Below are 72089 nucleotides of genomic sequence, written 5' to 3'. Positions count from 1 at the left end.
TTTGAAGCCTTTCTCACTTCAGCACTACTCTCTGTCAAATTGTCAAAGAATGATGACAAACTTGTCCCTGGATTTTTGGCGTACCCCCACATTTTCCTTTCTTCGGTCGCCCCTTTTTTTGTGATTCTTTGAACATCTCACAAGTTGCACAGTTTGACCCTGCAGTCCTCTTGTGCTGTGGCAATCCTGTCACTGTAGGTTGCCACTGGCAGTTCTTTGTTTCTGCCGCCTTGATGAGGGAATAGCACGAGTGACAAAATTTTGGAGGCTGTGTGTCTGGCTCATCCTGGCTAACATCTATGTTAGTAACACAGAATGGAGTAATTTATTATACTGATCAACAGTATGAGACACCCCTTTTGTTCCCCCTGCCTTGGAAATCCTCCTCCCACAAAACCTGCAGAGCTGTGACAGGCAAAACAAATGGTGATCAAGCCCCTTTCTATCTATATGGGACTAGATATATTGCTAAATAACTCTCTTTAACTTTACTAAAAAAACTTTAACGAACACACGATTCCTGCAAGTCTTACAAGAACTAAACACCACAAAATCACATAAAGCACACAGACAAGCACAGAAAAATTAAGAAATGTATTAAATTTGACAATGAAAAATTTGGATTTCTGCTGTGTTATTACTATGGAAGTGTAATAGCCTTTGCCCTGTCCGATCGTGAATACTGGAGACGGTGCCAGTCGTGTCGGTACATGGGCATTATGTGACGTAATACTTTCTCTTATATGTACCTTTAATAACGTTAATTGATTTGCACATGAAATCTTGTATGACATATGATAAAAATGTAAAATTTCCAGCAATTTCAGTGACATACTACATATGCATTTTTAAACTTTCTCAGTGACTTGGCGATATAAATAGGGGTGCAACCTCAATGTCTGCAGTGCACACACAACCAAGAATATAGCAGCATACACAAAGGGAACACGTACTGTATGTGCGCTGACTAGACACGTCGTACGTGAAATAAAAGTGTGTTTGTGTATTGGTTGTTGTTTTGCCTTTCTAATTTGTAGTATCAAGTTTTTTTGGCTCAACCTCTTAGCCATCGAGGAGCCTTAGAATTGTTTGAACAACTTATTTATCCTATCACCGAGAACAATGCCTGCCTGCCAATTTCCACGGTACAGTGATATCAGGTGGTTGTCTTTTTTTTTTTCAGTTACAATCAACAGTGCTCTATAACTTGAGCAAAAAACTGACAAAGAGTGTTGAATGAAAAACAATATAAAGTAAAACGCTAAAATGGGGCATACATAATTTACTGCAATTATATATTCCCTATACAGTAACTCAAAATTGATGGTCACATTATATTAAAAAGTTAAACTCAAATGCAGCACTATGTGACCTAAATGTATATGTTAAACAAAGATCACACAACACTATAACATGGAATGAGTAGAACAAATGAACACCATATAAATACAAAAGTGATTACTGTTTAATGATAAATGGGTTTTTAATACACATTGACATACATGTAGTTTATAGACAAACACAATTTTGTGAGAGACCTGTGTGACTGGAAGAAATTGTACAACATTTTACATTGTTGATATTGGAAATGTCAAAGGCAAATGCATGATTGTACAGTTGTAGCTGGTACTGATCTATGAAGTGTAGAGTCGGAAACATATATGCCTACCTAGTACCAAGATTTTGCTGATGGTCTGTGAAGTGCCATAATTCACAGTGATTATCCATACTGCCAGTTGTGTAACTCATACAGTGTAACTTGTGTCTTAATGAACAGGCTTCCAACCTCAGTTATCATAGCCAATATACACAGGTATATGCAATTCAGATGAATTAAGGTGTACCAAATATTATAACCTGGAAATAAAATTTATTGTGTGCAGCTAGAATACACACAAAAAAAACCAGCCAAAATTCACCTGTGATAACTCCTGAAAGTACACATATTTTGATAAATAAGATCATATATCTATCACCGTTTGGCATGTGTGCGCTGCGTGTTTTGAGTTCTGCTTCATAAGCACTGGTACTGATGTGTGCAAGTTCTAGCTAAGATATGCGTATGTTGTTACAAATAATTTTGAGATTTCGTTTCGATCAGTTTGTGAAGTATCAATCGAAGTATATGCACGTATATGCACGCATCGTTCAAGACCTCTTTTGAAAAAAATAGTGATGGCGCAATCATTCAATTGAAAGAATCTGTGATCGACTTGTCTACTTCAAGTCATTTTTGTATACTCTTTAAAATTTACACTAAAACCCCAATGAGTAAAAATCAGAGAGACAAAAAATTATAATTTCTTCCAGCTTGAGGGCATGCCTCGGGTATTTAATACACATTGTAGCAAACATTATTCTGAGGGTATTGGTACACAGTTAACTTTGTAGATTCAGATTGATCGTCAGAGTAGTAAGTAACCAAAAACAAGTGGTAATAACACAAGCCTGACTGCATTTATTGCAAAACATTTCTAAAACTCAAGATACAATTACAAAGTGTTTCCAAATGTAAATAAAGACATAAATTTGATTGTCCAATTATGAATAACAATCATGCACTCAACAGCATACCCCAGCTTGTATGCATTAAATACATCTTTAATGGCAAGACAACCTTGGCATACACAGTATGTCCCTTTTCTCTGGAATTCACCATCTACAGCAGTGCTACGCACGGGCACTGCTTCGATCGACGGTCCAGACCAGTAAAAATCAGTCAGACCAGTAACTTTTCAGGAATGGACCAGTACAAAAATGGAAAAACTGGGTACCTGCTGGCTACCAACAGGGACAGGTCAGATCAGTTGAATTGCAGCCCTGTCTACAGTAATTAGGAGAATGCCTTCATTTGCATTATATTAGGTTGTTCTCAAGACCACGTTGTGTTTCACAAATGTAGAATGCTGGTAAGATTTTCCATAATTTGTAGAAAGAATACAATTTGTAAGCCATATTATATTTTTCATGATTTGGTTACCTAACTTCTTATAAGACAGTAATTTGTGCATGCTGTTATGTGTGTCTATAGGCCTATTGTATGACTTCCATCACTTGTATGTAAAGCACATTGGAGAATTGATAAATACAACTTGTACGTGTATGTACTTTGCAGAGATGCCAAGTTCAAAAAACTTTTATGAGTGAGATTTTTATGACTCGGCGTCTCGGCGCTCGCGCGCATGCGCACGCGAACGCGAACGAGGAGGGTGTCCCCCTCCCATGGTAGGGAACTTTTTTTAATTATTAGCTCTTAATGATGCGATCTGGTGCATACTTAAGTGACTATTTTTTACTAATTTTGAAAGGCAAAAGGGAAATATACCTTCAATTGCAACTATCACTCTAATCCTTTGAGCTATGCTCCTTATTTTTGGCCCAAATTGCAGACTTCACCAGATGCGTGAGAAAAATGGGTGCCATGCGTGAGATCGTGAGACAGACCCTAAATGCTTGAGTCTCACGCAGAATGCGTGAGACTTGGTAGCTCTGACTTTGTAAACCACAATATTGTTGTTATGCATTTACTTGGACACAATTTAAAAGTAGTACATACAGTTTGTACATGTGTAATTATATCAATGGAATACCAAACACAGCTGCACGCAACTCATTCCATTGGTTAAAAGGCCTTAATATCTAGAAGAGAACAACAAAAATAATTTGTACATGTGTATTTAAGATGTAAAAAGAAAATAGGAAGTTCAATACAGAAATAAATGTTTGCCTTGGTACACCTTCTGTTTAATATACATTTTACTCATACATTCTACCTTTTTTTTCCTTTTTTTTATCACAGATATATGTATTGACTTATTGGGACAGAAATGCAGTGAAACAAATTTTGGAAGAAGATACAGTGTAATATATCAATGTCATGTCCTGGAGGCTCTATACCAATAAATATCTTGAGCAAAGTCAAGTTAAAAGATACATGTAGCTGTCTAGAAAGTGTATTCGAGTCTGTATTGTCATGTGGATCCAAACTGAAATGCAACCGCATCACTGCATTTGTTAGGAAGGACAAATGTAGCTCTTGCATTACATACTACAGTTGTAGTGTATGGAGAAGAAGACCATCACCACCAAAAAAAGAAAAGAAGATTACAACAACAACAAATAAAATGCACACCATCCACCCAATAAAAAAATCACAAAAGGAAATTTATGCATTTATTTTGCAATTATCACCATGTGTGTATTTTACAGTTACTGACTATTACAGCAGAAAACCAAAGCACCTTTGAAAAACACAGAAAATGCAAACAATGAAGTAAACAAGCTGGAATATGAAAACAAAAATTTCTCTGATGCCAGATTTCACTATCAACCTACTGCATGCTATGTGATTCCAAACTGTAATGGTAAAATTCCCTTTAAAAAAATGAATATGATTGTCAAACTTTGCGTCCATTATAATACTGGACCCACGAACGCTATATAGAGGTGACTTACACAATTTTGTATCAGTGCACACAACCTCAAATACAGTACATACCTGTGCCTATTGGACACAAAGAAATAAAGACTTGCAAAATTTAACACGTGTGCAAGCTTGTTTGTGGCTTTGTTATGCTTGGTAAGGAAAGATTAAGACTGTTTTTGAACTGAAAATTGACTTGGGCAAGGCCTAATTGTAAGCAAAGACAACTACATGCAGTATGAATGGATGTGGCAAGATCTTGCTGAATACAGTGTACATACAATGTAACAAGATTTTCCCGACAACTTAAAGGACAAGTTCACCCTCATAAACATAAGGATTGAGAGAATGTAGCAATATTAGGAGAACACGTCATTGAAAGTTTGAGGAAAAGCGGACAACCCGTTCAAAAGTTATGAATTTTTGAAGTTTTTGTGTAGTAACCGCTGGATGAGAAGACTACTGCAGTGTATGAATAACTTAGATGTCACATGCGTACAACAATATAAGGAAAATATAAAGAGAATTTCACAAAATTCCATCTTTTGAACAAAGTACATATTCCCTTGACTCGTTACCGACATATGTTAGGGGTAATATTATTCCCCCTGCTTTTAGAAAGAGACAAGTCAAGTGCTCTTTTATTATGCGAAAAAAGTGAAAATATGTTGAATTTTCTTTACATTTTCTTTATCCTGTTGTACGCATATGACTCACAAGCTGTAGTAGTCTCCTCATCCAGGGGTTCCAACGCAAAAATTTTAAAAATTCATAACTTTTGCATCGATTGTCCAATTTTCCTCAAACTTTCATTGATGTGTTCTACTAATATTGTTGCATTTTCTCAATCCTTATGTTTATGGGGGTGAACTTGTCCTTTAACCCTAAAAAGACTGGGGGGCTTTTTGGGCCCCCCTCTCAACATTTTTCGCAATAAATCTGGAATGTAAAAATCTTGCACCTCGACGTTTTATGACTTTCTTCTTTTAAGTCTAGCGCAACTTTTGAGACCAAATTTGCGATGCCCGGGTATGCGGTTCTGAAGTTACGCAATATTTTGTAAACTAGTGCATGTCAGACCCGAAATTGCTCAAAAACATGATTTCATGTACAAATCCAATGCAAATTCTGTTTCTGACCAAAATTCATAAATGTATCATTATTTTTACTTTTACTGATGAAAATCAACTAATTTCAAGTTCTTTGTGATCGAAATAGTGTCATGATGATTTCCATCGAAAAAAACAATAAAAAACAAAAAGTCGAAAACAATGAAATACATAAGAAATTTCAAATAACAATAAAATACATAAGAAAAAAAATTGATACGCCGTTTTTTTGATGTACATTCAATAAGAATCCTACACAAACCAAAAATGAGCAGTTTTGGACCTTTAATTACAGATTTACACCCATTTTGTAAAATTCATGCATAAATTAGCATAATTAATTCATTAAAAATAAATTTGAACATTTGTGAAATAACTAACTATTCAGTTTTGTAGATTACCTTGTGGGTGACGCGCGTGCCAATTTCCCTTGCGATCACGCGGTCAACGGCCAAGATCTTGGGGGGGGGGGGGGCCTAATGAGCCCCCCCCAGTCCTACGAGGCATCAAAAGAGCCCAGTCTTTTTAGGGTTAAGTGTATGTGACCAGATAGATGATTACAACCAATGATAATACATGCCATAATAATAGATAAATAAATCAATACATAAATAAATACCTTCAGATTGATAAAAATTTGGGGCATGTATTTTACAATGGACCTGGCCCTGACAGAATCTAGTCCGAAGTGCATGTTGCTGACCATATGTGAATTACATGTACCAAACATTATTACATACAATGTATTACAAGCCTGGATGGTGATTTTGTTACTGTGTGCCTTGGGTCGGCAATGCAATGGACCAACCAACTCTTTCATCATTTCTTTCTTCTTACTCCTGTGCCATTGTCATATTCTTGTCAATATTCTTTCTCTTGGAAACAAAACCAATTACCATTATAAAATCAAACATGACATTTAATAGAAAATTTGATAGTCAAGTCTCATCTTATACCCAGTGTGACCAGAGAGAAAACTTACACTGTACATAGCAATCATTACATTCATCCCAACAGAAAAAAAGGAGAAAAGATATACCAGTGTACACCATGTAGAGAAGCAAGCAGAATATCATTTCTACTGATCTGCTGCAATACTACAAATGTCAAAACTTGTATGAAGTGCCACCTAAAGTAACTTAGGCTTTTGACTTTACTCATTTAAGGCTGAGAATGATGACAATGAGGAAATAAAGAAATCTCGGCATCAAAGTATAACAAATTACTTTCTGCTGAAATTGATGAAGGCTTGAAACTATTGGCTATATTTCTCACAAGGGTAAATGCTACTTTCAAGAGATACAACTTTGGAGTGGCTTTAGAGTCTACTAGGACAGGTTTTTCAAAAACATAATTAAGGATAGATACACAAAACATATAGTGCACTCCTGTTACAACGAACACGGTTATAGCGAAACGTTGGATACAACAAAGTAAAATTCAAGGCTCAAAATCATCACTTAGATACGTTTATACACTTTATTTGTTTGGATGCAACAAAATTTCAGTATAACAAAAGAAAACTGCCGGTCATGAGGACTTCATTATAATGGGAGTCGCCTTTAGTCATGTGTTTGGCAGCTTTTTACACTATAACCAAACCTCCCTATTGAATGACAAAATAAAAGTTAATTGCATTGTACATACAACATGAAACCGCATAGTCCAGTATAAATTTTGTGACCAAAAACAACAAATTGAATAAAAACCTTCAGATATACGTAACACACAGTTAGATAAGCCAATTACACTTAAAAGCACATTTATTAGCAATTTCAAGTTCCAAAATTTCACAGTAAGAAAGATTATATTAGGTGTTACAAAAAACATTTCCCACTTTACATCCTTAATAGTTAAAAAACTATACACCAGATAACACTGTCATTGATACGAGTGATAGCTTAATAGTGTACAATTTAGTTGGAGGTGATTTGAATGTGAGAGCATGTATACATCAGTTTCGTTAAATTCATGACTAATTTTAGAGTTAAGTTAAATTCATGACTAATTTTAAAGTTAAGTTCCAAATTTTGGTCAAATTTGAACCCTCTGTACAATTTTGAACTTTACACAAGAACCAATGATGTGTATGTGAGTGTGTGCTTACAATGACCCTGAACAATAGACATGAATATCACGTATACCACCTTTTCAGAGCTCTGCTGACTAGGCTTATGGTGTTTTGCTCCAAGGCACGTGAATGCTTTATTAATAATTTATGATGGATTGCCCTGGGCACTGCTAGTCTGAATTCATGGTAAAGGGTAAAATGCATACACATACAATATATACAAAAATAAACACGTTTTCATTTGCTTGCAAACACTACATATTAGGATGAATAAAGACTATAGCTGTGACAGTGGTATTTCCATGAATACGCAATAGAGCATTCCAATCCTGGCCATTGTTCTGGACCATTGTCAGGGTGTTAATGACACACTGCCATACACACCAATTGACCCCTGTGCAAAATCAAAATTTTGTACAGAGGGTTGAAAACAGAGCAAAATCTGAAACCTAACTTCAAAATAAATCTTGAATTTAATGAAACTGTTTTATGCTATCATTTTTAAATTACCTCCAACAAAATTGTACACTTTTCAGCTATTGCTCGTATCAATATCACTGTTATCTGATGTATAGTTTTGAACTATTAAGAATCAAAAGTGGGAAATGTTTTTTGTAACACCTTGTACATGATAAACCAAGAGTTTCCATTAGGACTGAATAATTAAGCACTCAAACCTTGGTGCACACAACACACTTTGAATTACACACACATACTCAACACACACACACACACACACACAAACACACACACATACAAAACATAGTTGAGCTGATCAAGAGCTATATGAGTTTTTTGTAGAATCCAGAGCGGAACACAGTTAGAATTCTCAATATAGAACATTTACAGTGCACTCCCGTTATAACAAACATGGCTTATGACAAAATTCTGGTTACAACGAAGTTAGAATTCTGGCCCTAGCATTATCTGTTTTTTTGTTTTTTACTGCTTATTTGATTGGCTATGACAAAACTTTGTTATAACAAGAAAACTGCCGGTCCTGAGGACTTCGTTATAATTGGAGTCTACTGTATCACGACATTCTGAATAAATTCACATATACGCAATACCAAGCCCTTACTCAGTGTATGACAAGAAACTGATATCCCATTATTATTTCTACAGTTTAAAACCTGTGACCTTCTGTGTAATGCTATCCTTGTATATTCATGTCCATGAGCTTAAGTGGAAAACATAAATGTGCAATGGCAAAATTGATACACATGATCACATTTGTCTTTGTAGCATGATGTGAATAAGCAGCAGCCAAAACTGTGAAGAAAAAAAAAGGTGATTTCAGAAAACAAACCTAAAAGATAAAAGTCAGCCTTTGAAAATTTCATCTCCTAAAAAATGCCTCTGTCTCATATACAGTGTACATGTATAATGTATATAGTTTTTAAAATCATGATCATCACGATTACACAAACTTATACCAGTAGTATATCGAGTTTTTAGTCTCACGAAGCTAAATCAACTTGCAAATGTTTTTATGACCAATTAAAATAAAACAATATATACAAGTATACTTACAATATATCTATTGCAAGTACTGTATTGTAGCACTGCAGTCAGACTAGTTGTCCCCTCACACCCCCCCCCCCCAAAAAAAAAACAAAAAACTAGAAATGTCGCTACAGCGACTGGTTATACCCCCGCCAAACAACATTTCATAAGCTTTGGTCAAAACAACATTTCATAAGCTTTGGTCAAAAAACTGAGGAAGTAGTTAAATCCGCAAGATCTTTCCTTGATCTTCTGCCATTAATATGCCGTTACCATGGCAACGTACTTTCGGGTACTGTCGAAAAATGCGTCTTGCACATCTACAACCAAAGGCACACATCTGTACCAAGTTTCATGGAAATTGGGCAAAAACTGAGGAAGTAGTTTGCAACACAAAATTTTCCATCATTTTGGCTCATAATATGTGAGCTGTTACCATGGCAACATACTTTTTGTCACTGTCAAGAAATGTGTTATGCTGACCTATATCCTAAGACAAACATTCAATATGAATTCCATGAGAATTGGAAGAACACTGATGAAGCAGTTTTGCCATGAAGCATTTTGCCCTATATTTTACCAATAACATGCCGTTACCATGGCAACGCACTTTTTGCCACTGCGGAAATATGTGTCTTGCACATTAACATATTCAGATGAACATCTGTACCTAATTTCATAAAAATTGATCAAAAACTGTGGTAGGAGTTCGCGACGCAAGATTTGTACCCATTTTTGCCCATAATATGCCGTTACCATGGCAACGTACTTTTGGGTACTGTCAAAAAATACGTCTTGCACATCTACAACCCAAGGCACACATCTGTGCCAAGTTTTATGGGAATCGGTTGAAAACTGATGAAGTAGTTCGCGACGCAAGATTTGCAACGGACCGACCGCCCGACCGACCGCCCGCCCGACCGCCCGACCGTCCGCTGATTCCTATATACCCCCTTCAAACTTCGTTTGGCGGGGGTATAAAAAAAAACAACAACCCAAAAACATAAAAGTACAAAATTTATAAGATTAAGGCAAAGCTGAAAGAGAGTAAAATATGTAGAAATTCCATGACAGAACTAAGAATTCAATTTCAGTTTTGGCAATGGATATGAGTATAAACTGAAGATTCCATTCACAACCAATTCATGTATTAAATTATGAAAGGGAGTAAACAAGGTACTAGGCAACAGAATGACAGCACTCTGATTTTCATTTTTGTCAGGAGATGAATACGAAGTCTATAGAAATATAAACACGGCATGTTACATCTCAAGATAATATACAACGGTGCCATTAACCTGCATTCATGTGGGCATACTGTCAATTCAGGTTGACTGTCTCCAAGAAGCTAATATAGGTCCTGCAGTCAACTTCCCTTGCCTAAGTCAAATCTATTTGGACCGAAGAAGTAGCTTCGACTTTTAATACGAGGTACTAAAATCAACAAAACATAATAGAGAAGAGGACTTGAAAAGACCTTCGACTTAGCTGATTATTTGACTCATGTGAGGTCGATTTGAGCAAGGTTGACTGTACTGTCAACTCCTTGCATCTCACAGAAAGCAACGAAATGTGTTTTGATTTGAGCATATCATTCACTTGGCACATGATTTTTTTTTTCTTACACATGATCTCATGCACCAGACAATACAGTCAAGCTGACAATGCAATATATTGTTGCTTCAAATCTTCAGAGTTTATAGCCACTCCTTAAATGCTTAACTGACACACTGAAGATTGCAGATTACAATTCTGTAAGTAATGGTACGTGTTGCATCAGAACCCATTTGGCAAATTAAAGAGCGATGAGGTCATAACTTTAATACTGAGATATGTTTCATGAGCCAAGTATATCGCACTACCCCGTTTTGATGCAATTCAAATAGGCTCTTTCGGATTCTAGCTGATTGTGGGCAATATTTAGCATTCAATGCCAATGAAAAGGAACATGAAAGGTTTCCTTTCAATCGCACACAACCAGATTCAACAAGAGTAGTTTGCACCACAACTCAACCACATGGTAGTCCAGCAAAGTGGGTCTAGAGTATTCATAAAATATGAGTTTACAACTGAGGTAGGACTACCTCAAGAGGAGGACTTCTTACACTGGCTGATATCACAGTAATATTGCAAGATATACAAATATGACATGAAGAAAGAATATGGTCAAACATTCTTTGTGCAAGAGAACCTCCCTGAAGTACAGTAGAATCATGTCATGAAATTTACAAAAATATATGTCTCTTCTTTGAATGGTGAACAGTTGACCATATACATTGTACACAGTACCTTCATCATTGTGCCCTTTTGTATAGATACATCATTCTGTACAATATACACATTGTACATGTAGTGCACAATTACTGTTTGATCTATGTTATGCAGTAGATCTACACTGCAAATGAGGAAGAACTTTGGCACCTTTTGGTGGAAAACAAAAAAGGATTCACTCATTTTGCATGATAAGAAATAAGTGCTACATTGGAACTATGCAGATATTTTGTTCACCACATTTTGTCCCTGTGAACAAATCCCTTTTACTACTGTCCACAACATGCAAAATACAATTACAAGACACATACAAAATTTATCTTACTTGACCAACTGAGCAAGAAGGGAAAAAATGGCACTTGAATATCTATGTCCTCCTTATCTACACTATTATTTGCATATTTGCACTGCATACACGATACAGTATACCAGTAATGTTTAATGATACCTGTCTAGATCAGGGTACATGCCATGTTTTTGTACAGAACGTTCCCCACTCTCCTCAGCTACAATGCTCCGGTGATGTTGTACCCTTCCTTCCTCATTCCTTGTCAAGGAGTTGACTGAGAACCATTTTGATGCACCAGTTTAAGTTCAGTGCCAATTCTTACCCAGCATGATTACTCCAGGCACTGAGCACAGAGACTGTATTCAATGTGTCATACAACTGGAAATATGGCCAGGACTTTTTAAATGCTGAACTTAACAGAAACACCAGTCATGTAATAATGCTTAGTCCTGAAGTCCTCTGTCTAGCGTACAATAAGTACCGCAAAACCAGCAACATTCCCAGCATGAAACTTGCAAATTGCAAACTGGCATTCAATACACTGTACAGAACAAAACTTTTGCTTGCATTTTACTTCAGGGAATCTTGCCTCCTCACGAAATTTTCCAAAATTCCATGTACTCAAAAGTTTCTGGTTTTACAGTAATCATACATCATTGACCTTGATTAGTGAAAAATCTGGAGTTCAGTACAATGAAGTATCCTTGAATACTGAAGAAAAGCTGTACAATCAAACATAGTTCATAAAGGGGGAATCAAACAACGCAAAAATAGAGAACAGTGTGACAAAGGCCATTCACAAGTACATTGCATGTGCCTGGTTTATACTGTTTCCTGGCTATTGCTAGTCAGCTGGGGCAAACCACGGGGGTTGGTATCTTTCGCCAGTTTTCCTGCGTTGGTAGGTCTGTGGACCACTTCACCAGTTTAGCACCCCACTCTTTGCGATGAATGAATGAAGTGGGATCATTTCAGTACATGAGTCGTGGCTAACTCACACATGGGACATCCACTTAATGTCCCATCCGAGGGACAGGGTGTTTAGCCTCTACACGGGAAGGCATGCTTACAAATAACATTGCTCAGTGAGACTCAGGGAATCCAACACTGGTCCTTTGGACCTGGAGGCAGATGTGCTCTCGATTAAGCCAAATCACCGCCCTAGTATGACAAATAATGTAGCCAATGCTAAGGAGCAGAAACATTCACAGGGGTCCAGTGAACACCAAATTGAATGTCCTACTTAAGCACTCAAATGTGAACCTTCAATATTTGCTTGACCTCACTCATACTGTTTCACTGCATTTACAGGATGTGACTTTTTCCCCCCTTTGGTGACACTTACTCTTGACATAATCATGTTTACACATCTTATATAACCAGTGGCAGCAAGCAATGGTATTAATCTATCTCATCCTCCAAACATGAAAAAAAAGCAAAAAAAGAGCAAACTTTAGGGGTTAAAAATAAAATGACCATGACACCAAAGTGAACATGCATGGAAAAGGTTTCTGTATGGTGAACCTTTAAAATGATGTGAATTGTGAAGCAATAAAGCATACATTATAAACAGTGCTGCAAATTAGTTGTGGCTCAACAAAAGTGGGCATTAGGTAACCCACTCATGAAATTTCAATTTTGAGCATACAATTTCACTGCGGAGATGTGCTAAGTATATACAACACAAACTGTTTTCTTTTGTTTTGTTTTTCAATCGTTTTGATTATTTCTTCCTTCAGCAAGAATTTCACCATCACTTACCCTTTAGGCTACCCAATATGTGCATGATTAGCTCTCCATCTGGTTTAAACTCTGCTCACGCTCATACATATACAGTACACACCTTTCACATATAGCTGTCTGATAAGCAAATGTTTAATTCTATAGGCCCAGTATCTACATGCACCTGCCTGTTAATATAATGAATTCCACTAGGTGTCAAAAACAGTGCATTAGTTACTTTAATAATGATGGCAAGTGCCTACATTGCTATCTAGAAGTTTGCAGTGAATTTAATGTGCTGCTAACCTTGATGATGCAACTAGTGGATGTCTATGTTTTGACAATTTATGAAAAAAAAAAAATGCATAGAATCTGGAATACTTTGACCAAAGGAATAATACAGGAAATATCAATTTCTTTAATATTTGGGTCACAGGTGATCTTATAGGCTCCTAGGGATCACACAGCCATGTGAGTCACGCATCCATACCGTCATTTTTACATTGGTGACGTATTCAGATCTCAGATGGGTTCCAAACATTCCTTGCATAAAATAGTACTTGGCACCCAGTAAATGCTCTACATAAAAATCTGCTGAAGTGATACTGCAGTGACTTCTCCAATCTCAAATTTTGAAAACAAACACACAAATCGATTTACAGCACTACTTCTTCCCTGGAGTGCAGCTGTCTAAACACTACATTCCTACCCAGCTCTACGTCTTGGGTTAAATCTCAGAAGCAGGGCTGACTTGCCTAGTTCTGTGTGGTCGTGAAGGGATTCAACAGTCCAGCATGGCAAGTCTGATTCACCTTTCTCAGCCACATGGAACTTGGAGAGTTCAATCCATTTCATAAAATTATATTTGGATAGCAAATCTTGCCAGAATGGCAACTTGCAATAGAAACAGCTGATAAGGATGCTGAAATTTTGTTGTTACCATGACACTTGCATTCCAGCGAGAGTTGCTATCACAACATTTTTTTTCTTCTTTAAATCGAGCCTGCAAATTGCGTTCAAGCTTCACTGTGTTCTGCTCCATGAGAATGTGTATCCACAGGAGTGAGGCTGTGTACAAAAACACAAGAAGTCCTGAATGGTGAGTCTGCCCCACAAGTGGAATCAGCCCCAGAGGTGGAACTGCATGCTGATTGTCTCCCCCTTATATATGATTCTCCTTTTGCATTCCATATGAAACTACAGAAGCACTCTGATAGCACAGACCTCCGCCAAGCAGCTCATTTCCATCACTGATCTTGTTTTTCCAGAGCTCAGTGATTTCCAACCATACATATGCATGCTGGAAATCATCCATTTCCCCAAAATAGAAGCCTTTTGTTAGGTCATCAACTTCCAGCTGTGTGGTGCGCCTTGCCATAGCAGAAACTAGAGCAAGCACTCAGTGCGAGTATGAAAACCTCAAAAACTGTGTAGCTTGTACTCTCAAGTTCATTGACCCTGCCTGCCAAAATATCGAAAATCCTTCATGAACTCCATAAAAATTCCTGATCACTACTAAAATTTAATCATCTGTTCCTTGTGTCATTCTCAACCTTTCCTGTAAGTTTCATCCAAATTTGTTCACAACATCTGGAGTTATTATGCACACAAACAAATAAGCAAACCAACAAACGCAGATGAAAGCATAACCTCCACCCTTGGGGGAGGTAATAATTGACCCTGCTTGATCATCACATGATTTAAACACAAGAAAATTCTTCTCACCCCCCATTGCACAGTCACCAATACAGTTTTCATTCAGCAACAGTGGCAGCATCCCAAAGGGTTGAATACTTAATTCTCCCTTAAAATACTTTGTGCTTCGCATGAAGAGCACCATCACAGAGCTACGGTGTCAGCTGTTGGAGCACAGTCTTGGAATCCTCTGTATTTCATTACCACGGCTGGTGACTTCTCAGAGTTCCCTTATTAGCTTCTCAGCCCCCACTCCGACACCTTCTTCTGGGCGTTGGCCATGACGATCATGCTGGTGCCATTGGAGATGAAGCTGCGAATGGTGCCGGGTCCAATGCCACGGTAGAGACCAAAGAAGCCTCCTCGTTCTCGGATCACAAGACGCATCCTCTGAAGGGTAGACATTTTCCTAGGATGGCAAGGAGATACAGGAAAGAGTTTTGGTGATGCAATCTGCACCATCTCTGGGCTGTACGTGACGACACTGTGTCATCTTCCAACTATTAATTATCATTTACAGGGTGTCACTCCCAGTGTGATAGAATATTGAATTTTGACTTTCAGTATAAAAAGAGTATCATTACTGCTTTGCAAGGTAGCAAAGTACTTTCATGTGTTCCTGCTACATCCATCTTTAGGGTAGTGTGAAATAACCTTTACTTTAATTCATCTCTACATTAGGAAAGTACATTGCTGTCAAAGTAATTAACATATTGGTCAGCCATTACAAGAACAAAGTTCCTTGCCATTGCAAATTAAACTCCATCAGAATTTGACAGGTTAATACTCCAGAGGCACAGGAAGTACAGTTACTGAAACTGGTGTTGATCAAAAATGCACACACACACACAACCAATACATAACATCAGAATATTTCCCAATACCTGTGCATTTCATTGCTTCCACATTTATTTACGAGATACAAGCAGAATGGAAATGTCAGCACTTGCTGCATTCAATGTGACGGTATCATGACTTGGATATGAAGTGTGAATATTGCAGCCAGTATTTCTCCATTACGAGTATACACTTTACTTTCACCAGTAATCATTCACAGTTGGTATTGTGGTCCTGATTTAACCCTTTATGTGCATTAAGTCCTAAATGACCCAGCTCTTTGGCTGGCATTTGATTAGGGCACTGATTTGATTGCAGGAACTGGTTGCATAGTGTATGAAGCCCCATGGAAACTTGAACCATCTCACAGGCAGTGGATCAATTCTCTTTGAGATAGGTCTTCATTTTATGGGATCTTGGGGCAAACCCACTCAGGTGTACAGTAACAATAGGACAGGGAACCACAAGTCCACTGTGACTGAACTTCCATCAGAGGATATGGTAATTCCTATTCACTGTAAACAGACAGCCTTTAATAGCAAAGACATCTCCATGGATTAGTTCCGAAAGCAGAGCAGAGGACAAAGCACTTACTTGCCATAGTTTCCCTGCACTTGTGACTTCATGTACTCTAGAGGCCACACCAGCCACCATGACAGAGTGAGCTACACAGTCAAGGAATAATTACACCTCACAGAAGTTTTGAATCCCATGATATTAACATTTATTCATGGCTGCATGCAACTCCAACACTTGATGAATGTGCCTTACTAAAATTCTCAGGAAACACTAATATCAATACCAATATTTTGATTTTTAAAGATGACATGATTTCATGTCTGTTGGACGAACAGTACTGCATGGATGAAACAGTCTAATACTGCATGGATGAAACAGTCTATTGCACCGTGATAATTCATATTGACTAATTCCTCCTCTTCCATGTCCTCTCTGTCAACTGGAAACTGACTGACACACATGGTTTATAAAGCATCTGTACCTACACATAGCTATAGTCATAGTGAACTCCTCTGCCACTTTGCACGATTCATGTGTTTCTTTAAAATTAAAAGAAAAGTATGAGGATTTTTATTTGATATTCATTTCATATTCATAATAGAGTTATGATATCATTTTTAAGCATAACTGTAATCCTGACAAGGATTCTTAAGTCACAGAAAGCTTCATTTCATCCATGTCTATGGCTTTTGCTAAGACACATTGCATGCTATGTAAACTATGGCGGTACAGTAGGTGCTATTTTATAAAGAGTACAGGTTCACTTTGGACATGTCTACAATTTCTGTGAGTTAACAGATTGCACTCAATCAAAGGATATGTGGCAGCTGTCCCCGAGACAAGGAAAGGACCAAGGACACTCTGGTTGAAGACTTCAGGGAAGTGTCTTCTCTGGGTGTCTATCAGGATGAAGTAGGTTGTCATCAACCCCAGCGTTCTGCACCACGTCACCCCAAAGCCCTAGGGTGGGATGAATTTCACCAATTCAGCTGATGTATTTTCAATGCTAGGTTGTGTATGGGTGTGGGTAAGTTCTTCCCCAACAGATTAAAACTGATAATAAACACTACTCAGAAAGGATTGCATTGTTTAATCACACAAATCTTAAAGGAAAAGCAACGATGATACACTGTATCCTTCTCTTTTTTTTTATGGGGGGGGGGGTTCAATTTGTATAAGGTCATACATTTTTGGAAATACTACATACGGATTGTATTTTGGGCATAGCCTTACATGAAATATTTCAGTCAAATGTTACGAGTGCACAAATATTGTGAACATCTATTGATAATTGTAAAATTTATTGAACTGACTGTTAGACTAGAATATCCTTGATATTCTTGACATTTACCAATCCTCCCAGTAAAATAAACAAACAACCCTGCAATCACAAGGAAACAAAGTTTGGTGAGGGAGAGAACACCAAACCTGACTCACCTGGTACAGACCTCTAAAGGTCCAGGTTTGTTGTGTCTGCCTTCGAATCTACACATGGAAGTAACAACCAACAGGAAAATATCAGAAAGTTAATAATGCTGGAATTAAACATCCTTTATATAGATCCACAATGTTTCATACTGTACTCACAATAACACTATTTCCCTCACTGAAATCAAACTTGGCAATTTACACAGTTCAAGGTTCAACCAGTAGTTGAATTACTTTTCACATACAAGGCAGTGATGTGTATACATGTATCACATAACGAAATACAAATACAAGTGCAGCCTGAGCTCTGTGTAGTCTGATGAGCAGAATGGAATATGCATCAGGAAGACATAATGATTAGTAATCACCAGGGGCTTGTAAGCAGACATCACTATATAAAGTGGTCATAAAGTAACGTAAGTCACAAAATCCGAGGCACCTACTAATACATGTAGTGTTCTTTGTGAATATGGAAGATGCTCTGTTATCAAGATATAAATACAAAAATTGGTACGACAACCAATGCATTCATAAGGAGTTAAGGCATAGGTTTTGCTCCTGAAAACAAATTGACAAAGACAAATGCAGATAGTGTGCTCTATAGTGGAAATAAGACTTGGATATGAGATGAGAGACAAGAGGAGTTTGAGAGTGTGATTTACAAAAAAGGAAACAAGCCCTACATAACATCAGACATAGCCATGTGGTCAGATTGGTGCTGGACGAAAGAGTAAAGCAGTCTAGGAAAAGGTAATAAGTCGTGTCAAGTGAAGTCCAATATACAACGATACTTGGATCTGATGATCGTAGAAGAGTTTTAGAAAACAGTAGAAGTAGTGGTGTCAGTACTGCTGGAAGAAGTAGTGTTGCCCTGGTTGATGCACTTACTTTGGCTAGTTCTAGTGGTGACTCTATAATTGCACGAGCCGTTGAACCACACAAGCCTGCAAGCACGACACGTCTACAAAATGAAAGCACCGAATGACATCTACATTGTATGGAGCTGAATTCCTTACACTTTAAACTAATACTGTTTGAACTTGCTGAAAAAACAAACAAACAATAAGAATGGCACTCAAACAGCTAGCATTACTACATCACTTTAAATACACATAACGGGTGACTGTGATAGGACTGTTTTGCAATCTTCAAGCAAATTCTGTCAAAAGCTGTGGTAAATTGGAACATAATGAGATCTTTGAATTTGTTTATTGTGTTACAGGTGACTCCCTTCACGAAGAATTCCTCACGACTAGCAATTTTTTCTCGCTATATTGAAATTTCTTTGCAGCCAAATAATAAGGTATACACAGATAAAAGCTGTGGTAAACTGGAACATAATGAGATCTTTGAATTACGTTTATTGTGTTACAGGTGACTCCCTTCATAAAGAATTCCTCACAACCAGCAGTTTTGTCTCGCTATATTGAAATTTCTTTGCAGCCAAATAATAAGGTATTCACAGATAAGCAGACAATAATTTGGGAACCTAGATTTTTACTTTGTTACATGGTTTAACAAGAGTTTTGTTATAACCATGTTTATAAAGAATGGGAGTACAACACTGTATATACTTGCATATTCCTACATGTAAACTTTTAAAAGTGTTTGGCAATGAACAATGTATGTGATTAAGTACATGAATATAATGCAAAGAGTGAAATGGTTAATTGTGGCCCCTTAATCATACAGCACTGAAACAAGCAAAAGACAGAATGAGTATCTGGTAATAATTGCACTGGTACAGCGAGTATGCATGAATGAAAATGGCATTATGTGGCTATTTTCTTTTTTTCCTATTTAGTATTGGTTTGCCTCATTTTGAACGTGGTAACTTTTTTGTCTTGTTGTCCTCTTTATTCACTGATAATGAAATGTAATTATTATAATTGTCTGAGTATGTATCAAAATAGTCATTCCACTTTGGGAATGCAGATGCAGTTAAGAAGTAAGCTGGTTCTATGTTCTCTAATTGTTCTGCATTCTCCACACATTTATAATGGAAGTTTTTTTTAAACAAATGTTATACATGTAGCAAACCGTATAAAGTTATATGTTTGATAGACGTGGATTATTTCAGTGTTTTGTTTTTCTATTTCTCGTTCCACATACTGTAAGTTTTATAACCCAAATAAATACAAATGTTTTAGAAATGACAAATTACAAACGAAAATACTCCTGTTCATTAAACTGCACACAAGAGAAACTTGCTGAAATCGACCTACACTGTATAAAAGAACTAAAAAAGATTGCAAGCAAGTTTTTAATTTTACACTGCTGCAGAAGATGCCAGTGATAGCATGAATTTAAGTTCGACACAGGGTGCTAAAACTGACAGAAAATAATGAACAATTTTCAATTAAATTGATTCTTCTATTTTGATGATGACGATGAATGCAAGGGCAATTTGAAGTCCAATAAAATATGTACTATATGTACTTTAAAAAAAATGGCTATCTTTAATCAACTTCTGGCAAGCACTGCAGGAAATGCTACAGTACAGAGCTGTTGTTCCTGGAGGCCATTCATAGGTGTGCCAACAGAAGTGGCATAATGTACCATGGAAAGATGATGATGATTACTTACACCTGCAAACCACCTGTTAACGGAATTTCTGTTCTGCACTGGGGATTGTCAAGGAGTGTATATCTGGAAGAGGAAAAGATAGCACAGACATACATCTATCAAAATAAACAATCAATCCACTGCTCACATTTCACAGATTTCCAATGGAGAGATTACAATAAAAAGTTTTAGATGTGTTAGAAATCCACACATTTTTAGATATTTCACATTCAAGAGGCTCTATGGTGAGGTCTTGTGATACATCACTTATTGTAATTTTTGCAACCATGCGCAACTGTGCATCACAAAAGCAACAAAAAAAAAATCGCATGCCAAGATTTTACATGAGAACTCAAAATGGGTGAAATGGGTGAACCTAGTCAGTTTTCAGTTTTTGGTATTTTTGGAAAGAGCAACCCTTCTTTTACATAATGTGTAAGTTTGGGATCATAAAATGAATGGGAAGTTGTGTTTTGGCAGTTTTTCTAGAACACATTCTTTGTTAGAAGTGTGATAAGGTATGTTTCAGGGACTTACCGGTAGTGCTATTTCTTAGAAACCCTTCACACCCTCTTTACTTTCAACTCTCATAATTGTTAAGAAGATGAATGCTACTGCTTTGCAAGTTAAAAGTGGTCATGATTAGAATGTGGTAATAGCGTGCACAAAATTTCAGCTTAATCTGAAGATTCCTCCACTGTGGTTGCCCTGGAGTCTTACATCCTATATTTTGTTCCGTTCATCACAAGGAGCATGGCTCGGTGAGATTATCATAGCACTTGGAATAGACCAAAACTTCAAAGCCTCCTATCTAAGTAAGCACTAGACTATTCCATGGTCTGCACTTTCTTCCATTATTTCGGTACATTAGCTTAGGAAAGTCAATTTGTATTGAGTTATACATCATTTTAAAGCTTGGAGTCTGCTCTTTCATAATCCATGTCTGCCGACCTTTTGTTGGTTTTGTGATGAATGCTCGTATCGACCATATTATGGTAACACTAATAGTAACATTTGTTTCTTCAAGTTTCAGTTAGTCTTTGGTACCTATGCTTAACATACATGTGTATCTCAAAGAAAAAAAAATCCCCAAATACAACAAAGAAGTTACTACAAAATCAAAGCATTATGAATTAAACAAGGCATACTCACATTGATTCAAACACACCAAATTGTGTTGATCTGTAGATTCCTGAGCCCCACAGGACAGGAATGGAACCTCTACAACAGACAGCAATCAGGATTATTGCATTGTTGATACTTAAAAATATGCTTGCATAGACCCAAGTGAAGAGGAGTGGAATCTTCATGTTGTGATGCATTGCCAGGGGAAAAAAGGAGGTACAATGTAACTGTTTCTTCAAACGCTCACTCTGCTACAGAAATGCTATCTACATCAAATTAATCATGTCCTACACTTTGCATGAAACGCGAGAAATGAAATGTTCACGGCAGATCATCCCTACTTATTTTTTTTTTTTTTTTTAAATCAGTGTCACTCCACAACAGTCAAACTTTAAGTCAATTTAGACATGGAAATATGAATAATATAGCACTTAGGGAACAGATCTTGGATCAACTATGAATGTACTGTCTACAGTCAGGTACTCCTGTAATTTAACAACTAGAAAAATGTCAACATTTGAGACTTTATCTTGACAATAAAGAAGTTGGCCAAGACATTTATTCCCTTGCAGTTTTCCTGCATGGGTGAAAACAATTTCTAAGCCTTAGCACAAGCTTTGAAATCCACTGATGTCTGCAAACACAAGTGGTTTAGCTTAAAAGATCACAACACTGGTTAAAGCTAAAGACTTCAATTCAAATTTCCAACCCCAGCACTGATCTCTAGAAACATATATTATGAATTAAATAAAAGAAGAAAAAATACAGCAAATAAAAAACAATCAAATAAACAACTTCATAAATTTACCTGTATAGACCAATGATTCCTTGTGTCCGTAAGGTCTTAATGAGAGTTCTAAACATGTTTGTCTTCTCATACCCAGACTGTGCTTGCATCTTGGTTTTGATGGTGTCGAAGGGATGACCAACTACAACACTGGTGGTGCCATAGAGGACTCCCACTAAAAAATAAGAGAGAGTGATGAAATACAAGTTTGAAGTTGGCAAGAGACTTTCACATCATAGGTTTGTTAGTTTGTTGGCCAATAGAAACTTCGGCAAAATCAAAATCATGAAATAGGTCTAGGCCCCATGGGCCCCACTGCAGGGCACGTGCATCCATGCAGTAGCAAGCAAGAGTAGGGTAGGGTTAACCTTGGGGTGCTCCACTGCACAGTTTTAAACTGTGGGAATGCTTTATGTTCGGGCTGGTTGCAGTATACTGTTAGAGTAGTGTTGGGTTGCATCTAGACATTCTACACGGTAAAATTAGTCAAGGGACATGTAAAGAAAATCTTTCTGAGAATAAACAAAAGAAAGAAAAGAAAGATCAAAGGAAAGAAAAAAAAGAGGAAGGACAGAAGATGCCATTATCATTTATAATCATTTTTTATTATATAGTAGTAGCCATTATTGATGCATATATATAGCTAGATACAGAGACTTCACATTGTAACTTCAAGTATCGGTACCGGTAGCTACCCGTACTGTAAAAGTGGATATTTTCGCGTGACTAATTTTTTGTGCTCGGCCTGGTAAGACTTTTACATTTTACATGCTTTTAATTCCGCGGAATCAAGACATGATCAACTACTGAATGGCAAGCAAAAATATTCGCATGTTTTTATTTTCGCGCTTGTTTCTGGTTGCGTGAAATGCGCAAACATTTCAACACAGCTAAAATTTCTGCTTTTACAGTACCCATGGTACGGCCTGGCTACTTAGTTTCATAGGTCATTGCATTGGTCAACCTGCTCTCCAGCCTGACCAGACGCCGTGCACTTTTAAAGTGACTGGGCTGTAACTGTTAGCAATGTTTTAGTTATCGGCTGTCCTACGCTCGTTGTTCCCAATGATGAATATATATAATCATATTTACAAAAGAGAAATGCCTATAAATATATTCAAATAATTCTACTTTTAACTACTTCACCCACTTGCCTCGCTTGCTTGCAATGCTAGTTTGAAAATACACACAGATGCACATGCACGAACTGTCTAAGCATGTATAAATATATGTTCTACTGCATGTCATTTTCTACTGAAGCATTGAATATGCCTATGGGTGGCGCTGTCCCATCATCATCATTAACGTTAGACAGAAAGATCCGTCTGTCCGGAGGAGTCTTTTATTTTTTTTTTACTTTATCGCTCTCCTCCGTATAAGGAGGGGATCCGTGAAGCCAGACGCAGTCTCCGCGGAACATTTCCCCGACGACCAGATACAGACCGATCTTTCGGTCAACATCATCATCACCATCATTGTCATCATCATCATCACACTGCACTACTTTGTAGCTGTCTCACCACCAATTGCTCACAGCCAGGACTTTAAACTGAACTATTGTCTAGTTAAAGAATAAAGATACTGGAAAAAAAAAAGAACATGTAACGTTAGAGGTCTAGAACATCTAGTCTAGAATCTAGGTGTCTACTATTTGGAAGATGGCTAGACTAACCACTTATTCCTATGGCTCCTTCTTTCAGCCAGTGAGATCTCTCTTCATTGTGCGTCATCGTAAGTTTGGTGGGGTTGATTCACAGGCTGGTCTGAAAATTACTAGTAGTCTGCACCCTCTCTGTACTTCTAATCGCTATGTTTTTTCCAGTAAAATGTTTAAATTTGGTTCAGCACTTCCAACGTCTTGTAGCGGATCCGGGAACTGGAGCTTGCTAACAAATGTCAGCAACCGTTTTTTACGTCTCTTCGTCGAGTGGTGGTGGGCCATCTGATGTCGCGTCGCTTGTTTTTCGCCGCCGAGCCGCTTCGCCGGCGCTCCGGTCCGGTGGTCGCGTCCAGCGAGTACCGGTACCGTACTCCAGCCCGTACGTTTATACAGGGACTGTGATGTACAGTCTGTTATGATTTCGCGTCTGCGTTGTTCTCCGTTGGCTGCTGCATGCATGCATGCAGTACAGTATGAGCAATTTATCTCTGTGCCCGCCCTCTAGCGCTGATAAAATAACACTAAGGTCTGCAAGGCGTCCGGAAGTTTCTCCGTTTCACATAAAGTTACTCTTATGAGAAACTTTTCACTTTAAGAGAGACTTCATGAAATGGATTTTACTTTTCTTTAAAAGTCTCTCATAGAGCTACATACGGGATACATTTCATGAAAGTCTTATGAGAGACCTTGGGCCCATAAGACACACTTATGCGAGACTTGATTATGAAACGGAATTCACTTCATACCTTAATGAATAACAAAACCCATACTAGTACTTTGGAAGTGGGCTTGAAGTTACCGGTATATATATCAAATACATAATTGCCCTTATACCAAACTTATTTGCCCCCCTCTGCACCAATAAAGATGATTAATTTTTGTGTGATAGGTTCTGTGCTAAACAGCTAGAGTACATGGACAGTTGAAAATTGACAGTTGAAATCTATGCAGTCATAATGAGCGCCGTTTTGGCCATTCTGAGATAACATAGAGACTTTATGTGATGACTTCATCTAAAATGGACCCTAGGGGTCGCTGACTCTTCTTCCTGCATTTCAAAAGGACTGCAGAACCCGATTCTTACATCACTTCTAGTATACCATCTATGGCATCAGTGAAAACATTATACGAAGAGTTTGTTCGCAAAAAACGATAAGTCCATTTTTTTAGATTTTGAAGTACGGTCTCTGTCATAAAGTACAAAATAGTACCTTTTAAATGATATATTGGTCACTACATATAAAGGTACATTTTTGAAGTTATGATCAAAAGAAGTAAAAAATTTCCTATTATTCTCTTTATTCTTCTTGACCTTTAATCGCAAATATCTCCATTTGGTAAATATGGACTTATCGGTTTTTGCGAACAAACTCTTCATATATACCAGTAATATACTCTACAGGGGAATGATGGCAGTACATATTATGTGGAAAAACCCTGGTGCTAGATAAAAATCTTGTGTAATAAGCAGCCTATTGATGTAAAAATTCAAAAGATTTTCTTCTATTGTTTATCACAGACAATGAAAGAAAGATTGCTCTGTTGATGTTTTGAATGCTGTTTGTAACCATCCATTGCCTGTCTCAAATGTTCTGTAACATAACAATTATTATGTTAGGTGCCTACAATACATAAGAAGGCATCTATGACTCAAATGGTCACTTAATTATTGTCTGATTTAAATCATTTTATTTTTCTTTTTAACAGCCGTCATATATGCAACAACCAATTTATTACATCAGCACTGAAAAAAGACACATTTTTGGCCATGTTCTAAAATTATTTTTATGACAAAATCATCTAACAGTTAGCTATGAAAGCATATTTTTAAGCCGTGTAACATTCAGAGGAGCAAGTGAATCTGGCCTCTATATATATGCTGGCTTACAGAAGGTAACCAACTGGAAAAAAAAGAAGAAAAAAAAATGGTCTCTACTCAGATTTACATGTCATTAAATAAACATATATTTTTATTCATATACTTTGATTTGTTTGGTAACTTGCATATAATTTGATGGAATTGACTCTCACTTTCTTTTTGTTGTCTCTTTGTGGTACACCAGGTTAGGGCTCGCTGCTCGTTTACCCCCCCCCCCCCCCCCCCCCCATGGTGTTGCTATTTATTTCTTTTCCTTTCTTTATCCCTCTGTTGTTCCTGATCTTGTTTGATGTTGCCTCCCTATCCATCTTTATCCCAGACATGTTGCACCATCCCCCCCCCCCACCCATTAAATTATGATCCTTGGGATCATCACTGACCCTCCTCTGCCTTTTGTCTGTCCACCTTCCTGCTTTAATCCCCTTCCCTACTTGGGCTCCTTACCAATGACTTCTAATCCTTCCCTTTTGTTTTCTTCGTTCTGTGTCCCTATAGCCCTCCCATGACTGTGCTTGTGTGTATAGTCCTTGTGTGATTGGTTTCCCTGCCTGTTTGTCATTTTGCCTTTGATGAAGATTCTGCTAGGATTGAGAGCTAACGCCCCTTTTGATTCCAAATAACTATTTCAAAACATAATACAATAATGTAGGTAACTGATTTGATATATTCTTTCCAAGGGTCATGGCTGTGCAGTAATGACCTCATGCTTCAGCCACGTGTGCGGCTGTAACTTGTCTTATATTTCTTTGTCTATTTTTTTTTTTTTACATCAATATCTATTCTGAGGTAAAAATACTTTCTTATGGCTTTATTTCCTCGCAAATTTGCTTCAACTTCAATATCACTCTCTACTGAATTGATGAGATGCAAGAATCATGTTCTGCTATTTAATTTCTTTAAGACGTGGGTGGGTTTGACCCTACATGTAGATTGTCCCAGTACTTTGAACAGGGACTTGTTTGGAGGATAGATGATTTTGATATAGGATGATGCAAAGAGAAGACTAGAGAGAATGAGTGGAAGATACTTGGAGTGAATGTTTATGAAGGGGTCAGTGCAATATAGTGCTAACCCACACTTTTGTCAAAATCGAGTCACATGCATTTTCATAACCCTTATCCTTCACTCTAACCTCTGTGAAAATATCATGTTTGAATTCAACAATAAGATGGTAAAAAATGCATGCATTTATGTTTTATTAATGTACAATGTATGGACTCTCCAAAGATTCAACAGCGATTATCTCAAAATGACTATTGTTTGGGTTAGCACTATATTGCACCGACCCCTTCATATGTACTCAGACCGAGTCATATAGACACAGGTGGATTAGTGCCTTGAGCATTCGGTAACATATGTGGTGATGATGATGACATAAATAATACTAAAAGACATTGATGGTGTCACAATTTATAGATGAGAGATGAGGACCTCAAACCACAAACAGGGATGATATTGAAGTTTGTTGAAAAAAATCAGAAATCAAAACTTTCAGGTGATTTCTATACATAGAAAAAGCATGATAATGTATATAGACTTGAGGGAATTCAAAATTCTGAAATCAGATTTAAATCTACAGAATATCATACCTGCACAAAGCAGTTTGAAACTGGAATGGCATGTGTGTGTCTCTTTACTTTGTTATGTTTCTGCTGTAAATATATAGGGGTCTTCTGTTGAGAAGATCTGTAGTTTGATTTGGTTTGATTCCGGTACTTTTTATGTTTTTTATTGGGGCGGCCGTCCAGGTACAGGAAACAAACAGAACACACATGCACCAGAGCTACCAAGTCTCACGCATTCTGCGTGAGACACATGCATTTAGGGTCCATCTCACGATCTCATGCATAGCACCCATTTTTCTCACGCATCGGGACCATAGGTCAAAGGATTAAAGTGATAGTTGCATTTGAAGGTATATTTCCCTTTTGTCTTTCAAAATAAGTAAAAAATAGTCACTTAAACAGATTATACAGATTAATACTTCTTTAATGTTATGTATATTTGACAATGATAGTGATACTGTATTGCTCTATGTCTCTTGTATGTCTATCATCATGTCTATGCATTAATGTTAAATGTGTGCTTTGTATACGTATAATGTATCGATGTAACCGGGTATGCATGCAAACAAATTTCCAGAAACGGACAATAAAATCAAATTGAATTGAATTGAATTGAATTGAAGTATGCACCAGATCGCACCATTAAGAGCCAAAAACTGAAAAAGCTCCCTGCCGTAGGAGGAACGACAACCCTCTCCCACACTCTCTCCTTCGCTCACGAGCATGCACGTGCGGCAAGACGCCGATTCATGAAAATCTCACTCATAAAAATGTTTTGAACTTGGCATCTCTGCATGCACACATGCACACATAGTGATAGATACAATTCAATACAGGAATGGTCTACTCTGTAACATCAATAACTGTAACCACAGCTTGACACACTTTTCTTTTTCTATGGTGGCAAATTTGAACCACTATCTTTAAATCTGAAATTTGGTAGTCCAATAAGAAATGCAGCAGCCCAAAATGAATGGAAACAAAGAACCGTTTGTGGAAATCTGGTGGTCTGACATAAATATCGGCCTCAGCTACAGAGCAATGGTTATTTCCAGCCTTGCTATAATTAATGGTTGGCCATTCTTGCTTCATGGTACAGTACAGTAATTAGTTAATGTGAAAGAAAAACAGTATCATAACAATGATTACATACAGGCTTTATTCACTGTTTAATACTATAATTTCTTTTGGAAAGAAAGAAAACCAAGAGATTGTCAACCATTCAGAACAAATCACAACTATTTCTCCTAAAATAATTTGCTCCAATCAAACCCTTAAACAAAGGTGAAGCATTTAAGTACAATGATCTTATCCATCTTAGAAACCATGATTATCTTATCCATCTGCAAACCCACAGCAGAAAATTACTCTTTTTTACACTGATAGTAGTGCTGTGACAGCACTGCAGTTAGCAGACAATGGGCACCTACTAGCCACTAAAGGCCAATGGAGGAGAAGAAAAAAATTGCACAATTAATTTTTGAAATGCAAGATCAATAGATCATTAGCTGATGTGAGACAATTTCAAGAGTGGCACATAATCATTAGGTGGTAATTATACACCAATTTTCCTGACAATACTTTGGGCCATTTTCAAAATATGGAAAACAGGTGACATTTTTAGCATTTTCCCTTGACCTTTGACCTTTATTAACCTTATGGCCCAAAAGTTTCTCTAGAGATCTTTATCTGGAAATAAATGTATACATTAAGGTTCATTGAAACACATTAAGGCATTCCAGAGATATACAGGGAAATATTGTAAATCTTTGCTTGTCAGCAAACTCAAGAGCAAAAAAAAAAAAAAAAAGACAAAGAGGGGGTACTTTACTCGTATTTGATTTCATTTCCACAATATATGAGTTACGAAACATGCAAATTTCATATAGATGATATTTCAGTATTAGTAGATTGATGCTGGCATGTGTTTCCTCCAAACACGACTTGCTAGAAATCATCTTGCTTGAGTACATCTTGCCATTTGGCCATATCATTTATTGAGATGTTCGCCAGTCCAGAAACTGAGGTAGGACTGTACATGTATATACACACCGTATTTTCTCTCTAGCATCATGGTAACGGAAATACATGTAAGTTTGATTAGCTCATTAACTACAGCTTCACATCCTAATCTAATAGTGTACCTTGGCATGTTATGATTTTCTGAGACTGCAGCATATAAATGCATTTGGAAACATTCCATTTTTCAAATCAATAACTTTTTAGAGAAGCCTCTTGCAAGAAATGCCCTCCAGCAAAGTTGAGGGGGAAAAATGTAGACTTTGCTGTGGTGTAAACTTTATGAGAAAGCTATGGTCATGGCTATGACGCGTTCAATGTACTGCGGAACATTGCAATTTATCAATCAGCTTGCATGCTTTTTGTGCATTTGAGAAAAATAATCTGTGAAATTGGAAAGCCATCGACTAAGTCTGGTGTGCAAATGTTAAACATAAAGAGTTCAGGTTGTTCCGTATTCAAAGTTAATTAATGAAATAGCGATAAAATAAATACGAAATATCACTGGAACCAAATCTAAAAGATTTCATGTCAGGCAGCGATAAGGTGATCCATCAATTTCAATTTGCTTGTACACACAGACTCTGGCAACTCTGGGGAAATACAACCACAAGGTTCCCCCCCCCCCCCCCCTTTGAATTACAACATATACTCATTGTTTACTACATACATGTACATTGTACATAACACATGAAGGACTTAAGACAGCTGCTACACATTTTATCCCACTTGTTGCACAAAAATCTTGTTCTCAGTACAATGTTTGTGATAAATACAGAGCACGAGTCATTTGAAAAGCATTATTCATGAGCACATATTTGTTTATTCACACAGTCACACTGAAACTAGCATAAACCTTCATTTTATTTGAGAGTAAGCACACTGTGTGAAGAGAGAGGAAACATAACGTTCATCTTGCTTGCAATGAATGGACAAGCTTTCAACGTACAGGCAACTCCTCAAAGGTCTTCAAAGACTTTGGGACCTAAAGTTTTTTGTGGTTTTATCAATTTTGTTATACAGTGGACTCCTGTTATAATGAAATCCTGGGGATCGGTAGTTTTCTTTCATTATATGTATGAAAATTTTGCTATAACCAAACAAATAAAACAATTAAAAAAACAGAGAGCGGATAATGTTGCGAACTAAATGTTTACTTCGTTGTAACCAGAATTTCATTATAACCGTGTACCTTATAATGGGCATGCACTGTATCAAGTTTTTTTTTTTACTTCACTGCAACAAGATTTTTGTCATAACTGTGCTCATTATAACTGGAGTGAACTGTATTCCTGTCATCCAGATGGGAGAAGAAGCATCCCCTGATCAGAGCCATGAATCAGTGACACACTCTCCTATGGCCATGTGCATCAAGGGCAGATACACTGTAGTACGCTTCACGGTGCATGCTACAAATACAAAACACATGCACACTGCTCTGTGAGTGTTTATGAGTGAGTAATGTGTACATAGGAAGCACCCGCCTTGGATTACTTGATGTGTGTTTGGAAGTCAATAATGTTGCCCATGCTTTTTCCATCTTGAGGTAGCAAATAAAGGAGGAAAAGGGGGGGGGGGTATACTTGCTTCGTCAATGGAATACATATGAAACCCAACAAAAAGCCTGTCTGGAAAATTAGCTCGCAATTGCAAATTACAATGTAGTTTCTATTTGCATGTGTGATGAAAAGGTGTAAAAAGAAAGTCTTACAGTAATGGAATCTGGCTGTATTCATGTTCATCAAAGATGGAAAGACCTGTCCATGATCAAGTCTTATCCAACACTGACAGATGTGATATGTATTGCACCCTGCATACATATCATACTATACTATAGTACTGTGTTTACATGATGTAGTTTCAAAGACAATTTCTTGTGCAGTGAAAAGGGCAGTTCTCAAAATCTGAGGGCCTTGCATGATTCTATCGACATTTCACAGATTTGGGGATTTTGCTATGATAATACTTTCACAATAAGTAAGATGAACATTCAATATTTCAGCTTCACGTGAGAGCCCCATGTTTCCTTTTTTCTCCAAGGTAATCAGATCTGGAACAAAGGCTACACTTTTTCTCTTTCTTTGATCCTCTTTCAGCTGCAGTGATGCATGGCTTTATTCCCAGGCTTAGCTCATAAGGGAACCTCACTATAATTATTTCGTCATTGACAAGTCATGTAATGAAAGTGTGGGCATAGTCAGATATCTCAGTGCCAAATAAAGATGAAACTGTTTTAGAAGAAAAGTTAGCAACACACGCAAGCACTCAGAGCCCCTGTGTTTTCACTATAAAGGCACTTGCTCTGTAACTGAACAGACTTAAGGGTGTAAACAATATCAGTACATTCTATATAAATTCTTATCAGTGCATGAATGCGTCATCACTCCAGCTACTTAATAGCTATCTATGAGTTACACTTTAAAGGCAAAGCATTCTAAGATATGTACATTTTAAAACATCTTTTTATGGACGTCTTAAAAATACATTTTGTATACACAAAGCTACAAATCAAAATGAGTTCTTTAATCGTATTGATAAAACATAAATGATCAACATAAAGTAATACACAGGTATATCATAATGGCAGTAAAATTGGAAATGATTTGTTGGATGCATGTAATATCCTTATGCAGCAAAATCAACGCCATTTAAAAATATTCGGTCTCACACACAGTTGTTTTTTTTTTTTTTTTTTTATGGTATAGTGTGTATGATCTGTGTTATTTCTTGCAGGGACACATAGTCACTCCCAGTGAACCAGCATGAGTGCACCAGTTGCCATGTTGGATCTTCATACACTGCAAGTGAGTCTCCAAGAAGAGAGAGTCTTGATCTACAGGTTCGAAAAGGAGAGTTCACACTCCCATTATTGACTCCTTTGCAGTTGCCTGTTAAATCAAAAGAAATCAGAAAGATAGAAAGGTTTCAGTGCACGCTGGGAAAAGAAGCATGGACATAGTAGAAAGAAGCATAATATCCACAGGGATTTTAAGTAATGCACATCACAGGTAGTTGCACATCCTCATATTTGGCATGAACAAGAACTACTCCACCAATCTCTGACTTTGGCACACAGTAATCAGTAGGTTATGAGGCAGAGTAGCCTAAAGAGTGTCAACATTATCCCTTTCAATGTCATGTTACAAAAAGATGAGAACATTCTGTATTGAGGGCAATGGTATCTCTTACTCTGAAAAGTGATATGTGAGATAGACCCAAGCAAGGCATGTTGGTCATTCCATACTTACCTCATGAGCCTTGATGGTATCTTCCCAGTCAGCTTGGGCAAGTTTTGGAATGACATCAAGGAGGATTTTCTTGGCATTTGCAGCATTCATGGAAAAGGTCTTCATCACCACCTCAACAGAAACCTTGTGACAATAGGAATGAAAAAGTGATCAATAGAAGCATAGTAAATAACATTGTAGAGTACAAACCCCTTAGCACCTCCAGGTTTGTTACTATGTCAACCCATACTACCAGAAGGAAGCAAGAACTCATATAGAGGTCTGGACAAATTTATTGCACAACTGTATACTGCACAGTAGACTGATATAGGGAAGATATGGCAGTGGTGCAGACAAGCATATCTGCACCCAACATATTCACACATACATAATTATCACTTGAACACACACAGACAAGGGTGACTGCGGGTCATTCAGGGGTTAAAGGTTGAAATACACTTCGTACCTTACATTAAGCTCTGTAATATGGGTTAGCCAATATACAAAACAACATGCAAAACCTGGATTAAAGTCAAATAAAAATGCTAAACCTCAATAGATAAAAACATGTGCATATTCTATTGTGTCAGTCAACTTCAGGTTGCTCAAAAGATTTTCTCTATTAGTATTCCCTTAGGATTTTACCTAGGTGAGGTCAACTGTAATTGTATTAAATGTGTATTCTATTGAAGAGGATTGGGAAAGTATATCATGATAGCACAAACATACTGTATACGCTATAATTTTCGCGTACATAAATTTTTGCGAATTGCCGCTGTCACACATTTTCGCGAGTGGTTAAATTCGCGATTGGGGGACCAGAGAAAATATGAAGTGGCAAAGAAAGTGTGAATTTTCAACGTACTAGCAAATAAGAATGATACCAGTTATACACTGCATGAAAAAAACTTACCAAACTCTGCGAACTAGTAAGTTAGAATTCAACATTTTTGAAGTGGTTAAGTCCATCGCGCTAGATTTCTGACGAGTGGTCCCCTTGCGATAATGGATTGGCTCTCTACAGTATTCGTGAGTACACGTGGCCAGGACGTGCTACTCAGTATATATACGCAAACAAGCTTAGCCAGTATGGTCTGTTCGGTAAGCCATGACATGGTATACTAGTACCGGTACTGAAATGTTCGTATCATCAAGGCAAGTGATTCATTTTGGAAGGTAATATTTTCGTGTGTTGTTAATTTTGCGAATAGCTCCCGACTCGCGAAATTCGCGAAAATAAAAACCCCGCCAAATATATAGCGTATACAGTAATCTACTTATGTAGTCAAAGAGACTATCCACTATTGATTGCAGCTTGACTCTCTTGGTGCCATATTTCAGCTTTAAACCTATATTCAAAACTATATTGAGGAAGATTTGCAACACACTGACATTCATGTATGACACTGTCAGATTGATAGGCATAGGAGGAATCTGGTGGATACATGCCACCAAACGACTTCATCCATCATTCCAGACCAGACCAATGCGAAGATAATCAGTTACAACATTTTTCTCCTCCTTCTTCTAGATCTTCTTTTTCTTCCTATTTCTTCATTTCTTTCTTCCTTTTTAAACAACAAAAAAATTCTCTGAGCATCACAATACAAATTATTCTACTCTTGGAACGTTTACACATCGTGATATGTGACACAAAGCTTCCTTCTCGTCTGGGTACAAATATTCCTGGCATGCCATCTACTCTCATGGTTTGGTACCAAAATATTTCATAAGCTATCATTGATATCGCACTTTCTTGGTGAGAATCATGCCCTGGCTTTACTCACTGGTTCCTCAGACTCCCTCCAGCTGTCGTAGTCTGTTGGCAGGGCGATGGCTGCGTAACAGAGGCTCTGCTCCTTAGCAAGCACCACCTCAGGCACGGTCGTCATGTTGATGATGTCCCCCCCAAAGATTCGAAACATCTTGCTCTCTGCTCTCGAGGAGAAACGGGGACCCTCGATGGTGACCACGGTGCCCGTCGTGTGGCACTTCAGGCCGATAGACTCTGTTGATGCGATGAGTAACTGTGATGTGGTGTGTGTGTCAGATTTTCGGTGTGTTGCCAACAGGCAGCATATAGGATGAAATGAAACAGAGAAAGACAAAAATAGAGAATGGAATGGGCTTGGGTAAGTTGATGAAATACACTGGGGGTCAGCTCTTATAAATTCAGAAAATCATTTCATGCCTGTCAAGAATGACGCTTTCAAAATGCAGGTGGTCATTCTTTTTTCTTTTTTTTCTTTTCTCCTCAAAAGCAGATGATGGTCAATTATCCTTTAAAAAAAAAATGTGCAATTTTGATGAACGTGCAGATATTAATCAATCTCTTGTTCATATACATAGCAAGTGTAGAATACGCTCAGTCTCCATCACACTGCACCTAACATTATAAAAATTCAGCACCTTATGTGATACTAGTGAAAAACAATTTTTTGTTTGAATTGCATAATTTTAATGCAGTTTTTACAAGAAGAAAGTGGTAGTTTTCAAGTACTTCTCTTGAACAGGGAATGGTACTCGTCAACATACTAGACATTTCATACCTAATGTTTTTTGTGTACTTTCTTAGAAATATGACACAGTTACAGCACATTTCCAAAAAGTTTCTTACAGTAAGGGATGATATGTTTCTTGCAGCCAGTATCTTTTAATTGTTTCATTGACATTTAATAAAAGGATAGAAAACAATCTCGGAAACAACTGCTTGTACTCAGACTCTGTATATCCGAGAGACAGTAAAACAGCATGCAGCATTTCATTAACATTGAAAACTCTCACTGATTCTTACTCAAGAGCACCAGAAGGAATAAATATAACATGCATATACATGTACATTGGTGAGATGTGAAAGTGTAGGCCTATGTACAAAAGTACTTTTATCCGAGCGCTTACTGAAATTGGGCCAGCATGAGAAAAAAACTTGCACACAAGTTTATATACTACAGTGCACTCCCATTACAATAAATGTGGTTATAATGAAATTCTCATTACAACAAAGTAAAAAACTAGATCGCAAAGTTATTCCCTATACCTCTACTTTCCTGTTCGGTTATAACGAAATCTTGATACGACAAAAGAAACATGCCGGTCCCAAGGACTTGAATATAATGGAAGTGCACTGTACTACAATACATAGAACAACCCTTGCAAGGACAATGACACCACATACCTCACGAGACTTCTCGCAGAAGGGTGAGTGCATGGCCAAGTGGGATATGCCCTGAGGGCCGTCCTTTGTCCCATCGTAGAACGTCTGCACCCGCCGATGGGTGCGGTCAATGAACTGGTCCGGAATGACGATGTGGCCGGGGGCGATGTGTTCCTGGAGGGAGCCACAGGCTGTAGTCACTATCAGGTGAGTGCAGCCCTCCTGCTTCAGGGCATAGATGTTGGCACGGTAGTTCACATTGGAGGGCATGATGTTGTGCTTTCTGCCATGTCTGTTTGGTGGGAGGGCAAACCCAAATATTATGGCTGGTCAATCTGCAATCCCATGTCTCTCTTTATACAAGCCCTGACCCATGGAAAGTCTCTACCGGCTGAAATGTATCTCGTAACGCATGGCTGACAGCCTTCAATCATTCTGAATTGCATTAGATCTGCAATAAATGGCAGCTTTCTTCTAATGCTGTATATTCATGCCATATGTATTGCAGAGTTTTTATTTTTGCCAGTTGGGTGCCATTCACAAATTTAACAACACATGAAGATATTAAAGGGGCTGTACAGTACTGGTTGAGGTGAGGATTCAGCTTTTAACATTTTGCTAGATATTTAGAAACCACTCTGTGAAATGTTAAAGAGCATATGATTCTAAGAGGAATCAAAAGTTTATTTGATGAAAATCGATTTTGAAATGACTGAGATATCTAAATACAAGGTAAAACAAAGAGATCCTAATAAAATTCTTGGCCTGTCAATCTTTACAATAGGATTGCTTTTTTGGATATCTAAGCCATTTCAAGGCTAATTTTCACCCAATAAATATTGAATCCTTCTTAAAATTACATGCTCTTTCATATTTCATAAGAGGTTTCTCATTATCTCACCAAAGTGCAGACATATATTCCTCTGTTTATGACTGTCCTCAACAATTGCAAATTAAACCACTCGTGAAATTGTATGTCCCAATTCACAAAACCCTTGATTTTTACAATAAATGATTTGTAACAAGTGTCCATGATAGAATATAATTCTCAGAAGAATAAAGTATGTTGCACACTTTGAAATCAAGCACATCTGAATCCACACACATCATTAGACAGGTCGGTCTCATATTAGTACCTGGCAAGCAAGACACAGTCTACTCCACCAATTTGACCAAGAATAAGAGCATCAGAGGGCTGCAGAAATCAGGAGACAAACAAACAAAGAAAAAAATGAAGTTAGGTTTTCATTCAAAAACACTCAGATTTCAAAACTATGTGGTAAATTTCATTCTGAATTGTTTCTTTGTTTTGAAGCTGAAAATCAAGGTATGGAAATTATTATGGTATAAAATCAATAGAGATTGTCAAACTGAATCCAATTACATTTCTGGCTGCGAAAGGTCCCAATGTGCGGTGAATTGGTAATGACACTTCCATAAATCTGTCATTTCATTTGCTCAAGTAGCTTTCTGTTACATGGACTAGCATTATTTCTCTTACTGGCAAACTTTGACAGGAGCATGTACATGTATCATGATTAATACTCTGACACAGAGGAAAGACTCATACAGCTGTATATTCCATCCCATATGTATGTGAGGCAGAGAATGAAATGTACAAAGTATTGTACCAAAAAAAAGATAATGATATCTTGTGATATACTATCATATGGCCCCTTTCAGATAATACACTTAATGTACAGAAAAAAGAAAGGCTTCACATGCATGAAAATATCTGCAAAACTCAAGGGGATGATAGCATTTATAATCTGTAAACACCAAAGCATTCATATCTTGCTTCATGTCACAACTTTGTACCTTTCCATATGGGGTCTCTACAAACTTTTCCTGTCTGCACTGCAGAATATCTGGGTCATCCAAGCCAGATCCACCAATAATTCCAACCTGTTGTAGAATGGACAAAAATGTTAGAATGTCATTTCTATAGCTTACAGATTATTCAAAATAAACAATTACTGACAAGTGTTTGGCTGAAACAGTACTGATACTTGTGTATTAGGTATCAGTAAAGCTCTACACAGCCTTGGAAATGTCAAGTTTCATCATTCAAATTTCTTTTATAACACTGTATTTAAGCACATTGGCACACAGATTTTCATGACTACCTGGCATTCTATAGGACCCCCAGAACAGCTTTGAACATGAGTCCTTACGCCCTTGGTTAACAACAACAACAACGACAAAAATAAGAACAATTTGCCCAGTGTTATACTATCCATGCCCAACTACCCTCTTTATGTACCAAAAAGTATCCAACTCATATGGCCATTTATCTGCCTCAAACATTTATTGTTGCTCAACATCAATACTGCAAAGCCCAGAGGACCCGATTAACTTGATACAGATTCAAATCCTCAAAATAAAAGCAGAAGAGTTATCTTAAATCCTGCAGTTCATCTTCCAACAATCGCTGGACACATGTGACCTTCCGCTTAGCTAGGGGAAAGCTAACATCACTCCTTTAAAATAAGGTTCAACGTGGCACCAATCCAGCAAATTATCACCCCATCTCCTTGATGAGCACTTGTTGCTGTTGATGTTTATATTCCTCACCAAAGATTACTTCATAAGCTGAAGTTTATGGCATTTGTCATGGCATAAAGCAATGGATATCAACCATCTCCAGCATATGTACACTATTATGGGAAGTATTCTGATTTGCACCCTGCTCGGAAGCGGTTCTCTGCAAGAAGGTCCATGGATCACATCTCTTCCTTCTTTTTGTCAGCAACATTCATGACAACATCAAAAGCACCACTAGGTTACACTGCTGATGACTGTCTGCTGTACTTCGAAGTAAAAATAAGTGACGAAAAAATCTCCTTACAAGGCGGCATCAATACAATTGCTGAATGGTCACAGCGCTGAGGTGTGAAATTCAGTCCTTCAGAATGGGAATCAAAGCAAGTCAATAGGAAAAGAGACTTGGAAAAAAAAAAACACACCATTCAACACCCTTGGTGTTACTCTTGAAGCATCCAAGCAGATCAAGTACCTTGGCATTTGTATCCAAAATAATCTGTGCTGGAACAGCAGACCCAACAAGCAACAACCACTAGTACCGGTACCAGGTATCTGGGTAGCATTTCATGAAAGTTGTCAGTCTCTGACAATCACCATGGTAACAGTCTGAGTCAGTGACGAGAGCATCTCAGCCAATCAAACCCAAGGATTTTGCTTAAATTGTCGGAGACTGCCAACTTGTCAGTGCTGACTAAATTGATAAAACACCCCCCTGGTGCGGTGTCCTGAATTCACTCAGACATAACTTCCCCTATTGTTCAGCCTCTGAGAAGGAGAATTTTTATCATGCTTGTTCATCCTAATCTTGATTATGCCATTGCTGCATGGGACCCATCAATACTAGAAAGAAGAATATTTCTTCCATCAAATAAGCTCAGACAGACACTGCGACAGTAGAGACAAGCACCTTGCATTGTTAAAACACATAATGACAGAGAAGCGAGCATCACTCAGCTCCCTTTATAGCCTTAGTTCGCTCAAATGGAAACCCTCACTTCAACACAAATGGGAAGCACACTGAATAGACTATCCTGTTTTCACAAGGTCAAGGTGCTACAAACAGAACTTGACACACACACAGGCTACATTCGTCCTAAATCAGAAAGAAGTCGATGGGGACAGTCAAACCAGGTTTAAACTTAGGTAGATCTAGTATTACTATTACTTCGCTCCGATACATCTACGCCTACAGGAACTCTTTTCCCCCCCTCGAACTAAGGAATGAAGGATATTGAACAGCCTTCTTAAAAGTGCTCAAGTGCAATCTCCAAAAGTGATCAGGACAAAGGCCAAGTGAAAATGCTAAAATTTCATGTTTTTCCTCAATACCTCCTCAGAAAATCATCTGTGAACTTTAGTAAATTAGACTGTACAATTGTAGGAGTGTAGTAGAAACAAACGTACAATTTACAAAGTAACGTTACTCATTAGATCTAATGTAGGCCTATATTTTTATGTAAACTTAGGCCTAATTTACTTTTAAAGGACAAGTTCACCTTCATAAACATAAGGATTGAGAAAATGCAACAATATTATTAGAACACATCAGTGAAACTTTGAGGAAAATTGGACAATCGATGCAAAAGTTATGAATTTTTTAAATTTTTGTGTTGGAACCGCTGGATGAGGAGACTACTACAGCTTGTGAGTCATATGCGTACAACAGTATAAAGAAAATGTAAAAGAAAATTCAACATATTTTCACCTTTTTCGCATAATAAAAGAGCACTTGACTTGCCTCTTTCTTAAGGCAGGGGGAATAATATTACCCATAACATTTGTCGGTAACGAGTCAGGGGAATGTGTACTTTTTTCAAAAGATGGAATTTTGTGAAATTCTCTTTATATTTTCCTTTTAACTGTTGTACGCATGTGACATCTAAGTTATTCATACACTGCAGTAGTCTTCTCATCCAGCGGGTACTGCACAAAAACTTCAAAAATTCATAACTTTTGAACGGATTGTCTGATTTTCCTCAAACTTTCAATGATGTGTTCTACTAATATTGCTACATTCTCTCAATCCTTATGTTTATGAAGGTGAACTTGTCCTTTAAAGTTTTAGTAGGCCCATTGGGCATTAGTTAGGTATATTACATGAAGACACGTGTCGTATGAATGACATAATTGCCATAATTCCATCATCCAAGGCAATGCAACATATTATAGTAAAACACCATCACGATTATCACTAACGTTAACACTGACAGTTATACATCACTGCACGGCTCTGAACAATGCCGAAGTTAGCTCAACTATGGTCCATGGAGGCGTAGCTGGGCCGACACATCCATGTTTCAACATCACAGCCACAGCAGAGCGAGCAGACTCCCTCAATCGCTATCATCCGAGCCGAGTGGCATCCCACACAGGCGGCCGCAGCCGGCTCGGAAACGTGGCCTGAACCCGCTGAGGAAACGTTGCTGCGTACAGTGCTGATTGCATGCATTCACGTGTCTGCACGGAGCACGGCTACTTTTCAACAGATTACAGTTGCAGTTTCCATTACCTTGATTGCGGTCATTCTTAGTGATTGTGCGCTTCCGGCCGCGGCACGATGGAGGTGACTGCCGAGGTGACGTGTACTGTCGTTCGTAAAAACTGTATTTTAGAAGGTTAAGGTAAATGGTACACACACGTTATTATGTCTTTTAGATGAAGCTGTGCCTGTGGAGTGTATGCACCAGCTATGCACTCGTGTAGAGATCGTACACGGAGGAAGATGATCAACTCTCCCGATTTTACACGGCCGCTGGTGAAACGCAAGGTGGCGCCCGCCCTCTAGCGTTCAGCGGGGATAATCGAACCATGGGTCGGCAGCACTGAAATCTATCTAGTGGTCAGAAGATTTCGATGGCAGGCTTGTGTCAACCTATAGGAATCAGAAGCGGATCTGGGGGGGGGGGGGGGAAAGGGGGGGGGGAGGGGGGTTGGTTGCAACCCCCCCCCCCAAAAAAAAAAAAAAAAAATCCGGGGACCATTTTTTTTTATCTTATCTTTTTTTTTAACTTGTAATTTTATTTTTTTCTATTTATGTATTTATTTTATTTTTTATTATCATTATTATCATTATTATTTGGCAATGATCTCTATACCAAAAATAGTGGTGTGTTAGATGCAAGAAAACGCCATTTTCACACACAGATTTTTCAAAAATTCTCCCTACTGTGGGACAGGGGGACTCCCCCCTCCCACAGCCTCCCCCCTCGCTCGCTCCGCTCGCTCGGGCTCGGTCGCTACGCTCCCTCGCATACCGCCCCAACCCCCCCCCCCCTTTATAAAAAGCTAGATCCGCCCCTGGGAATTTTCAAATAATTATTATATGCCTTTTCAGCGCTCTTACTTTCAAATAATCACTTCTTTATCAGGGCCGGCGCAGCGTTTTTTAAAGTGTGGGGGCCCACTTCCGGGTTTCGCTTGCTCATCTCTACCCGTCCACTTCCGGGTTTCTTCAGCTGACATAACCTTACCGCCGCCATACTTCAAGATCTCTATCTATTTCTATTTTAGTGCCGTTTACGTACTTCCGGGTTGAAAAAAGTGTGGGGGCCCAAAGTGATGACACCTCATATATTCTTTTGCATGGTGCACAAAAAGTGTGGGGGGCCCGAGCCCCCACGGCCCCCACGGCTGCGCCGGCCATGTTTATGTGAATGAAAGTATACATTTTTGGAGTGAAAACTAGTCAAAGAATCCACTGTTATATCATATTTTCTCTAAAAACATGAGGGTACTTTTTCTCCTCAAGAAAATGGCAAGAATTTTTGTCAACTTCACATTTTCGCTGAAATGTTATTTTGTAGTAATGCCTTACTGAGTAATGCTAAACCTCGCTTGAAAATTTTGCTACAATTCTTGTCAGGCTTATAATATTTTTGAATCCGAGCAATTGAAAAAAGGTTTGAACTGACAAAAAAAAAGAAGGTTTAAAACATTTTTTTACGGGTAATTCTTGTAGGTTAAAATTTCATATTTAATTACATAAGTTTTTAGACAATACACGTTGACTTTTTTTTGCCATTTTCTTTAAAAGAAAAATATTTATATTTAGGAACAAAATAAACAGACCTTTAGCAGCTAATAATATCACAGCTTATCATCATGACTATAACTTACGTTTCTGTGACATTTCTCAAGATATAATTTAAATCAGAGAATTTTATCTGCTCTTTATTTATTTATTATTATTATTTTCAATGGGAGCGGTTCGGTTATGTGAGTCTATATGGGCTACGCCATTAAAATGGATTATTGTGAGACTCAGGTTCAGTTTTTGGTATCTCATTGAATGAAAATAGTTTCTGTAATTTACTCGGCGGTTTATTCAATTCAATCAAAAGTTCTCTAGATAGCTTTCACAACTTTCCCGGATCATTCAGGCTACACATGCACAACAGGGACTGTTATTCAAAACTGCATTTACAGAATATATAGATGGCTTGGATATAAACTGGACTTCTGCTTAAAAATTTGGATTTTCATGATTGAAACAACCACAATAAAATTACGGCAATACACAATATCAATTCAGAGTTATACATTAGGTTTAGGTTTTTTATTCAAATGAATACTTGACAAGTATAAGAGTGAATTATTTGACTACTAGGCACCGGCATAGCCAAGGGGGGAAGGGGGGGGGGGGAGGCGGCGATGTGGGCAGTCGCCCCCCCCCCCCCCCCCCCCCCTCAAGTGGACCGGAGATTTGGATGGTGGGGGATGAAATATTGCTTGTATAAACACTGTAAGCACGTGCATGAAGCTGGTCCCTTTCAACCTTTCATTAAGATTATAATTTTTCAATGTTTTACTCAAGTGTGCACCAGATCGTTGAATTTCAATTCTAAAATAGCAAAATCTCTCCCGCATGGGAAGGGGTATCCCCCTCCCACATGGGCCCTTCCCACCACACTTCGGTTCTTTTACTGGCACATTTAGATTGACAGATTCCAAAATGTTTTATCTAAGTTTGCATCAGATCCATGACTTCAATTCTATTAAATGTACAAGTTCCCTAATCCTCGTTTAATTTGCCTTTATCTCGCTCGGTCGCTGTCGGTTCTATCCATTGATTTAGACTCTATGAGTACTTTGGGGATTGACAGTTATTTTCCGAATGCCGGATTCCACAAAAGTGCGCATCATATGTCAATCGTAAAATGCAAACGTTCCGTTAGGGAGGGGGCTACCGCTTACCCTTTACACACCGTCCCCCTTCCCCTGACAACTTCCACGTATCATTAATTTTAGTAGGCCTATATATCACACGGTGATGTCGCACACTCGGAACGAGATATAACCACAATTAAATCATTCAATTATCTGTGAATGCTTCTTTTTTCTATTTCTTTAATAGAAAAAAAAATCCAACTTTTCACCAAAAGTGTACACCAGATCGCTGAATTTCAGGTCTAAAAATGCAAAATATTCCTCGCGTGGAACGCCACCCTCCCACACCCTCGCACAGGTATTTCAAATCCACGTTCCCCTCCCCTAATCGTGAAAACGGATCGACGCCCCTGTCCCTTCCATTCCCTTCGTCCTCTCGGTCTCTCCGCTCTTGGCCCACCCCCATCGATTAAACTGAACGATGCCCCCGGGGATGATTGCTTTAATTGACCTAAATCAAGAAAATTTAGAAACGCAGTATACTCGTATATGGAAATATCTACTACATTATTACATACAAAGAAATGAATATTACTATTTAATTGATTTCATTTTTTGCATTTATGCAGGGCGAGGCTATGTTTTTAAAAGTGAGGGTGTCAAAATCGTTTTTCAAAAAGAAAACAAAGAAAAGCGAAACAGCAACAAAAAGGTCTTTATATTTTTGACGTGCAATTTTCGGCCGAAAGTAGCTGACAAGCAACAACAACCAAAAAGAACAAAGAGTCTTCACATTGCTTGCTGCCACTTCCCTCCCATCTTTTATTTCATGCAAAAAATGTCGGGGATGCAAACTTCAATCCCTTTGTCCTCTGCAGGTGGGGGGGGGGGGGGGCAGCCCCCGACCAAGCTCCCCCACTAAGCTTCCCAAGCCCCCCACCCCCCAGGTCCGGTTATTGGCTTGCAATCGTTATTGTATGTGATGGTGACTATCATCAATCATCCCCCCCCCCCCCCCCCACTCCTTGGTACGGACTTACGCCAGTGCATACTAGTAGACTGTGGCCACACTTTGAACATTGATAATTTTCGAAATATGCAACAAAATGGGTGCACCAGAACGTTTAACTGCAAATTGTCTCGCTCGTGTCGATAGGAGGGGGAATAGGGCCTCTCCCCTCCCAAATCCTCTTTCTTTGTATCCTTCCAAATGTATTGCTACACTTCTCTGATTGACAATTCCAGATATTCCAACGAAAGTGTGTGCCAGATCGTTGAATTTCAGTTCTAAAAATGAAAAAGCTCCCTCGAATATGGGAGACGTATCTCGCCACCTTCCCATGGCTTGGTCCCCTCCATGGCAATTTCCAATTTTTTCACAAAAAAGTACGCCACTGATCGCTTTATTTCAATTCTTAAAACGCACAAATCTCCGTAGTTTGTGGGAGGGGGCACCCCTTCCCACACCCTCCCCCTTGTAGACCTTGTACATACACAATGATTAGATGCACACGCGGAATAAGAGCCAAATTTCGTAATTTAGCTTTTAAAACTTCCCTGAAAAAAAATACTTATCATCTAGTTATTTGTTCTTTGCGGGAAAAATTAAAACATTTTAAGTATTTTACCGAAGGTTTTGCACCTGATCGCTGTATTTCAGGTCGGAAAATGCGAAATCATCTTCCTGTTGGAGGAGATATACCCCTCTCCTACACCCTCGTTTTCATGCTCTTTCTGTTTGCTGAACAGACAGCGTTCATGATATTCATCGTAATACAAGATTTTTTTAATGGTTACATTTTTAGGGCAAATTGTTTAATAATAATCTATATAAAAATAGTGCTATATACCAGCTAAAGCAGTGGGACCGTTTTAAGTTGATAAAACACGCAAAAATGCATCAAATTGCACCGTTTACAATATCAAAGTGCAAAAAAGTAAAAAAGTTCTCACGGGGGGGGGGGGGGGGACACCCTCCTCCAATACCCCCCCCCCCCCCCCCCCCTAAGATCAACATCCTGACGGCTATTTCGGTGCTATTGTATAGGTTATCTAATTATAAAGGCTACTACATAATAACAGTATATACAGATACGTACATACAACCAAACTTGGATACTTGAAAATCGAAATAACGATGAACCTGTTGATGGTTCGGTGTAGATATTGGTGCAGATTAATGCACTGCACCTATTCCTGTATTTACTCATAATTCTCTAGATCTACAGAAAATGTCTTCTTACTTGAATTCATAGCCTGTCTTTGGTCTCACACAAACATAATGCAAATAGTGAAAGCGCATGCTCAGGCACCACAGCACATGGCCTGGAAACTTCACCCGCTGAAATTTATCCCCGCTGAAAGCTAGTTGGCGCACTCCTTGCCAGCGTTTCACTTTTCGACCGAGAGTTGGTCATCTTATTCACAGAACTCCTAAGGCCCCGTTGGCGTTTTTTTTTAAAGACGGCACAGATTGGGGCAAGGCGCGTGTTAAACCTATGGGAAAAACGTTGGGTTAGGGTTTATGGTTAGGGTTAGGGTTAGGGTTAGGGTTAGGGTTAGGGTTAGGGTTAGGGTTGGGGTCAGGGTTAGGGTTAGGGTTAGGGTTTGATGGTTAGGGTTAGGATTAGGATTAGGGTTAGGTTTAGGGATAGGGTCCCCAATCTGTGCCGTCTAAAGAAAACACGCCGTTGGCGTTGACAGAAAGTTGCAATCAGTTGCAAATAATTGTTAATTTTGAAACAACCATTCTGATTGGCTCAGGGTCTGCCCTATTAAGAAGACATGCATGCAACACTGATTTTGATTGGCCAGTGACAATCAGTCGCAAGAGTACACAGACCCAGGGGGGTGGGGGTGGGGTTCAGAGCAAGGGTACACAGACCCAGGGGGGTGGGGTTCAGAGCAAGAGTACACAGACCCAGGGGGTGGGGTTCAGAGAGGTCCAATTTTCATTTTATTATTATTATTTTTTTTTTTTTTTTTGGGGGGGGGGGGCACTTTTTCTTGCACTTGCGAAGGACCCAGGGAGTGGGGTGCAGAGCTAGAGTGTGCTCCGCCCCGATATTACATTAATGCAACCTATGACGTCATTTATGTGAAATGAGTGAAGCTCCTGACGTCATTATGAATATCAAAATTAGTGACGTCATTTGTTACCCCTTTCACTCATCAATACGTCCTATTACATTATTTGTTTTTTATTTCATTCCTCATTCATTTTTGTAATTTCTTTTTTATGTATCCTATATTTATACAACTGACATTAATCGTGAGATAAGTTGCTAGTGTATGTATATCTTATTTCCTGCCTTTCTTCAAGCAAAATTGGGCCCATTTGTGACCTCTTTTTCAAAAAATCAGCCCAAATTAGGTCATTTCTATGGCAACTTTGTGCTGAAAACAATGTTTTTCTCAAACAAAAAATGCAACACCTTCTCAACGATAAACACCATTTTAGATTTATATAAGTATGTAAATTTAATTGACTGGAGTTGAGACCTAACCTGTGAGAGACCGTTAGCTACCATGGTTACACTCAAACTTGCCTGTAGCCATTATAACACAGCTGTCCAGAAATCACAATTTTCATTATTAGTGGTGTATTATGTATCTTCCATCTCAGTAGCTGGATTTTTTTGTTGTTTTTTGTTTTGCATTTGGCACAATCATAAGACAAGCTGACATTTCGTTCAAGTCAGTTAGGCATAGAACATAGATTAAGTCAATTTCTCATAAAATGAGACCCTCCTCCACCTCCGCCCCCACTCCCAATAAAAATGGTTGGTTCATGGCTGTTCCTTTCTTGCAGTCCTGTAGGGTGTTTCACCAAACTTTTCATTGGTTTCAGTTTCACTTCACTGGTTTCAGTCTCGCTATCTCACTTTTCTGATTGGTATGTTTCATTCACGAGGGACTTGCTAAGTGAAACTGAAAACACTAAGTGGCACTGATCTCACTGAAATCAATGTTGGTGAAACGGGTCTTGCATGAACTTCTGTACGATACCAAAGCAAGCTCATTATACTCGAGAGACTACTACATATACTGTACTTCTGAAAGAAATGAAGCACTGTTAACAGAAACTGGATACACATTTTGTCATAGATCACATTAGTCCAGTCAAATAGGGTTTCACCCACCGAAAATTGCAACAGTAGGAATTCCACTGCAGTGCTACTTATGGGCTCCTAAACACCATACTAAAAGTCCCAAGAAATCCAGTTGGGCAAAGTGACTAAATTTCCATGATATGCAAATTAGCTCCCATTATGATAAAAATACAGTGTTTCATGAAAACTAGGCTTTTAGGTTTCAGATTGGAACACCGAAAGTGTTGAAACCTATGTTTACAATGTCAGTTAGTGCGATGTAAACATTTCACCATGTACATAGTCTGAACCTCATTTGCATAATGTGCAAATTAGCTCCTATAATGATGAAAATACAGTGTTTCCATGAAAACAATGATTCTAGGTTTGAGATTGGAACACAGTTTCCTCACCCACTCCAGTCGATGTGTCCAACTGTGAACTGTTATACAGATTAATATACAGCTCTGAAGTCCACTTCAATGGCCTGCCCACATCACATGGTCTTTCATTGGTCAGTGATATAAGCATGTCATCAACATGGCTCATCAGCGTAAGATGTGATACTTCAAAGAATAATGGACAGTCTAATACACCTTCCTCTCCTGAACTGCCATTTATTCCAGGTGGGTTAGAGTTTGTCTTTCTATGAGCATTGCAGATGTACATGTGTATACATACAAGTTGCATAGCACTTTGTGTATGGTGTCACTGTAGAATAGATAATGTGATCTGCTGCAATGTATGTCAATTATGTAGAAATGTATGTCATAATCCCAGGGTCTTAGGGACTATGCACAATGATCCTTACATGTACATTTGTACAAGTGACAGGTAAATGAGTTTAGAAATCATCTTTTCATATGTGTCAGCTTCTTTGCAGTGTCATCATGACCATTTATTATTTTTTTAACACAAGAAATTTGAAAAAAAAAATCTTGAATCCCTGCCGCCCCTGGTAGTGCACGTCACATCTGAGATATCCAAAACACCAACACCAGTTTTTTATCCTGTACGGGGGGCCCCAGACAGTAGCCCCAAAGTGCCTCAACCATACGTAATATCAGCTGCATAGAAAAGGGTCTTGACAATTCAGAGATTTCAGAGATGTCCCAAACACCGAAGCCAGTCCGAACTAGACTTATCACGGTACGGGGCCCTGTAGGCTACAGTAGCCTGAAATGCCATCTCGTATGATTTTTTTTTTTTAAGAGCCGAAAAGAGTCATGACTAATTGCAATGGAATTAGAAGGTCCTGCACAACAACTGAGATATACCCAAAACCCCAACAAGTCAGATAGGGACCCTAGGCCTACACAGTTTAAGAATAGCCCCCCCCCCCCCCCCCCCCCCCCCCATATGACTCTATCTAGCTGAAAAGAGTAATGACTATAATTTCTTTTGCAGTGGAAAAAGCACTCAACAGAGATAACAAAAACACCATGAAGCGATTTGCAATGGAAGCATCCAAGTACACAAAAGTTGTGACCAAATCACGAAAACCAGTCATTTTCGGTACACACCACAGATCCGTGCAATGGCGGCTCCGACAACGGGAATTGGCAGCTACCTAGCTCGCGCGGCTGCCTCCCCACTGGACTACGCCCTCTTGTGTTATAATCTCTTTGGCACACACACACTGACTGCGTGCGCTGCCCATGTAGCCACTGTGATCTGTGGTGTACCGAAGGCTGTGTCCCGCCTCCTCTAAATCCATCCTGAAGAGCCCTTTATCCCGCGTACAAATACTTCGGTTAGGCGACTGGGATATGGATAAATGTTCTTTATTTGTTGCCGTTCACTTTACAGGTGTAGCAGGTTCGAGCGAAACACTTCTGTAAATGTGAATGAGAATGTCATCAATTACTGCGGTTCAGGCCTCCTGCTCTATCCATCACCAACGTCCACTTGTACCTAGCTGACAGTTTCCCAGTAGCTAGGGATAGCGGAGAGGACGGAGCATTTATAAACAACGCAAACTACGTCTTTACGTACACGTAGTGTTGTAGTGCGTTCGATGGAGACAAATGTACGTCGACTATGTTTGTCAATAGTGTCATGTCAAACAACCAGCAGCAATGCCTATGATGTTGATATTTGCAAGTCTTCTCTACTTGGGACCAAACATTTTGAGTTCATCTGCTTCCACAACAGGTGAGTAATTTATTACCTTTTGTCCTTGCTTTGCCATAATGGAGATGTGTTAACCAAATGTTTCCTGAGCTGATCATGATATTATCGACCCACTCGACATCATGAGCTATAAAAAAGCAGTAGGAATGTGATCTATTTTACATTGATAAGTAATTGCATTTGTAATCTATATCATGTAGCAAGATATAAATTGACTATTTTAACATTAATAACAAGGTCGAAAACCATGAAGGTAGTAAAAGGTTAAGAAGATAAGAATATTAAAGATTAAGTTGTCAGCCCTGACAAGCTTGCTGACAGTTTCAGTAAAATCCTTGAAATCCTTAAAATCTACTGCTGTTCTGATGTTAGAGGACTGACATTTGACAACTTGACTGGGCTGACAACTTTCATGAAACGGTGCCTAATTATTTACTGTACATAGGCATAGCTAGTAGAGGAGTAGGACTTGGGTCTCACCTAGCTAACCCCGGCGCGGGGCGCTGTAACCAGTTAAACAGCGCCCGAAGACTTACGGTATATGCAATTTAGTGAAGTAATCAAGGTCCACTGCGATGCTTGCAATTCAGTAAACAACTCATCGTTCAAAATGACACTTTGGATTCGCAACGAAAAGCCACATGTTGTAATACCAACCATATTGTTGAATATTTGATAGTGCAACTATGTATCACTCACCGTGCATTACCTCCAAAAACAAGATTAATCGTCATCATCTTTGAGACCATCTCCGTGAGATGTGAATCGCCATTTGAACATATCACGTTGTAGCGTTAGAGAATAGCCAAGGTAATGATGAAACCATGTATTATGTGTCTGGTATTCTGGTAACCGCAGCAGCGACCCCATACGGACAAATACGTACCGTTACTGTGTTACAGCGCCCCGCGACGGGGTTAGTATTCTGGCTGCTGTAAATTACGCTGTCTGGTAACCCCAGCATTTTGTCAACATCCACGCGAACTTTCTTTGTGCGCCGACACACGACAGATGCGCATGACACGACAGCGTGGAATAGCCTCCGAGTGTCGCGGCTAGCACAAGCGAGAGTATCATGTCCACCGCTGGAGCGCTGGGTAGAGAACTGCGAGGTCCCTGGTAGAGTCTGCCACACCACTAACAGCACGCTATCAGGACCAAAACAGTGACGTAACGCGACGTAGATCGTGGTAAACGTAGCGACGAGAAAGTCCCTCAGATTGGAGCGTAGAACCTGAAGAAAGTGCGAGTCGCGATGTAAAACGTAGCGAATATCGCAAAGTATAAAATCCGAGCTCGAGTAGAGACACAGTGTAATGTAAATTGCGATGTAGGATGCGTTAAAGATGCAGCGCAGATCGCGAAGTAGAAGTCCGAAAACGGAGAAATATGAAAGCGTATAATCTGTATGAATATATCCGAAGGCGTATAATTATCCGTATGTAATGACAGTCCACGGTGCGAGGTATCGTCCACGAGAAAAGACGTGGGAGAAATGTAATACAGTTAAACTCGCATAAGTCGATCTTCTCGGGACTGAGCAAAACACATCGACTTAGGCGATTTTCGACTTGTGCGTAAGTCGAAAAAAAATCGACTTAAACAACAGTTACACCACACGTACATTATGTATAAAATGTACATGTATGTTGTCTACTCTGGAGCCGAGAGCTGGAGAGGTGTGCCGCAGCACGGGTCGCCCGGCAGGCCGCGGCGAACTCTGCATGGACAGTGCATTAGTATTGGCACAGGTCCGATTACTTTACACCCTTGTTAAACCTTGAGGAAGTGAATATGAACGATGTTTGAGCAGTGATTGATTCCAGTTTACCATACCGTGGCTTGAAATGCGTGTAGAGGTGTAATTCTGATTTACCCGTGCCCGTAACTTTCCCCCTACTTTCCGCTTTGAAAACTCAGCAGCTTCATCCATCCACTGCACAGCGCAGACTGCAAACATACACAGACTATACACAGCCCAGTCGCTGTACGCTTAACTACACAGCCCAGTAGCTGTACGTACGTAGTGCTAGCGCGAACAGGGTAGTACCAGCGGACCTCCAAACACGAAGAGAGTTCAACAATCGCATGCGATCGCTTTGAATTTGATACCGGTACTTTAGATCATTTTTTGTCACCTGTCTGGTCGGGCTAGTTCTCATGTAAACAAAAACTGGCGTCTCGTGATTTTGACAGTGATTTATTGCACAATAAAATCTTATTCGACTTAGGCACAGTGAATTTAATGGTTTTTCCGTGAAAGTGTTCTTGGAATTTCATCGACTTAGGCGAGTATTCGACTTACAAAATTCGACTTGTGAGTGAATTAATACACGTAAGTCAATGGGGAAAAATCGGGACTTTTTTAAATCATCGACTTGTGCGATTATTCGACATATGCGATGTCGACTTAGGCGAGTTTAACTGTACTATACGGACGGCGTGACTCCAACGATTAGGACGTGCTCTTAACAGGATGAAAGCTAATTGTGAAGTGAGGAAACGTGGAAAATGAAACAGCGTGGTCGCAGAGAAATCGTCACGGACAGGAGCTTGGAGGGTTGTAATTGGCTGGTGAAAATGCACAGCTCACCACTAATTGGTAGTTTGTGTCCATGACAGCAAAACAAGAGGTGTGTTTATGGAAATCCGACTACTGTTGGAATGTGAGTTACGCGTACCTCGGCACGATGACAAAGGCGAAGAATGTAGTGCGCACCTGTCATGTGTCGGCGCACAAAGAAAGTTCGCGTGGATGTTGACAAAATGCTGGGGTTGCCAGACAGCGTAATTTACAGCAGCCAGAATACCAGACAATATAAGACATGGGTATTTCAAACCGCTACAACGTAAATAAAATGATCTGCGCATGTGCGAATGAATATTCATTTCAGTTCTCAGCAAGCCGTCCTGGGTTTTTTTTTTTCCACACGCATACATTGCACAATTATAATATGTGCTACGTTTTATCCATACCTGATTGACAGCAAGGCTGTTGGCGCCTGCGCTGTGTAAGCTGTACTACGATATGAAGTGTGGAAGGACTAAAACCTCAGATAAAATCTTTCACAGGGCTCTGAAAACAGATCGTATTGTAAATTCGGTGGCTCTGATTGTAAGTATCTTATCTAAAAGTACAGGCATGATTTTCAGTATAAAACCCTGTATTTTGGTCTCTGGTCACCAAAATGCTAAGCCATATCAGGCGTTTCTTCTATAGCCATAGGGCTGCCATGCTACCCCGACTTGGTACGGGTTGGGGTCGCTGGTGTGGTTTAATAGGTGTCACCACCACTGCGCTGCATTGACTGTTACTGTTCCAATTTCAGACTGCACAGAAGTACAATCCCCCCCCCCCCCCCCCTCTTCACGTGCTGGTACTGCACTGAGCACCATATTAAAATACTTTCTTAAGTCAATAAGAATTGATGATTTGAAACATACCACCATTAACAATACAAAATAGTTTATTGTCATTACTGAATTTTATTACCAACCTGACGTTAGAACTTCTACTTACATGTAGTGAACCTGCAAGTGTTTGATGCTTCTGAAATTTAGACGATATTAAACCAGAGAGTGATGAAATTTAAGATATTAAAGAGTCAGGCTGAGAGCAAGACTGAATAGCACTGAAATGGTTTAAGGATGTCAACAATACCTCTGTCAACAATACCTCTGTCACCAACATGACTTACAGTTACATACGTAGATACATGGATTCATTCATTCATTTATTCATTTATGTATTCATTTATTTTATTTCCACACGGTCACTTGTTTCAGCCACAGGCTGTTCTTCAACAAGTCTGTGCATCTTAAAAACAGTTACATCACATAATACAAAAACATAATGATACACAAAATCATACTGAAAAAGAGGAAGAAGAAGAAGAAAAGGAAGAAGTAGAAGAAAACACTTGAGCGTACAGGCTAGATATCACATTCTCTATCCCCTCCCCCCCCCCCCCCCCCCCCCCCCCGCTGACACAAATAAGTCTACACAAAATCTATTACAGAATGAGCTATACACAAAACACATGACTCCATCACTGAAAACAGTCTCATTAATGAAAAAAACTAAATTCAATGTAAATCTAGTAAAGGACATTTCTTTCAGATTCCTCTAGAGGCAATCAATTTCATTCTTTAATTCCTCGAAATGAAAAACTCCGTTTCTTAATATTGGTTAGTGGTTTAAATAACTCAAAGTATTTATACACATTTCTTAAACCATAATAATATGCTTTAAAAATTCTCCCGGTATCATATGCAATCTTATACTTCATATACAAAATTTGCTTATTTCTTTTATGAGAAAGATTATCAATTTTCACAATATCAAACAAATCCTGGCTGGGAAAACTCCATTCCTTCTTCAGTATAATCCTGAGAGCTCTATTTTGCAATTCTGTAATTTATCCAGTCTTCCTTTCCCAGCATTTCCCCCAATAATGCTACAATAGTCAAATCTACTCTGTATGACAGATAATGTAAATGCTACACTGCTAATGATACAGTGTACGATCACAAGATTTTGAACAGTCAATCTCACCAGCAAGGATGGGGTTTGTATGTCAGTGTACATTGTATGTGACTGAAAGAGGCCCTTCCAGTATCTGTGCAACAGATTGGGCAACAGAGTGACTTCACAAAGTGTCATGTATGTCACTGTGATGTGTACAGTATGTCACTGACTTACAAAACACATACCATGTAATTGTGCTGATACCTACTGCTCTTCTATCTTCAACATGGCAAAATGATATGCAAACTTCTAGAACTTTGCAATTACTATTTTATAGATGTGAGGTATTTTGTATGCCCCTCAGATTCTAGTATTCGATACAGTGATTTTTTTCCTTTTTTTTTTTAAACATGGGTATAAAGTGTATTTCCATGACTCTGTGTCTGAGGGCATGCCAACTTGGTTCTAAGGATGTACAATGATATCAACTGCTTTGAAAACAAATGAACCTTCAGTCAAAGAGAAGGGCAATTCCATGATCACTGCATTTGTGAGATACTCCACTAACATTGAGATAATTCAGTGAAGGACTACAAAATGTTCAAGGGAAATGATAACAATGAGTGATAGATAAGAAAAAGATATGGACTGGCATTTGTAAAGGGCCAAAATTAAAAGCCAAGGCAAAGCATTTGCAACTCGGCAGTGTGTACACTGTACATGTCACATAATTAGTAAGCTGGCTTTCAAGGAGACAACACTTTAAAGGGAAATTGTTGCAACTTACCAAATACATCCACATTTGCCTGCATGTGCATTTAGTGAATTCAGCACCAAATTTGTGAAAAACTCATCAGTAAAGTTCTAAATGAGGTACGGGTAACTCAAATAATCCGTTCAAAAGTTCTGAATCTGTCAAATTCATTGCAGCCGTTATGTGATAAGAGGATTGTAGCAAATGTGAAGTCACAGTAGGATAATGATGTAAAGAAAATATAAAGAAAATTCTGCAAAATTCATTTTTAATAAAAAGTGCAGATTTCATTTGACTTGTTCTCGACAAGCACAATATTAATGCCCTTTCCTTCTCAAGGAGGTACACTTCAAGTCAGATGCACTTTCATTTTGCTAGAAATGTAGAAAATGTACATTTTGTTGTTGAATTCTCTTTCTCTTTGTTGTTGTCCTGCTGTGACATTGACAGGAATTGTTAATGTCCTTTTATGCCATGATGGCAACACATACAATGTGATACATGTAATATGTTGTATGTATGCAGTAGATTTTAAAACAAAAACTTTGAACAATTCATAACCAAACAGATTGTCTGGTTTTCCTTAAACTTTACCAATGTGTGCCGCTAAATGCCTGCATTCACTAGGCGTGTCTTCATCAACCCGAAGTTCAAACTAGCGGGATATTTTGCGGTCTTAGAAAATAGCCCGATACAGCGAATGTGCGTCTTCATCAGCTCGAACAGCCCGCTTGGGGAAATTTGCCCGAAAATTGACGCATGCGCACTTTGCATCATTGCTCTGCTTAGCTTGCGGTTCGAAAGTGGATTTCCCCGCTCAAAATCTCCTATATCACCGTATGTCAGATACTCGTACTACAATCAGGGAGGTGAGCAGTACAGCAAATTCTCTCCAAAGGGATATTAATAATGCTACTCTTTCTTCTCTCCAGTGAGGCATCTTACAGTGAAATCAATGATTTGCAATGTTTAAAAAAATCCAGAATACACATACTGTATACGCTATAATTTTCGCGTACATAAATTTTCGCGAATTGCCGCTGTCACACATTTTCGCGAGTGGTTAAATTCGCGATTGGGGGACCAGAGAAAATATGAAGTGGCAAAGAAAGTGTGAATTTTCAACTTACTAGCAAATAAGAATGATACTAGTTATACACTCCATGAAAAAGACTTGCCAAACTCTGCGAACTAGTAAGTTAGAATTCAACATTTTTGAAGTGGTTAAGTCCATCGCGCTAGATTTCTGACGAGTGGTCCCCTAGATTTCTGATGAGTGGTCCCCTTGCGATAATGGATTGGCTCTCTACAGTATTCGTAAGTAGACGTGGACGTGCGTAAACAAGCTTTAATAGCCAGTATGGTCTGTTCGGTAAGCCGTGACATGGTATACTAGTACTGAAATGTTCGTATCATCAAGGCAAGGGATTCATTTTGGAAGGTAATATTTTCGCGTGTTGTTAATTTCGCGAATAGCTCCCGACTCGCGAAATTCGCGAAAATAAAACCCCCGCGAAATATATAGCGTATACAGTAATCTGCAAGAATCTTCAGCTAAGGTAGAGTGGACCTGAAGAAGAAGTTTACAAAAAACAGCTAGCATGCACGGCACTTGAGAATCACCTCCCTGGTTTTAAAGATGTCAATAACAGTACGCCTATAGTACACACATGTGATCCTTGAATACACCGTGTGCGTGTATGTAGGGCCTACTCAGAGAGGTGGGAATTCCCACCTCCCTGGCCTACTATACACAGTCACTAGCTTGTACACGCACTTTCCACAGCCAGCCGGCGAACCAGAAGCGCGGAGGAATCTAGAAAATTTCGGGCTGATGGAGACGCACCCAAAATAGCGCGCTACTGTAAAAGTGGATATTTTCGCGTGACTAATTTTTCGCGGTTTGCCGGGTGAGAAGAGTTTCGCGTGTTTTTAATTCCGCGGATTCAAGACACCAAGTACACGAACACACGGCAAGCAAAAATATTCGCGTGCTTTTATTTTCGCGCTGGTTTCTGGTTGCGCGAAATGCGCAAAAATTTCAACACCGCGAAAATTTCCGCTTTTACAGTATTTCACGAATTAGCGTTCTAGTTCACGAACTAGACCAAGATTTTGGGAGAAATTTTCCCAATCAAATAGCGCGCTATTTGCGTCTTCACTACACAGATAGCGCGCTATTTTGGCATCGGACTAGTTTGCTAACCGCAAGATAGCGCGCTATTTTGAAACTTCGGGCTGATGAAGACACGCCTACTGAATCTGTTTTGGGTGCATTCTCCTTCAAGTAGACCAATCCAAAGAAATTGAATAAAGCAGAAAAAAAAAAAAAATAATTGAATAAAGGATTGAAAAGAAGAAGAACAGGTGAAAGCAGACAACTGCCAGTGGATGTTGTAGGGTCAGCTCCTGTCATCTTTGTCTGTGTGTGTGTGTGTGTGTGTGTGTGTGCAGAACCGGCGCAACCCAGTTTTGTTTTGTTTTTTTTTTGTTTTTTTTTTTTGGGGGGGGCACTTTTTGCATTATTCATTTATTTAAGTACCGTATACATAGGGTCTAACCACTTGGGCCCTTGTTGTTGAAGTGGCATGAGAAAATGCTATAAAAGGCCTTTTTATTTATCTTTTTCTCCCCCTGGCACTAGGAATATGTCGTATAAACCCCCCCCCCCCCCCCACACACACACACACACATTTTTAAAAATGCAGCCCTAGTGCTTGTGTGTTGATTATGTGTGTGCATAGTATGTTTATGTTGGTATTAAATCTAGAAACAAGAGCATTATTGCAAGATGCCAAGACTATAATAGAGGACATGCTGATATGTTGTGCCTATATCCTGTGCATGGCAATGGGATTTTATGTTGGCATATGTACTTTTTGTAAGGAAAGTAAAATGACCTCATTAATTTTGTCCCAATGCTTTTATGTTGTGAGTGTTGCATCGTATTGCATGCACACTGTACTAATCTGCTGTGCACAGTCTTTCAGACATTACATTGACTGTTTTTGTCTTGCAGGTAGTGAAACAGCAACCCACATCTGTGTTGACTTCGATTCCATTACCAACAAGACCAGTGTGAAGTGGGGAGTTTCATCACTCACTCCAGTCGATGTGTCCAACTGTGAACTGTTATACAGATTGATATACAACTCTGAAGTCCACTTCAATGGCCTGCCCACATCACATGGTCTTTCATTGGTCAGTGATATAAGCATGTCATCAACATGGCTCATCAGCGTAAGATGTGATACTTCAAGGAATAATGGACAGTCTAAAACACCTTCCTCTCCTGAACTGCCATTTATTCCAGGTGGGTGAGAGTTTGTCTTTAGTAAATATGAGCATTGCAGATGTACATAGATCTGTGTATACAAGTTGCATAGCACTTTGTGTACAATGTATGGTGTCACTGTAGAATAGATAATGTTGATCTGCTGCAATGTACAGCATGTCAATTATGTACAAATGTATGTCATAATCCCAGGGTCTTAGGGATTATGCACAATGATGACCTTACATGTAAGTGACAGGTAAATGAGTTTAGAAATCATCTTTTCATATGAGTCAGCTTCTTTGCAGTGTCGTGACCATTCTGTTTCTGCCATAAATGATGAAATAATTGTCATTGTCATAATGCTGTCAGATGCATACTGTGTATGGCCTTTGGATACTCCTGAGGAATGGGTGATTTCAGAAATGTCTACTCTGCAGAGTGTTGTTTGTTTGTTTTTTGTATCACATTGCCCGAGAGACACACTAATGTTCAATTTTTATTTGTATTCTTCCGAGTGAGCATTAAAAAAAAAAAAATAAGGGGGGGCATGAGTTTACATAAATGTGCTTTCTGTATGCATCAGGTCAAATTTAGGATAGACATTTAAGTAGCTTGAGAAAATGCAATTATTGATTTCCTAAAATTACACTTCATGCCCTTTTGATTTCATAATGAGCGAAATCATCCACAACCCTGACACAATTACAGCTGTATGGTAACCTTCAGGTGATGATGTATCAAGGCATTTGTGTGCCTGTGCTCTCTAAAGGTCACAGTTTAATTTCAAAGGTCAAGGTGAAAGGATACTGTACATATACATTATCATTGATTTTAATCCATCAATTTACTAGGAACATCTAGTGTTGATGTTTGTTTAGGGGCAAGGATGGAAATAAAAAGACAAGTAATGGCTTGAACAAAGTACAAAGAACAAAGTGGTGACATGCCATTGTGCTTTGATTCGGACATATATTCAATTTTCCAACCATGACTTCAGCAAGAAATGTCCAGTGGTAATATCTACTTGAGAAATATGCATTATCGTCAATTACTACAATGTACTTAGCTTAAATGATAGTTTGTGTCAAAAGTCAAATTTAAGAGTTGACAAAATAACAAATGACACAAAGCACCATAAAGTCAGTGATCAGTAGCACTTATTTATTGTCTGAAGATTGCTTTGTTATTACCCATGGTAATGGTATTCCTTCTCAGCGCAATGTGTGAGATGTAGTATGCTTGACATATTTCATTATACTCTAGCTTAATATGAGTATTATTGCTGTTTGTTCACAGGAAACTCCAGTTCTCGGCATGTCTGCACAGACAGCGGCCTCCGTTCATTGGTATCAGACAGTGGTGAGATGCTCAGAACAAAACTTTTTGTCCCCGAACGAGTTCGAGCAGGGGACTATGAAACGGGCTCCGTACGTGTGTGTGTCCGTGTGTCCGTCCGTCCGTGTGTCCGTCCGTGTGTCCGTGTGTGCGTCCGTGTGTGATTAAAATCTTCAATTTGCTACTTCTCTGTCATTTATGAGCCAATTTTGATTCTGTTTGCTTTATATGATAGCGCTATATGGGAGCTTTGAAACTTCTGCACAGAATTTCAGTCGTGACCTTTGACCTTGACCTTTGACCTATATTGTACATTTTGCTACAAAATGCTACTCCTTCGCCATTTCTAACCCGATTTCGATTCCGTTTGCTTTATGTGATGGCACTAGGTGAGGGCTTCAAAACTTCTACACAGAATTTTGACCTTTGACTTCTTTGACCTTTGACCTTGATTTCTGACCTGTATTGTACATTTTGCTACAAAATGCTACTCCTTCGCCATTTCTAACCCGATTTCGATTCCATTTGCTTTATGTGATGGCACTAGGTGAGGGCTTCAAAACTTCTACACAGAATTTTGACCTTTGACTTCTTTGACCTTTGACCTTGATTTTTTGACCTATATTGTACATTTTGCTACAAAATGCTACTCCTTCGCCATTTCTAACCCGATTTCGATTCCGTTTGCTTTATGTGATGGCACTAGGTGAGGGCTTCAAAACTTCTACACAGAATTTTGACCTTTGACTTCTTTGACCTTTGACCTTGATTTTTGACCTGTATTGTACATTTTGCTACAAAATGCTACTCCTTCGCCATTTCTAACCCGATTTCGATTCCGTTTGCTTTATGTGATGGCACTAGGTGAGGGCTTCAAAACTTCTACACAGAATTTTGACCTTTGACTTCTTTGACCTTTGACCTTGATTTTTTGACCTATATTGTACATTTTGCTACAAAATGCTACTCCTTCGCCATTTCTAACCCGATTTCGATTCCGTTTGCTTTATGTGATGGCACTAGGTGAGGGCTTCAAAACTTCTACACAGAATTTTGACCTTTGACTTCTTTGACCTTTGACCTTGATTTTTGACCTATATTGTACATTTTGCTACGAAATGCTACTCCTTCGCCATTTTTAACCCGATTTCGATTCCGTTTGCTTTATATGATGGCACTAGTTGAGGGCTTAAAAACTTCTACACAGAATTTTGACCTTTGACTTCTTTGACCTTTGACCTTGATTTTTGACCTATATTGTACATTTTGCTACAGAATGCTACTCCTTCCCCATTTCTAACCCGATTTCGATTCCATTTGCTTTATGTGATAGCACTAGGTGAGGGCTTCAAAACTTCTACACAGAATCTTGACCTTTGTCTTCTTTGACCTTGATTTTTGACCTATATTGTACATTGGCTACAAAATGCTACTCCTTCGCCATTTCTAACCCAATTTCGATTCCATTTGCTTTATGTGATGGCACTAGGTGAGGGCTTCAAAACTTCTACACAGAATTTTGACCTTTGACTTCTTTGACCTTTGACCTTGATTTTTTACCTATATTGCACATTTTGTTACAAAATGCTACTTCCGGCGGGGACATATGTTACGCACCGCGTAATTTCTACTTTTCCTTGTTTTTTCCATAATCTGCAGGAGGACAGGGTTGGGTGTAAACTGTAATTTTGTTGATTTTAAAGGAATAGTGTAGTTTTGGTTGAGATGGGGATTGTTAAGCTTTTCACTTTTTGAGAAATAACTAGAAACCACGTATGAAATATTAAAGAACATACAATTCACTGTTTATTCAATGAAAATCAGTGTTAAAATGGTTGATATATCCATTAACAAAGTAAAACAAAGTGATCCTAATAAGAGGTGGGTCCCACATTTTATTTGAATTGCTTTGTTTTGGATATCTCAACCTTTTCAAAACCAATTTTCATCAAATAAACTTGGAATTCCTCTTAGAATTTTATGATCTTTAAAGAGGTTTCTCATTATACCTCACAAAAAAGTTGAAAAACTTAAATCCCATCTTAACCAAAACTATTCCATCCCTTTAACTGAAAAAAAAAAATGTATTTGTGTATATTGATAGCTGATGCAGTGCTCTTCTGCCAAGGTGTGTCAATGCAGTACTGCATATTCTGGGAGATCATGAGTCCTTTAATTATTTTCTCTTAACCTTAAGAGCTTTTATGCATATATAGCTATTGATTGTTACTTCTTTTCTTTTCTTTTTTTTTGGTAAGGATTGCCACACCTACACCTAAAGTATAACTCTCTTGAATAGAATCCAAAGAGGAAATGGATTTTCACTCTGGTGTTACAATGCAAGAGTTGTACAGATGTTAAAACTGACCTGTGAGGAGGTTTGAACAAAATAACTTTTGTGCTTTGGGTACAAGGTACTACCACAGTGTAATTTCCCTGACTACAGCTGAAATTCTCACTTTTAGACTTTTTAAAAGTGTGCTAGTGTACTTGTGGTAAGACTTTGCAGACTTTTTTTTTTAATTCAAAGAAATCGATTATTTCAAATAAGCAAAAAGTTATTTCCTTGGAAAAATAGCAAAAAGTTATATCTGTGAAAACTTGTCAGTAATTATCAGCATTTCATATCCTGTGCTCGTGTGCACCTTGCAGTGTATATTCAATTGTAGAAAACTTACATACCTTGTCCGTTATTAAGATACGATCTTGAAACTTGTCAGAATATGGCCACCATGAATGGATTTGATGATGTTTGGTGAAAGAGAAATTAGCGATTAGGTGAATATTTGTTTTGAAGTTAGTTCTGACCAATAGCCCTTGTCTGCTACTCTGTACTAAGAATATGCAGTTGTATAGAGCTTGCGGCATTTCATTTACGTATAGTTTGTTGTATATTTCTTCTCTACAGATGTTCCTCTGGTGCTGTGCATATGGAGGCCAGAGGCGCAGAAGAATTATGTGATAGTACGATGGCAGCCCACCATATTGATGTCATCAAAAATGGATTGCGTGCTTCACTATGCTGTCAGAGGTCAGGTTTTCAAACACACCGTAGGTCTTCCAAGCGACGATATGCAGTTTATTACCTTAAATGAGGACAATTTGTCAGCCTGGGTGACGTGTATGGATCAGCAGGGACAGTCCTGGAATTCTTCAAGGGCTGAATATACACATGGTATGTATCCAACATTTTCAATATCAAATGTCAATGATGGTATCAACAGCAACAACACCAACAACAGCAACAGCAGCAGCAGCAGCAACAACAACAACAACAACAACAGCAACAACAACATTATCATGATACTGATATAGGAATGGTGTGGTTATTCTTATAAATACAATGATAAGAATTATGGTCATAGTCACAATTATGGTCATAATGAAATAGAAATAATGGTAGTGATGGTAATAAATTGTGTACAGGCAAACCCTGTGATAATGAACACCAATATGGCAGTGTATATTTTGAGATATGTATACATTGCTTGTATGTCATTGACCAAACTCACTCATTGGAACAATCTAATCCAGAAATATATACATTGTCTTTCCTTATTAGGAGAGGTGAAACTATAATTATTTACTTACTTTCACTTACTTGCATTGTTTGTTACAACAAGATAAAAAAAGCCCCCCCCCAAAAAAAAAAAAAAAAATAAATAAATAAATCAATCAATCAATCAATAAATAAATAAACAAATAAATTAATGAATAAATAAAAATAAATAAATAAATAAATGAAATAATGAAATAAAAAAGAAAAAGGGGGAGGGGATATGCAATTTCTCAATACATACTTGAAGAATCACAAGGTGCATGTCTTGTACACATTACACGCACACAAATGCATGGCGCATGTCCTGCCTCATTGTGTGTGCAGAAAGGTAACACTTTCATGTCTTTATCGTGCAGTAGGCAAATGTACTATCCACCAATCTACGTACATTGGCGTAGGGGAGGATAGGACTGATTCTTTGGCTGTTATTTGTGCATGTCTTTACTTCCACATGGGTGGTTGGAATCCACGTAAAGGTTGTCATTGGAAACAAATGGAATGTTCGACCCCCCCCCCAAAAAAAAAAAAAAAAGAAGAAGAAGAAAGAAAACAAACAAACAAACAAACAAGCGCAAAGAAACATACATACAGCCGTACATATACATACAATTGTACCATGCATACATTTTGCTTTATGGTTTCAGGCATATTAGCCATCACTTCTTTGTGTCCGTCTGTCTGTCTCTCTATACCCACCTCCATGCTCATCTCATCCCTTTTTTTTTAACCATCTGTAGGTGCAAGCAGTGTCTGTTCAGAGCATGTGGCCAGCCAGTCTCCGCCACCACTTACCCCACCGTATATCTCTGACGACAACCCCACCAAGATACCTACTCACAGCCATATCCTGATCAGCAATATGGCCATGGGACTATCCCTGGCTGCCGGGATACTCATTGCTGGTGTCATCCTCAGTGCAGGCTTCATCCGCTGGTTGAGATGGCAACAGAGGAGGAGGAGAGAAAGGTCAGAAGGAAAAAAAAAAAAAAATCTAGTTCTAGGGCACCCACACCAGCATGCTGGTGCATAGCTTGATGGTCCTGTCTCCATGCAGGGTGCTACATAACTTTCTTTTACCACTTGCCCGGTCGGGCAAGCGGATTTTCAAATTTGATGCAAAATACTCGCCCAAGTATCAGTTTGACTTGCCCAAAAAGAAAGCCCAAAATATAAGGAAATAATATAGAAAATCATGACTTTGTGTAAGTCAAGGGCTTAATAAAACACAATCATTTGAATAAACAGCACACATTGATTCGCAAGCTTAAACAGAATGGAGTAACAAACTTGGTCAGATCAAGTGTTGCTTTTGCATTGCATTGGGACTTCTTCACGAAAGTGTTGGAAAGTTGCTGAAATGAAATATTAAGTGTGTTGCATCACTTAACAGCCATTATCTTTAGACTTCTGTGTGGTTAACTTTGTGAGTTTGTTGAGGGGATTTAAGGGAAAAAAGGTGGCTTCAAAATTTTTTGCTTGCCCAATTCGGGCAAGCATTTGTTCTCATTGTTCAAAAACACTTGCCCGAATTTGATTTTCACTTGCCCCGGGCAAGTGCTTATGTAGCACCCTGTCTGTGTAATACCAAGTCCCAGGCTACCACAAAGCCCTCATCCAAAGAGATGATTGCAGAGTTTGTGAAAATAGCGTCAACTTGGTAGGGTCAGTACTTGGTGTGTACAGTGTATACCATTCTGGTTTTCATCTCACCTTGTGTTTCAATGTGTGATGTTATTAATTTGTTTGAACAGATATCAACTATTTGTATAATGTTGCCAATGTCTGCACTGTTCGCAACTCTATTTTGAAGACAAAAAGAAACCACAGATGTAATGCATTTTGTTTGCTTTGAAGAGGTACAGACATACAAAATGTAATTCGTGCATTTGATTGATTTCTTTCAGTGCCTCTGCATCCAAGAAGTGATTTCTGTAGTACTTTCAAACTTCAATGAATTTCTTTAAATGATATAAGAACAAAGAACAAACGGACATAGCAAAAGTAACATTTCCCCAGATGCAGCTATAGCATGCTAAGTTTGTCTTTTATTCAGCACAGAAAGTTGCAGTAAGGGAAAAAAGTGATGGACTGCCAGAGCAGAGATGCCAACTGATACTATTTGCATTATTTTGTACTCTTTTGTTGCTGTTTTGCGTTGATTTGTTATGTTTTGCTTTATTTTTGCCAAAACCACCACAGGTTTTTATGGGGGAATACTCTTCTTCCACCATGAACTATGCCTTCAGCCCTCAGTGTACTGCAGTGTTGTTTACAGGGTTGGCATCCATGCTAGGGCTTTTAACAGCTTTCTTGCAGGAAGACTCTTGAACCATGCTTTCCTGTATATACGCTCATCCAGTAATCATCTCTTTTTGCATGCAGGTTACTGAGGCATGGGGAGCCGGCATCAGACCAAAGTGCAATGGAGGAATTCCAACAAATGATGTGAGCTGACTGTCAATGTGCATCTGCAGGAAGAACAGGATCTGTTTACTCCTAGTCACTGTCAGTCAAAAGGAACTATGGACGGAGTTGATACAGAAATATCAAACCTTCTTCTTTTCTAAATGGTGAAATATATGCCCCGTGGGAACAACATGAACCACAGTCATTTGAACGGTCACTGTCACAGTCATCATCATGTGATAATTTTCAAATTGCTTTTTACTTCGGTTTTTATTTAGTTTCTGTATTATGTACAAATATTGAAAGTGAAAATTGCTTTTCAGTGATTTGAAGAGTTTGGATATATCCTTGAAGATGGTAATTAAAATGTTTTATGAATATTGTTCTTACGTAAAAGATCTAATTCATGTAGGGGGAAAAAAAGAGAATCACCTCTCTCATGGCAGTAGAAGGCATGATTATTGACCATGTGAGAAGCAGTGATTTGATTATTGTGTGCTGTTTGGCCTTAGCTCTTGAATTTCTTCCCATTTGGAGGAGTCTGCCACTCTGTTAATTCGTTGTTGTAAAATTAAGTGAGTTTCTGCGCAGATAGATGATTCCAGAGAAAGGGTCCTTGCTCTCAGATGTATAGTCTTCAAAAGTTTCTTTAATGACCCAGTATCATGGGGACACTATGTGATGGAAGGATAGCCTGATTGAATCAATCCTCATTCGCCACCCAACAGAGTACATTGAAAAACCACAACAAGTACAGGCCTGCTAGAATAGAATTGCTTATCAGGGAATGCATGCACCAAAGCATACAAGATTCTTTGTTTTAATAGATTCTTTGGCTGCATGTGTGCTGCATATAAAGCTGTACACAATTCATTATGGGAATTCCTGAGTATATCCAAGTCAGACAAACCTTTCCATTACCTAGTCACCCCACCTTACCAGGTCTTTAGCTTTATAGCCAAATTAAGAAATGAGGTATTAAAAAGCGCCACATATTATTTCGTACTTTGTTTCAGGGTATCAATGTTTGTTTTTCCCCAGAATGATACTTACACATACAACAGGGCTCGACACTAATGGTGAATGAAATTTCAAAAAAAAGGGCATATTTGGTGGCCCGAGGCAGGCCACCTAAATTTTGGGAAAAGTGTGTCAATTTATTCGTAACTTTTTTCGCCGGAAATTAGCAGTTAAATTTGTTTAAAGGATGGATGATAAGGACTGAATGAGTGCCTGAGAGTGAATGTTGCGAGTTTGTTGAGGTTTATTTATGAGTAGGTTCTACATTCAACTTCAAATTCTTACTGTGATAAAACTTAGATATTTGACTCATTAAAAAAACAGGACTTTCAATGTTTTTTACTGTGTTTTTTTTCGGGGCCACCAAATTTTTCTCTCGGGCCACCAAAAATTTGAAATTGAGGATTTTGGTGGCCACCAAACAAAAAAGTTAGTGTGGAGCCCTGCATACAATGTAAGTTACTGTAGTTGATGCATATCCATTCCATTCATGCTTTTAGATTGTAGGAATTTAGATACATGAGATTTTGCAATATTCATTATGTTACCATCTTTAGATATGCATCTTTACTGTTTAATGGGATAAGGGTTATTAAGATATTTTAAAAAGTCAGCACTTGACCTTGCATATAGGTTGATTAAAGTTTGATATTTAGAAACTTGCCATTCCTTTTTCAAATGAACCAGTGCCCACAAGAAAGAAATTGAAGAACTGAAGTGTTCAAGTGCTCCTCTAATGCAGATATCATATGTAGTACGATATGGTACACTTAAGGAGAGCACTCGAACACACCCTATGACAAAGATGCTTTGATCTTTCTAGAGAAAGGCCATAAACATTGTTTGTAAATATTCATGAGAAAAAAACAAAACAAAATATAATACATACATTTTTTTTTTTTTTTTTTGGGGGGGGGGGTGGGGGAGAGGATTGTCTTGTGTGCAAAGCAAATTATGATATCTTAGCCCAAAAGATAGTCATGTGACCAGGACAGCTTTGTGCAATGTCTTTGAAAAGTCCCTACATTTGGATGAGGCATCAGTTATCAAGTGGGCATATTTTCCTTGTCCGTTCTTGGCTTCTGCTCAAAGTCCCAAATGATTTTTTTTATTTGACAATTTTGTCTCTATATCTACTGAAATCATCTCTCTCTCTCTCTCTTTTGGATAACTCTGTGCAAAGTATGTATGAGAGATTGTCTGCGCTAGCTTATTTTAGTTGATTCTGGTCGTCTCTGTTGAAATGCCATGCTAATGTAAAAGGTGTCATGGTTTCATGTTCTGAAAACTACAGAGAACCATTATTAGATATATAAAAGTATATGGTATGGGCATACCGTGTGAAATCAAAATGCAAAATAGGAGGACATATTATACTGCATTCTCATATTACCGACATGAAAAATACATATATAGTGAGTATATTCCAATTACGCATCAGTATTATTCAGATAGATAGTGTATATTCAGATTCTCTCCTTTAACATTGACATAAATGCAAATTTTGCATCAAATATACTAGATGCCTTTAAAGGACATCAGAATGAATCAAACATTTACAGTTTGGTATTGGTCTTTCAATGATGAACAAACCTTGTATGCAGTGAAACTCATATAAAAGAATTATAATATGCATCAATAATTGGAAACAATAATTGTCATTAGTAGCAAGTATATGCATTTAATCTGCCATTGAATGTAACCATGGGACAATTGTTCTGTATTCATCCCTTTTGGAAAAGTGAGCATATTTTCTATTGAAGTACTATTAAAGGTAGTTGCACATGACTGCCCCACAAAATGTGTCAGGTTAATATATTTAAAGTCTTCCATGGTGGTTGTTCCTTTGTTGTTAATGTGTAACTTTAATATGGTTGTTTCATTGTGTTTTGCGAAAAAAAAAGGTCTATTTAATGTCTTGGCCAGGGTGAGGGGTGGAAATTGCGAAGTAAGAGAAAAATCTTGACAATCATGCCTGCTATCATTTGCGATAATCAATTAGGAACAAGGTAATGAGCTTGAACTCTGGTAGGTTTTCTTCAGCTAGAGCCTCACTGTATGGGTGGCCTGTGAAATGTTTGTCATTATCCATGTAGTATAAGCACTTTTTCTTTCAGTTTCATCTGTATTTTTTTTTTTCTGGTGGAAATTGACGTGCTGTGTCCTTTAAGATATGAAAACCTGATGTCTATGATATAATTTTGAATTTTTTAAGTTACTATGTCAATCTTAACACGCTTATGTGTCTGCATTTAAATTCGTGTAGATCTGCATTTGTTTCATTAGAAGTCACATACACAGACACTCCCTGATTAATTTGATGTTTTTTTTCTTTGTTTATTTTAACTTAAAACAGAAAAAGTGGCTTGTCACGTTTTATGGTTTTACATTCATGCGCCATAGCATGTGCCATCCCTGTGACTGTGAAATTGGTAGTGCTTAGATATCCTCTAACCTACAGTATCTGGAGCAAGGCCTCATCAACACCCTTTGCCACCTGTCAAGTTGATTTGTGTACAGATGTCTGTTCCTGTCTTGATCTGAAGGTCACGACATTCTCCATGTTAAAGTCATCAGCACAGCGTATCTATACAGTAGCAGTGTCAGCCTGCAGCCCCACAGAAAACAATAGCAATATCCTCTACACTGGCCACCCCACTCAAACTGCCTCCTCTGCCCTACATATCATGTAGTGCATGACTTCTCTCCCATTATAATGAACACAGTTATAACAAAACTCTTGTTACAGCAAAGTTTTTTTTGTTGTTGTAATTTTGTGTTGTTGTTTTTTCAATGAGCATGCCCAGTGATGCTATTGTTGTGGCAATAACCATGTCCATATTGCTACATATTCTACTCAGTGATACCCTTATATAACACATACATGCCCCTTTAAAAAAACAAAAACAAAAACAAAAACAAAAGCTGTACCCACCCCATTTTTCAATTACCTGTTACTCCTATATACATGTATTTCTTTTTTTTTTCTTTTTAACAGCAACACTTTTTATATTTAGTATGTACAGTGTATCTATATTATGTATGATGATACTACTACTCTGAGTAGGTATATACCATATGTATATAAAAAAGATTTGTACAAAAGACACCTTGTAAACCACAGTGTCTATTCATTTATGAAAAGTGTGAAATATATACTTGTGGGTTCTGTCGTGTTATTTACTATAAGAAAACAATGTTTAATGTATGTGAAAAAGAAAAAACAAAACTTTGTATTTGCTGACTAAACTGATATGTAAGATGCTGTACATGTATATTCCTGGAATCTATTTTTGAAATAATAATCTTTAGACATTTATGAACTTGTTATGTAAAACTTTTGGAGCATTTTGTCAAAAGAGGAAAATTTTTCTTGAACAGGTGGTTATCCTTGGGCCCGTCGCATAAAAGTTACTATTATGGTAACTTTGCCATCCAATGGTAACTTCCATGGAATTCTTGATTTTGATTGGCTGTTGAGTATTATTGGCCATGGTAGTTACCATTGGATGGCAAAGTTACCATAATAGTAACTTTTATACAACGGGCCCCTGGAATGTGAGTGGTTGTTTGACAGTAGCAGATTGATGGAAATCTCAGTGAAGTTAGACAAGTACCATAAAACTTTTTGAGGTTGGTATTTCTGTGTATGTGATATCATATGACCTCACTGAACCACACCATGTGATTTCTGTTACATAACAATTCTCACTTCTCACTCACAATAAACAAAAACATCTGCCCAATTTATACATACAAAAACATCTGCCCAATTTATACATACAAAAACATGCATTTCTTGGACTGGCAATAAGGCATTATATCGTCAAACTGTGAATATGCAGACAATTATGTCATACTTAGAGTTCTTGGAGTTCTGCTTAAATTTTCACCTAGCTGTTGCTTAGATGTCACTGTCTGTCCTCGAAATGTCTTGATGGGAGGCTAACTCTCCTTCAGTTCACCTATTGACCGATTCTGTGAGGCGGTTTGTGTATTATCGGCATGGGCAGCGCCATTACTGCGGTGTCCCGGCCTACCCCCCCCCCCCCTCCCACTTCCCTACCTCTCTCCCTACATTAGGTCACGCACGGAATGAAAAACTGATGCATGGTTGCTTTAGCCAATAGGCGTCTCGTACTGAGTGCGCGAATGCTTGCTTAGTGCGCGAACCTTTGTTACAAGTGCGCGATAAACATGTTGCCTGTGGGTTGGGGGAGAGGAGGAGGGGGGGTAGGCTGGGACACCGCAATTTAAGCTAATGGCTGCGCCCAGTGCCACAAATTGTCTGCTGCCCTCAACGAACCTCAATCGGTCAATACTGTAATGCCAGCAGACATCACCTGAAGCCATGCTTGAATTGTCTATAGTAACTCCATGCTTTGTTGTCCGTGGAACGTGCGATGTAAAACCATACGAATGCAAGTTTTCACTCTCTTTAGCTCCAGTTTCAAAACATACAGTACATCATTTAGTTGACCGAAAGATCAGTCTGTATCTGGTCGTCGGGGATATGTTCCGCAGAGACTGCGTCTGGCTTCACAGAATCCCCTCCTATTCTACGGAAGAGAGCCGATAAAGTAAAAAAATAAAAAGAAATAAAAGACTCCTCCGGACAGACAGATTTTTTCTGTCTAATCATTTAGCAGACTCCAAAGTGTGGAATCTCTTAGTGTGTAGATTGAACTGTAATTCAAAATCATATCTAAAAACATGTTTTAGGATTTGTAATTTGTATGCACATCCAGGATATTTGAGCCATTGATGAATTGTTATGAATGTCACTTTGTGATGATAGGATATGAATGTGGCTACCATACCTACAGTGAATCTGAGATTTGATGCAAGAGTATTACACACGGGCAAGAGAAATCCAGTAGTGAAAATAGAAATGGTGCTCATGATAGAACCAGTTTGATTTTTAAGGCAAGACATTTTGAGCTAATATGGAAACTTACATTGTTACATTTGATACTGATCAGTTTTCCATTCATGTGAATGGCAAAAGTGTAATACATTGTATATAGATGAATTATGTTCTCATTCCAGTTGACAAGCACTGCATACACAGTTGTCTTGGAATGAAGAAAAATGCCCAGTGATGTGGGTATCTGCATTAAGATGCCAATTTCTGTCTGTTCAAGGGGAAATCCTCCCTTCCTCTCCAGTCTACAGCAATCTTGTTGGGCTGTTGAGCAAATCTCAGGAGAGAGATACTGTAGTAATGGTTTGGGCAGTCACATTCACATCTGTCTATGTGCATAATTTCAAGGCGTCAAATACGTTCACTTTGGGTGGGTGCACACTTGGTTTGAGTGTATTCTGTCCACCCCTATGCAGTAATGTGAATTGATCATGCATCACCGGGCATGTGCCCCCCCCCCCCTTTAATTTTGTTAAAACAAAAGAAATAAAAAGAAAACCAACATCAATATAAAAATTAGTATCAAAAATGAAAAAAAAAATTGGAGGGGGCTAGCATGCACCCCCCCCCCCCCCTTTACAGAATTCCGGATCGAAAGTGAACACACATGTTTCTGTATTG

At 38.5% G+C, this 72089-nt stretch overlaps 3 protein-coding genes across 3 annotated transcripts; 1 reads left to right on the top strand and 2 right to left on the bottom strand.

Moving 5' to 3' along the window:
• Nucleotides 1-14831: 14831 nt before the first annotated feature.
• Nucleotides 14832-24141, bottom strand: LOC139734852 (uncharacterized). The gene is made up of 9 exons (XM_071645637.1): nt 24020-24141; nt 22369-22522; nt 21588-21656; nt 20457-20519; nt 18759-18831; nt 17880-17927; nt 17268-17402; nt 16518-16588; nt 14832-15495 (listed from the first exon to the last, which is right to left on the bottom strand). Exons 1-9 carry the CDS (start codon nt 24075-24077, stop codon nt 15321-15323), a joined length of 846 nt encoding a protein of 281 aa, XP_071501738.1. The 5' UTR covers nt 24078-24141; the 3' UTR covers nt 14832-15320.
• Nucleotides 24142-32179: 8038 nt separating this feature from the next.
• On the bottom strand, nt 32180-40957 carry LOC139734851 (S-methyl-5'-thioadenosine phosphorylase-like). Its single transcript, XM_071645636.1, has 7 exons — nt 40905-40957; nt 37670-37756; nt 36988-37046; nt 35873-36143; nt 34485-34724; nt 32719-32841; nt 32180-32358 (listed from the first exon to the last, which is right to left on the bottom strand). The coding sequence occupies exons 1-7, from the start codon at nt 40917-40919 to the stop codon at nt 32326-32328; spliced, it is 828 nt and encodes a 275-aa protein (XP_071501737.1). The 5' UTR covers nt 40920-40957; the 3' UTR covers nt 32180-32325.
• Nucleotides 40958-49522: 8565 nt separating this feature from the next.
• LOC139734850 (uncharacterized) lies at nt 49523-66823 on the top strand. The gene is made up of 6 exons (XM_071645635.1): nt 49523-49746; nt 57967-58260; nt 59521-59583; nt 62468-62734; nt 63856-64084; nt 65501-66823. Exons 1-6 carry the CDS (start codon nt 49671-49673, stop codon nt 65565-65567), a joined length of 996 nt encoding a protein of 331 aa, XP_071501736.1. The 5' UTR covers nt 49523-49670; the 3' UTR covers nt 65568-66823.
• The last annotated feature ends 5266 nt before the right edge of the window (nt 66824-72089 follow it).

Source organism: Diadema antillarum, unplaced genomic scaffold (genome assembly GCF_040938485.1).
Source record: "Diadema antillarum isolate AM-2024a unplaced genomic scaffold, OU_Dant_1.0 seq00000550_RagTag, whole genome shotgun sequence".
Classification (NCBI taxonomy): domain Eukaryota; kingdom Metazoa; phylum Echinodermata; class Echinoidea; order Diadematoida; family Diadematidae; genus Diadema; species Diadema antillarum.
This window is presented reverse-complemented; position numbering and strand designations above follow the sequence as displayed.

Excerpts from the sequence above, each read along its gene's own strand:
- LOC139734852 (XM_071645637.1), bottom strand. The coding sequence starts at position 24,077 with ATGACGCACAATGAAGAGAGATCTCACTGGCTGAAAGAAGGAGCCATA. Across the intron at positions 17,928-18,758 it reads CACCACTAGAACTAGCCAAA|ATTCGAAGGCAGACACAACA; the intron begins GTAAGTGCATCA and ends TTCCATGTGTAG. Across the intron at positions 17,403-17,879 it reads CCTTTAGAGGTCTGTACCAG|GGCTTTGGGGTGACGTGGTG; the intron begins GTGAGTCAGGTT and ends ATCCCACCCTAG.
- LOC139734851 (XM_071645636.1), bottom strand. Across the intron at positions 37,047-37,669 it reads TAGAGACCCCATATGGAAAG|CCCTCTGATGCTCTTATTCT; the intron begins GTACAAAGTTGT and ends TGATTTCTGCAG. Across the intron at positions 32,842-34,484 it reads GGAGGGAGTCTGAGGAACCA|GTTTCTGTTGAGGTGGTGAT; the intron begins GTGAGTAAAGCC and ends TATTGTCACAAG.
- LOC139734850 (XM_071645635.1), top strand. The coding sequence starts at position 49,671 with ATGCCTATGATGTTGATATTTGCAAGTCTTCTCTACTTGGGACCAAAC. Across the intron at positions 58,261-59,520 it reads TGAACTGCCATTTATTCCAG|GAAACTCCAGTTCTCGGCAT; the intron begins GTGGGTGAGAGT and ends GTTTGTTCACAG. Across the intron at positions 64,085-65,500 it reads CAGAGGAGGAGGAGAGAAAG|GTTACTGAGGCATGGGGAGC; the intron begins GTCAGAAGGAAA and ends TTTTGCATGCAG.